The sequence below is a fragment of the Sorex fumeus genome, unplaced genomic scaffold (genome assembly GCF_029834395.1).
Source record: "Sorex fumeus unplaced genomic scaffold, SorFum_2.1 ptg000195l, whole genome shotgun sequence".
In the NCBI taxonomy this organism is placed as follows: Eukaryota; Metazoa; Chordata; class Mammalia; order Eulipotyphla; family Soricidae; genus Sorex; species Sorex fumeus.
Window position 1 is genome coordinate 1,118,844 of NW_026606252.1, and position 69,219 is coordinate 1,188,062.

The window sequence follows — 69,219 nt, forward strand, 5'->3', positions numbered from 1 at the left end:
GTGTGACCCAAAAAGCAAAAAAAAAAAAAAAAAAGGAAAAAAGCAAGGGACAGGAAGGAAGAAAGGAAGGAAGGAAGGAAGGAAGGAAGGAAGGAAGGAAAAAGAAAGAAAAAGAAAGAAAGGAAGGAAGGAAGGAAGTTGGAGCGATAGCACAGTGGGTAGGGCATTTGCCTTGCACGCATCTGATGTGGTTCAATCAATCCTGGGTATCCCATAGGGTCCCCCGAGCACCGCCAGGAGAGATTCCTGAGCACAGAGCCAGGAGTCAGCCCTGAGCATCGCCGGGTGTGACCCAAAAAGTAAAAAAAAAAAATTAAAAATTGGAGTGGGTAGGTCTATGGCAGGAGCCAATACAGCACCTGCCCAAATGCCCCCCTCACGAGACCCCCCTGGAAAGTGACAAGTGGCCGGGATGGGTTTGGGGACGGTCCCCGACCCCCCCACCGCGTCCCATCCCACTGCTGGCCCAAGTCCATCACCCAGAGGCTGGTTGGGCTGGCGAATTTTTCTCAAAGTGCTGGTTATAAGGTTCGTCCCTCAGCTTCCGGTAGACGTAGATGAACAGATCCGGGAATTTCTTCTGGAAGTAGTGGGATGGCTCTCCAATGATGGATTTCATGCTGAAAGGAAACGGAAGTGGTCACCCTTGGATACCTTCTCCCTGCTTTCCTGCGGCCTAGGTAGGGCCCAGAGATCTCTCACTGGGGTCCACAACGCTTCCTCTCCGGTTGTCATCTTAACGCACCAACAGCCCTGGCCCAGAGACTCCCAACTAAATCCCAAAATGGATCAGTGCCCTACAGAGATGTCTCTGGAACCCAGAGATGTCTCTGGCGGTGCTTGGGGGACCATATGGGATGCTGGGAATCGAACCCATGTTGGCCACGTGCAAGGCAAACGCCCTACCCGCTGTTGCTATTGCTCCAGCCCCAAAGGTTTGAATTTTTTTTTCTTTTTGGGTCACACCCGGCAATGCACAGGGGTTATTCCTGGCTCTGCACTCAGAAATTACTCCTCCGGGCGGTGCTCAGGGGACCATATGGGATGCTGGGAATCGAACTCAGGTCGGCCACGTGCAAGGCAAACGCCCTACCTCCTGTGCTATCGCTCCAGCCCCTCAAGTGATGCAATTTAAAAAAAAAATTGTGGAGGGCCAGAGTGATAGCACAGTGGGTAGGGTGTTTGCCTTGCATGCAGCCGATCCGGGTTTGATCCCCGGCATCCCATATGGTCCCCCAAGCACCGCCAGGAGTAATTCCTGAGTGCAAAGCCAGGAGTAATCCCTGAACATTGCTGGGTGTGACCCCCAAAAAAAAAAAAAGAAATTGGTTTCTAAAAAAAAAAAAAAACTCAACTACTGGCGTGGAATCTGCCCTTCACCTTAGGTGGGAGGCAGTTCTCAGGGGCAAGGGGCTGAGAATTTTCCAGCAAAACTACTAGCAGGAATGAGCTCCAGCCCTGCAGTGCCTCTGGGCAACAAGGCCCACCCCCAGCCATGCCTAGAGGTCCAACCTGCACTGGGACCCTAACTGACCCCTGGACTATCTTCCTAGCCCTTTCACATGGAAATACAACAATCCCACAACCCCCTTCCTCCAAGTTCTGAAGCGCCATGAAAACTGTGAAATCTTGAATCTGAAATCTTGTGGGTGGGCAAGAGGTGGTCACTGATATTTCCAGCAACAGAAGATGAATTAATGGGCTGGAAAATCGTGCAGTGTGTAAGGCGCTTGTTTGGTACCCAGCTGACCCGGGTTCTACCCCCAACCCCGCATAGGGACCCCTGAGTCCTGCCAAGAGTGATTCCTAAAAGAGCAGGAGCTAGCCCTGAGCGTGGCCAGGTGTGCACCTTACTCCTACCCCCAAAAAATGCTGAGTTAACCTGGGAATATATCCCAGAGAGGCAAAAAGGTATAGTCGAAGTGACATCTGCACTTGTTTGTTCATTGCAGCACTCTTTACAATAGCCAGAATCTGGAAAAAAAACCTGAGTGCCCGAGAACAGATGACTGGTTAAAGAAACTCTGGTACATTTACACAATGGAGTACTATGTAAAAGGTAAAAGGCCCTCCCGTTGATCATCGATTTGCTCGAGCGGGCCCAGTAACGTCTCCATTGGAGACTTTGTTGTTACTGTGTCTGGCATATCGAATACTCTCGGTAGCTTGCTGGGCACTCTGAGAGGGGCGGAGGAATCGAACTCGGGTCGGCCGTGTTGGCTGCGTGCAAGGCAAACGCCCTACCCGCTGTGTAGCAGTTAGAAAAGATGAAGTTATGAAATTTACATACAAGTGATACTACATGGAAAGTATCATATTAAGTGAAATGAGTCAGAAAGAGAGGGACAGACATAGAAAGATTGCATTCATCTGGGGAACATAAAGTAACAAAATAGGAGACTAACACCCAAGAGTGGCCGAGATTAGTACCAGGAATTTTGCTCCATGAGTTGGAGGCCAGCCACACATGCTAGGGGGAAAAGGCAGCTCAGATAGAAAAGGGAGCACCAAATAAAGGGTGCTGGGAGGATCCTCCCAGGATGGGAGAAGCATGCTGAGAGTAGACTATAGACCAAACATGATTGCCACTCAATGCCTCTTTTGCAAACCCCAACACCCAAAAGGAGAGAGATAACAAAAGGGAATGCCCCGCCACAGAGGCAGGGTGGGATGGGGGGGATGGGGGGTGGGAGGGATACTGGGATCCGTGGTGGTGGGAAATGGGCACTGGTGGAGGGATGGGTGTTTGATCATTGTATAATTGAAACCCAAGCACAAAAACTTGTAAGTCTACAACTGTACCTATCGGTGTCTCACTAAATAAAAATTATTTAAAAAAAAGTGCTGAGTCAATAAATAAATGGCTCTCTTTGCCTGACGAAGCACTCAGAACCCCAAATTGCTTCGCATACAAAGCTATTGTCTTCAGCGACTCAGCATCCTGTGAGTCACATCCATGACTCAGCATCCAATGATTCACACTTCGTGACTCAGCACCTCACAATTGGATGACTCAGCACTCAGTGATTCCGTTGACTCCCCACCCGATGACTCAGCATGCAGTGACTCGGCGTTTGGTGGCTCACATGTAATGATTCACAGTGGCTCGCATGCAGCGACTCAGCGTCCTGTGATGCGCGTCCGTGACTCAGCATTCAACGATTCAGACTCCATGACTCAACATCAGATGACTCAGCACTCAGGGACTCACATGCGATGAACCGGCCTCCAATGCTTCGCAGTGATTCACACTCCATGACTCAGCACCCAGTGACTCAGCACTCAGTGACTCACATTCAATGACTCACCATCCAATGATTCACAGTCCATGACTCAGCACCTGATGACTCATATTTGATGACTCAGCACTCAATGGTTCCATTGATTCATCCTCCAATGACTCAGCATGCAGTGACTCAGCATTTGGTGGCTCACATTTAATGATTCGCACTCAGCGTCCTGTGACTCATGTCCATGACTCAGCACCCAATGATTCACACTCCGTGACTCACATCTGATGACTCAGCATCCAATTATTCATAGTCCATGACTCAGCACCTCACATTCGATGACTCAGCACTCAATGATTCCGTTGACTCCTCACCCAATGACTCACACGTAATGATTCACACTCAGTGGCTCGCATGCAGCGACTCAGCATCCTGTGATGCGCGTCCGTGACTCAGCATTCAACGATTCAGACTCCATGACTCAGCATCGGATGACTCAGCATTCAGGGACTCACATGCGATGACCCGGCACCCAATGCTTCACAGTGATTCACACACCATGACTCAGCGCCCAGTGACTCACATTCAATGACTCAGCATCCAATGATTCACACTCCATGACTCAGCACCTCACACTGGATGACTCAGCACTCAATGATTCCGTTGACTCCTAACCCGATGACTCAGCATGCAGTGACTCTAGCATTTGGTGGCTCACATGTAATGATTCGCACTCAGCATCCTATGATGCACGTCCATGACTCAGCATTCAACGATTCAGACTCCATGACTCAGCATCAGATGACTCAGCATTCAATGACTCACATCTGATGACTCAGCATCCAATGATCCACAGTCCATGACTCAGCACCTCACATTCAATAACTCAGCACTCAATGATTCCATTGACTCAACCTCCAATGACTCAGCATGCAGTGACTCAGCATTTGGTGACTCACATGTAATGATTCGCACTCAGTGGCTCGCATGCAGTGACTCAGCGTCCTGTGACGCACGCCCATGATTCAGCATTCAACGATTCAGACTCGATGACTCAGCATTCAGGGACTCACATGCTATGACCTGGCATCCAATGCTTCACAGTGATTCACACTCCATGACTCAGCGCCCAGTGACTCACATTCAATGACTCAGCATCCAATGATTCACAGTCCATGACTCAACACCTCACATTCGATGACTCAGCACTCAATGATTCCATTGACTCATCCTCCAATGACTCAGCATGCAGTGACTCTGCATTTGGTGACTCACATTTAATGATTCGCACTCAGTGGCTCGCATGCAGTGACTCAGCATCCTGTGATTCACATGCAGTGACTCTGCATCCAATGATTCACACTCCATTCACCCTCAGCACCCAGTGACTCAGCATTCAGTGACTCACATTCGATGACTCCGCATCCAACCACTCACATTCCGTGACTCCACATCAGATGACTCAGCATTCGGTGACCCAGCATTCACTGACTCCCAATGATTCACACACAGTGACTCAGCAATCTTTGACTTTAGGTGTTCAATGACATGGTATTCAATGACCCCACAGGCAAGAAGAAGAAGAAGATGAAAGCTGCCTAGTCTGCCCTTTTGCTCCCTGTAAGACCCTTCATGTCCCTCTTCCAAACGTGGGCAAAGAATGGATTTTCTTTCATCAAAATGCCTTTCCCGGGGCTGGAGCGATAGCACAGTGGGGAGGGTATTTGCCTTGCACGTGGCCAACCCGGGTTCGATTCCCAGCATCCCATATGGTCCCCTGAGCACTGCCAGGAGTAACTTCTGAGTGCAGAGGGAGGAGTAACCCCTGTGCATCGCTGGGTGTGACCCAAAAAGAAAAAAATGCCTTTCCCAGGGCCAGAGAGATAGTTCATGGATCAAGCTTCCTGCTTTATACTTGGTGAACCCCAATTCGATCTCTGACTCTGCCCTCTGTTGCCTGAGCACCACTGGGGGGACCCCTGAGCACAGAGCCAAGAGTGGCCCCTGAATATCACATGGGGTAGCCCAAACCCCACAACTCCCTGACCCCACCACACTGTTTTTTTTTCCCCCTTATTATCACCAAATAGCAGACAAATTTAAAATTGACTGTCTTGGGGCTGGAGCGATAGCACAGCGGGGAGGATGTTTGCCTTGCACGCAGCCGACCCGGGTTTGATCCCCGGCATCCCATAGGGTCCCCCAAGCACCACCAGGAGTAATTCCTGAGTGCAGAGCCAGGAGGAACCCCTGAGCATCGCCGGGTGACCCAAAAAGCAAAATAAATAAATAAATAAATAAAATTGACTGTCTTAATCCTTCTTTTCTGCTGGAAGAACAAGGGAAAATAACACTCACTCTTCATTCACTTTGTCATCAACGTGCGCGCCAATGTTCCGTATGAACTTCAGAAGACCTACCACGGTGTTCTCGTAATGTGGGCACTTCTTCTTCCTTTTAGAATTTCTTTTATAAAATTCTTCCATTTTCTTCATAACGGGTTCATCAATCTAAACATAACACGGAGAAATGAAGGACCAGTGGTTTAAACAAAGAATTTAAACGCACATGAACACATTTTGTGTGTGTGTGTATGTGTGTGTTTTGGGTCACACCCGGTGATGTTCAGGGGTTACTTCTGGCTCTGTGCTCCGGGATCACTCCTGGCAGTACTTGGGGACCATATGGGATGCAAGGGAATAAAACTGGGTCAGCCGTGTGCAAGACAAATGCCCTACCCACTGTACTATATCTCTGGTAGAAATATATATATATATATATATATATATATATATATATCAACGGCCAAGACGCAGAGACTATAAAACCCAGCTCCTGGAGAAGAACAGCGCAGAGTCTCCTGCCCCCGTGCCTGGCCGTCCTCACCAGGGCCCCTTGGAGAGGGGAGGGTTGAGTTTCTCTCCCCCCCCCTCCCCAAGCAGAGCCCCAGCAGCTGAGGACCTCTGGAACCAGCCACGGCCATGCTGGGACCACTCTCCACATGTCCGGACGGGCCTCATGCATGAAAGAACTGGCAGAGAAATCCAGGCATGCGGGTCCCAGGGCTGAGGTCTCTAAGCCTACTCGGATTGAGACTGGGCCTTCTCCACCCAGACCCCCCATCTTCCAGTAGGCATCACACCCACCAGCTGCTGCCAGCGCCAGGTTGGTCCCATCAACGGCCAAGACGCAGAGACTGTAAAACCTACCTCCCAGAAGCGCACGGCCGCATTTGTGGCCACGCGACATCTTATTATCTCTTTTTTCCTTTGGAGAACCTGGCAGGCTACCAAAAGTATCGTGCCCGCATGGCAGAGTCTGGCAAACTTCCCGTGTTGTACCCAATATGCCAAATACCAGTAACAATGATGGGACTCATTCTCCTAATCCTGAAAGAGCCTTGAAATGGCTCTTTTAAAATCTCAGGACTAGGAAGAAGGAGACGTTACTGGTGCCTGCTTGAGGAAAATCGACGAACAACAGGATGATCATGATCATGATATATCACTGTATCACTGTCATCCCGTTGTTCATCAGTTTACTCAAGCAGGCACCAGTAATGTCTCCATTCGTCCCAGCCCTGAGATTTTAGCAGCCTCTCCTTACTCGTCCTTCCCAACGGTGCCACATTGGAGGCTCTTTCAGGGTCAGGGGAATGAGACCCGTTATTGTTCCTGTTTTTGGCATATCGAATACGCCATGGGAAGCTTGTTAGGCTCTGCCATGTAGGCGGGATATACATATCTATGTGTGTGTGTGTGTTCATAGAATATATATACAGTATACTGTAGATATATATACACATACATACATACATACAGAATATATATGTATATATAAAGTATACTGTATACATATTCTGTATATACACACATCCATACATGTATATATACATACACACATATATACCCACATATACATATGTGTAGATGTATATATGTGTATGTATACACATCTATATGTATATATGCATCTATATACATATGGTCTGGGCTGAAGCAATAGCACAGCGGGTAGGGCGTTTGCCTTGCACGCAGCCGATGTGGCTGACCTGAGTTCGATTCCTCTGCCCCTCTCGGAGATCTCGGCAAGCTACCGCGAGTATCCCGCCCGCATGGCAGAGCCTGGCAAGCTCCCCTTGACGTATTCGATATGCAAAAAAAACAGTAACAAGTCTCACAATTTGTTGTGAGACGTGACTGGTGCCCGCTCGAGCAAAATCGATGAACAACCGGAGGACAGTGACGGTGACAGTGATAAATATGTGTATGTATACATGTATGTATAGACATGTATATGTGTGTATATATTTTTTATTTAATTTTATTTATTTATTTATTTATTTATTTTTAGCAGAGATGAACCTTTATTTTATTTTATTTTTCCACAATTTTTTTTCCTTTGCCGGTCATACCTGGCGATGCTCAGGGGTTACTCCTGGCTTTGCACTCAGGAATCACTCCTGGCAGTGCTCAGGGGACCCTATGGGATGCTGGGAATCGAACCCGGGTCGACCGCGTGCAAGGCAAACGCCCTACCCGCTGTTCCATCACTTCAGCCCCTATTTTTTTTTTAATTTTAAACTTTTTTATTTGGGGCAACACTGGAAAGTCCTCAGTGTCTTGAACCAGGATTTGAACCAGGGTCACAGCCTCAGCCCCGTGATGCTTGCCTTTGACCTTTGTACAGTCTCTGCACCCCATACTGCAGCCTCAAAGCTGTAAACTTATCATCTATGAAGCATTAAAAATTTGGGGCCCAGGGGCTGGAGCGATATAGCACAGCGGGGAGGGCATTGGCCTTGCACGCGGCCGACCCGGGTTCGATCCCTGGCATCCCATAGGGTCCCCCGAGCACCGCCAGGAGTGATTCCTGAGTGCAGAGCCAGGAGTCAGCCCTGAGCATCGCCGGGTGGGACCCAAAAGCAAAATAAATAAGTAGAGAGAGGGGCCCCAGAGCACAGGAAGGGTGAGCCCCTCTCTGAGTCTTCACTGGCCAGGCCAACAGCAGGAGAAGAGTGAGGAGAGCTAACCTAACTCAGCCACCTCTTGACTGTCAGACTCGCTCATACCTTCTTATTCCACTCGGCGAAACTTCTGGAATGCCTGGACGTGTCGGATTCCAAGAGCTCAAAAAGCAAACTCTGACGTTTTTGGACTTTGATGTCAGATTCATTGCCTACATCCCGGAGGGCCCTGTAGCGCCTGAGAAAGACAGATTGGACGTGACTGTTCGAACCTTTCCTATCTTCCCAGAAATTGTACATGGGGGGCTGGAGCGATAGAACAGCGGGGTGGTCATTGACCTGGCACGTGGTTGACCCGGGTTTGATCCCCGGCATCCCATAAGGGTCCCCCGAGCACCGCCAGGAGTGATTCGTGAGTGCAGAGCCAGGAGTCAGCCCTGAGCATTGCCCAGTGGGACCCAAAAAGCAATCAACCAATCAATCAATCAATAAAGAGTGATGAACCAGGGATCTGGGCAATAGCACAGCAGGTAGGGCATTTGCCTTGCACAAGGCCGACCCGGGTTCGGTCCCCGGCATCCCCTAGGGTCCCCCGAGCACCACCAGGAGTGATCCCTGAGTGCAGAGCCGGGAGTCAGCCCTGAGCATCGCCGGGTGGGACCCCCCAAAAAAAAAGGAAAATAGAAACTAGAGAGGCCAGAGCACAGCAGGGAGGGCGTTGGCCTTGCACGCGTCTGACCCGGGTTCGATTCCCAGCATCCCATAGGGTCCCCCGAGCACCGCCAGGAGTGATCCCTGAGTATAAGACCAGGAGGAACCCCTGAGCATCACCCGGGGGGATTGGGGGAGAGGGGGAAAGAGAGAGACAGAGAGAGATGGGTCAGAGCAATAGCCCAGCGGGGAGGGCGTTGGCCTGGCACGCGGCCGACCCGGGTTCAATCCCCAGCATCCCATAGGGTCCCAGGAGTGATCCCTGAGTGCAGAGCCAGGAATAAGCTTAAGCACAGAGCTAGGAGCAAGCCCTGAGCACAGTGGGGTGTGGTTCCCCCCATAAAAATGCTGTCTAGTTCTTACTCAAGAGTCTAAATAAAAGTGTTCTCTCCCCTCCCGGGGGCTGGAGCTATAGTACAATGGGGAGGGTGTTGGCCTGGCACGTGGCCGACCCGGGTTCGATTCCCAGCATCCCCTAGGGTCCCCTGAACACTGCCAGGAGTGATCCCTGAGTGCAGAGCCGGGAGTCAGCCCTGAGCATCACCGGGTGGGACCCAAAAAGCAAAAAAAAAAAAAAAAAAGTCAAAAGCATAATGATACTTTACTGTCTGTCATCTCTTCGCTCTGAGACCAGTGACCACCCTGCTGTCCACCCCGCCTGCAGCCTGTGATCCAAGAGCCAGCTTCCACTGACTTACTTCTCCCAGCTCCAGAAGAATGGGTGCCCGAGAAGCTGAGGCAGGAGCTCCGTGGCCTCGCCCTGGGGTTGGAGCAAACATTGTAGAAGGTCCAGACTATCCGCATCTGGGCAAAGCGCTTCCTGTTCCTCTTGGCTCTTAGCTTTCAATTTCTCCCAGGAGACATCGCCCTTCCTGGCCAGGTACAAGACCAGCAGCCCCAGAGCCTGCGGGAAGATCAAGGCACGACCTGTCAGACACAGCCGGGCACAGACCCCTGGCCTCTAGGGTCCTCCAGGGGAGCTTCCTGCCATGGGAGGCACAAACATTAGGAGCTGAGGGTGGGGGTGGGGGCTGGAGCGATAGCACAGAGGGGAGTGCGTTTGCTTTGCACGTGGCCGACCCGGGTTCGATTCCCGGCATCCCCTAGGGTCCCCCGAGCACTGCCAGGAGTAATTCCTGAGCGCAGAGCCAGGAGTCAGCCCTGAGCATCGCCAGGTGTGATCCCTCCCCCTCCAAAAAAAAATTAACTTCTAACCCAATATTGGCTTCTTAATAAATCACTCAAAATTGTGAAAAGTGAATGAAAGCAGAAAATCAAAAAGCAATTAATAATGCATGTGAATACTGCAAAAAGAAAAAAATGAGAAAAACATTTTTTAACGGCCTGCTTTATTTATTTATTTATTTATTTTTTGCTTTTTGGATCACACCCGCCGATGCACAGGGGTTACTCCTGGCTCTGCACTCAGGAATTACCCCTGGCAGTGCTTAGGAGACCATATGGGATGCCAGGAATCGAACCTGGGTTGGCCGCCTGCAAGGCAAACGCCCTACCCGCTGCACTATTCTTAAAAAAATTACTCTGATTTAAGACAAAAACACTGAGTAATAGGCTCTATCAATATCAGCTACTAAAAGTTGGCAATAAAGAAATGCATCATTTCATGGTTTTAACACAATTTCAAAACTATATTCCATATCATACAACTTCAACTATTGCCCCGAAATGCTTTCCTATTTTCCAAACACAAAGAATGAACATCTTTCTTTAGAAATTTTAAGACTTGGGGCTGGAGTGATAGCTCAGCAGGGAGGGCATTTGCCCTGCAGCACGCGGCCGACCCGGGTTCGATTCCCAGCATCCCATAGGGTCCCCCGAGCACCGCCAGGAGTGATCCTTGAGTGCAGAGCCGGGAGTCAGCCCTGAGCATCGCCGGGTGTGACCCAAGAAGCAGAAAAATTTAAAAAAGTTAGGAGCTGGGGCCCCTTTGAATGCAGCAGGAAAATACAAGCCCCGGGAATTCTGAAGGAATTGCAGGAGATGGCATCCCAGGAGCTCAGTTCTACCGGGATTTCGTTCATGGAGAGAGAGCGAGATGCAGAAATAAAGGAAGAGGCTGCAGCAATCCAGAAAACGCGAGTGTCTGTGGCGGGAAGGGTGAGGCCGAGACACACAGGTGAGCCTTTTCCTCCCTGGTTACAGTAGGTACGCCCTCCACCAGGAGGAATTACGGTAATGAGCTCCCTCCACCAGGCTGCTGGAAATAAGAAATACGGTAACAGGCGCCCTCCACCAGGCTGCACGAATTACGGTTACGAGCGCCCTCCATCAGGCTGCAGGAATTACGGTAACGGACGCCTTTCACCAGGCTGCAGGAAATACAGTAATGAGAGCCCTCCACCATGCTGCAGGAAATACGGTAATGAGCGCCCTCCACCATGCTGCAGGAAATACGGTAATGAGTGACCTCCACCAGACTGCAGGAATTACGGTAATGGGGGCCCTTCACCAGGCTGTAGGAAACAAGAAATACGGTAACGGACGCCCTCCACCAGGCTGCAGGAATTACGGTAATGAGAGCCCTTCAACAGGCTGCAGGAATTACGGTAACGGGCGCCCTCCACCTGGCGGTAGGAAATAAAAAATACGGTAACGAGCGCCCTTCACCAGGCTGCAGGAAATACAATACTGAGCGCCCTCCTCCAGGCTGCAGGAAATACGGTAACGAGTGCCCTCCACCTGGCTGCAGGAAATACGGTAATGAGCGCCCTCCTCCAGGCTGCAGGAAATACGGTAACGAGTGCCCTCCTCCAGGCTGCAGAAAATACGGTAATGAGTGCCCTCCACCTGGCTGCAGGAAATACGGTAATACAATAATACAATACAAAAACACAATAACGCAATACAAAAATACAACAACAGGCGCGCTCGTCCGGGCTGCAGGAAAGCCGGGAATGGAAATACACTAATGAGCGCGGTCATGGGCAGGACAGGCAGCCGGACTTTGCACAAAGGCGTCTCCCTCCCTGCGACCGACCTTACCTTCAGATCAGCCCGGATTTCCTCGTCCCCCGCCTTCTCCGTGCTCTTATCGAAATCGGCCAGCCAGGCGGCACGCTTGGAATCTAAGGGAGGGGGGAGACCGCCTTGGAGAGGCGCGTTCCTGCCTGGTGAGTCAGACCAGGCTGACCTCTGACCTCTGCTCTCTGCACCTCAAAGCCAGGCGCTGACTCACCTGATACCCGCCAAGGCACACCCACCTCTGTGCTATTTGTCCCTGGCCAGGGGCTGGGGGTGGGTGAGAACCAGCGTGCGTGAGTCACTGCAGAGTTGGCCAAAGAGGTGCAGGTGGGTTCACGGCAACCAACCGGCCGCCCATGACCTTCTGCTTGGTGGCCCCTTGTCTTGCCCTCTCTGTTTGGGGCTGGGCCTGAGGGTACTGGAGCCACACCCAACAGTGCCCCTGGTTTGCTCCGTGCTCAGGGCTCACTCCTGGCGGGGCTCAGGTGTGGGACTGAGTCATCCAGGTTGGCAAACGCCCTTCCCCTGTGCTGTTGCTCCAGCCCGCGCCCACCCTCCGTGGGGTCTTTCCCGTTGTTTGCTTGGCTTGGGAGGCCACACCCAGCGATGCTCAGGGCTGACTCCTGGCTCTGTGCTCAGGGATCACTCCTGGCGGTGCTCGGAGGACCCTAGGGGATGCCGGGAATCGAACCCGGGTTGGCCGTGTGCCAGGCCAACGCCCTCTCTGCTGTGCTATCACTCTGGCCCCAGGAAACGTTTTCTTTGTTTGCTTTTTTGCTTTTCAGGTTACACCCGGAGATGCTCAGGGCTTCCTCCTGGCTCTGCACTCAGGAATCACTACTGATGGTGTTCGGGGGACCCTATGGGCTGCCAGGGATCGAACCCGGGTCGGCAGTGAGCAAGGCTAACACCCTTCCTGCTATGCTATTGCTCCAGCCCCTTCTGAGCCTTTTTAAGTCTCATATTTTTTTTTCTTTTGCTTTTTTGGGTCACATCCAGCGATGCTCAGGGGTTACTCCTAGCTCTGCACTCAGGGATCACTCCTGACGGTGCTCGGGGGACCCTAGGGGATGCTGGGAATCGAACCTGGGTCGGCTGCGTGCAAGGCAAATGCCCTCCCTGCTGTGCGATTGCTCCAGCCCCTTAAGCCTCATTCTTCATCTGGTTAGTGTCTCTGAGATTTTTTTCCCTGTCAGACGTCCTTTTTTATTTTTGCTCTCAGTTCCAAGTTCATTCTTTAAAAAAAAAAAAAAGAACAGGGCTGGGGCGACAGCACAGCGGGGAGGGGTTTGCCTTGCACGTGGCCCACCCGGGTTCGATCCCCAGCACCGCCAGGAGTGATCGCTGCGTGCAGAGCCAGGAGTCAGCCCTGAGCATCGCCAGCTGTGGCCCCCAAACAACCACAAAAATGCAGTTCCCGCAGATGCGTCTTGTGGAGAACCGCATTCTGGGCCTGGGCCTTGAACTGTGTTTTCCCTGGCATCTGCGTGGTGCCCTAACTACAGTCTCAGGGCTCCGCCCCAACCATCCATGTGACCTCTAGACCTCTCCGTGTCCACGGGCTGAGCACTTTGCCTGGGATTTCCGGGGGACTCACCTAGTAAGACATTGCTCGGGTGCAGGTCCTGGTGCGCGTAGCCGCTGCGATGCAGTTGCAAGACCCCCTTGAAGACAGAGGCGCAGACGGAGCGGGCGAACTCATCCTCCCCCTGGCCGGGGCCCTGGCCGGGGGCTTTCTGCAGGTACTCCTCCAGGCTGTGCTCATACAGTGCCAGGCACACGAAGACGCAGCCGCTGTCCTCCTGGCTCTCATAGAAGGTCACCAGGTGGCCGGGCTCGCGGTGGCGCTGCAGACAGGCCACCTCCCGCTGCCCGGGCTCGCTGCCTTGGTAGAAGCGCTTCACGGCCACCTCGCGCCCTTGGTAGAACCCCAGGTAGACGCCGCCCTCCGAGGTGTCGGCGATCTTGTACTCCCGGTCGATGAAGACCTTGAGGCCCCGGATCAGGGGCCGGTAGGTGCCGTGGAGATGCGTCAGGGCGCGCCCCCAGCGCGCGCTCTGGGGTTTCCAGTCCGCGGCGGGCAGCTGGAAATCTTCTCGGACCCGGTGCCGGCGGAGGATCTGCACCAGCGCGCGGTTGTACTTCCTCCTGGCCATCATCACCAGGTCCCCGCAGTCGGTGTTGGCCCCGCGCGCGCACAGCTGGTCCACCACGTCGTTGAGTTCCAAGCGCACGGCCACCAGCAGCGCCGTATTCAGTTCCCGGTCGGTGGCATCCAGCTCGATGTCCGGTTGCGCCAAGAGCATCTGGGCCACGCGCTCGTGCCTCTGCTCCAGGGCCAGCAGCAGGGGGGTCTTGCCGCGCTCGCAGCGGACCCTCACGTCCGCCCCCTGCGCCAGCAGGAGCCTCGCGATGCGCAGGACGCGCGCCTCGTCGCGGTGCCGGAGCGCGTAGACGAGCGCGTTGCGGCCACAGTTGTCGCGCGCGCTCGCGTCCGCGTGCAGTTCCAGCAGCAGCGCGCGCACCGTGGCCTCGTGGCCGCGCTCGGCCGCGCGCATCAGCGCCGTGCTCCCGCCCTTCCTCATCCTCGCCTGCTCCTCCCGGCTCCGCTGGCGCAGGTTCACGTCGGCGCCGCGCGCGTGCAGGAAGCGCACCGCGTCCACGTGGCCGTAGGTGGCCGCCTCGGCCAGCGCCGTGAAGCCGTTGTGGTCACACTCGTCCACCTGGGCGCCCCGGGAGAGGAAGAGGTCCAGCAGCCCCACGTGGCCCATGATGCCCGCGAGGATGAAGGGGGTCGCCCCGTTCCGTTTGCACTGCAGCGGGTCCGCGCCGTGCGCCAGCAGCAGGTGCACCAGTTCCTCGTGGCAGTTCTGCACGGCCGCGTGCAGGGGGGCCCAGCCGCCCTCCGCCTCCTGCGCGTTGACGCTCGCCCCCGCCTCCAGCAGCCGCTTCACCTGCTCCACGTCCTCTTGCAACACGGCGTTGAACAGGGCGTGCTCGGCGGCCCCCGCGCCGCCGTCGCGCGTGGACATGACCCGGGCACCGGCGTCTCCCGCCTAGAAGCAGAGGAGAAACGAACTCTGGGTGGGATCACGGAAAATCCTCCCCCTCGAGGCAGAAGGGGAGTGAGCTGGGGTGGGGGGGTGATTGTCCTGCGGGGTAGGGGGTCTCCAGCCCTGCAAAAAAGGTGGCTGAGTTGACGTCTGTGATTTTGCGTTTTGGGTCACACCGCGATGCTCAGGGCTGACTCCTGGCTCTGCACTCAGAAATCACTCCTGGCGGTGCTTGGGGGACCCTAGGGGATGCCGGGGATCGAACCAGGGGCGGCCGTGTGCAAGGCAAATGCCCTCCCTGCTGTGCTCAGAATTCCTGATCTGTCTCATTTCTTTCTGGAGGGGGCTAGTGATGGTCAGGGCGTACCTGGCTCTGCACTCAGGAATCACTCCTGGCAGTGCTCAGGGCACCCTAGGGGATGCTGGGAATCGAACCCGGGGCAGCCGCATGCAAGGCAAACGCCCTCCCTGCTGTGCTATAGCTCAGCCCCTGATCTATCTCATTTTTTTTTTTTTTGTGATGCTCAGGGCTGACTCCTGGCACTGCACTCGGGGATCACTCCTGGCTGTGCTCGGGGGATCCCATGGGATGCTGGGGATCGAACCCAGGTTGGCCGCGTGTCAGGCCAACACCCTCCCTGCTGTCTTTGCTCCAGCCTATTTTGTGTCTTTTTTTGCTTTTTGGGTCACACCTGGCGATGCACAGGTGTTACTCCTGGCTCTGCTCTCAGGAGTTACTCCTGGCGGTGCTCAGGGGACCCCATGGGATGCTGGGGATTGAACCTGGGTCAGCCGCGTGCCATTTTGTGTCTTTTAATGGGATTTTTTTACTTGCTTTGCTGAGGTTGGGGATGGTATTTGCTGCTGCACTTACCTCCTGGAATTGTGGCTTTTCAAAATGAGGAAGGAAGGTTTGAGAAACTTGTTCTGCAAGCAGTTATTCATTTATTTATTTTTGCTTTGGGGGGTCACACCCAGCAATGCACAGGAGTTACTCCTGGCTCTGTACTCAGGAATCACTCCTGGCAGTGCTCAGGGGACCCTATGGGATGCTGGGAATCGAACCCGGGTTGGCCACGTGCAAGGCAAACGCCCTCCCCACTGTGCTATTGCTCCAGCCCCTGCAAGAAATTATTTTGAAAGACATTTGTCATAGATAGAAAAATCACTGCAGAAGATTAGGACTATATGTACTTTTTAAAGACTATGAGAGAGACCAGACTGATAGTACAGCGGGGAGGGCATTTGCCTTGCACACGGCAAACCCGGGTTCGATCCCCGGCATCCCATAGGGTCCCCCGAGCACCTCCCAGGAGTGATTCCTGAGTGCAGAGCCAGGAGTCAGCCCTGAGCACTGCCAGGTGTGGTCCCAAACCCCCCAAAAGTAAAATAACAAAATAAAATAAATAAGAGAATTTAGTCTTGGGGCTGGAGCAATAGCACAGCGGGGAAGGCGTTTGCCTTGCACGTGGCCGACCCGGGTTCGATTCCCAGCATCCCCTAGGGTCCCCCGAGCACCGCCAGGAGTGATTCCTGAATGCAGAGCCAGGAGGAACCCCTGAGCATCACCGGGTGGGACCCAAAAAGCAAAATAAATAAATAAAATAAAGCAATGTCCTTTAAGAGAGAGAGAGAGAGAATTTAGTCTTAAGTTCCCCCCCTACAGTGAAGATAATTTTCCAACAAACCTTTCTATTTCATAACCACCACCACAACAACAATAATAATAATACAGTTTCACTGCCAGAAACAGACGTTGCTAACAGTTAACTGAATTTCTATAGTTTTTTTTTTTCTTTCTTGGGAGCGCGGCACACAGCCCCAAGTGCTCTGGGGGCTACTCCCAGCTCTCTGCTTACTCCTGTCCAGTGCTCGGGGGAACCACACAGTGCTGGGGGTGGGGTCGAGACTGGGCTCAAGTTTGTGCAAGCAAGCGGCTTCAACCCTGCCCTCTCTCTAGCCCCTAGATTCTGCTGCACACAGAGACTCAGTTTCCATCCGTGGTTCCGCCTGACGGTTCCTTTTGAGCACTGAGTTAAGAGTACCCACTGAGAGATGCCAGGTCTGAACCCAAAACCAAAACAGAGCAGCGGTTGGAAGAAATAGTGCAGCCGGGAGGACTGGGCTAGCTTGGCACCAGGCTGACTTGGGTTTGACCACCCCCAGCCACCCCCGAGCCTGACCCTTCCAGGGGTGACCTCTGAGCACTGAACAAGGAGCAAGCCCCGAGTGGGTGTGGCCTCCCTCACCCCCCAGCAAAGGGGCAGAATGGAACAAGTGAAAGAGATCAGAGAAAACTCATGAGGAGGATGGAGAAAGATTCAGTTCCTGGGAGATGCAACAGAACTGCCCAGTGATCCATCACTTTCGGTTTCACTTCCTGATTCTGAGGGCAAGAGCCTCATCAACAGAATCACCCTGACGGGAGGCTCTCGGGTTGTGGCAGAAGCTTCGAAAGGACTCAGTCCCGAGCACCGCGCCCGGAGCCTGCCCCCGCTCTGCACCCTGGCTCTGTGCCCACCTGCTCCTGCCAAGTTCTCGGTCTTTTGAGTCTCCAGCCCTCCCCGGGAGCTCTAGAATCTCTGGAAGAAGAAGAAGAAGAATTTCTTGTCTTTTCACGCTCAACCTACCTGGGAACGGCAGCCAGGCAGTGGCTCTTTCTGCTCCAGAGATGGTGGCCAGCAGGACCCACCAAAGAGAGGGGACAGGAGGAGGGAGGCCGGGCTGGCACTGGCGCCCAGACTCGGTCCCGCCCCGGGCAAAGGGCACTGCAACTGTGCCAAGAGCACCGCCAGCCGCCCCCGTTTGATTGCTGTGGCCCAGAGCACACGCAGCTCTGCTCCCCACCACGGGCTCCCAGGGGCAGCTCCGACCTCCCTGGAGACCCGATTCTCCAGCAGTGACCCAGCCAGGACTTACTGAGCACCCTTGGCGTTCTTGGGCGGCGGTTCCTGGCCACTAGAGGGTGCAATGGACTCAGAGAAACTGAGTCGGCCGGCAGGGGGAGGGGGACCCGCCCCTCACATACTGGACCGTCAGTGGGGACACTGATTCCTCGTGAGTCGAGCTTGGCTGAGATTTTTATTCTTTTTTTTTTCTTTTTGGGTCCCACCTGGTGATGCTCAGGGGTCACTCCTGGCGGTGCTCGGGGGACCCTATGGGATGCTGGGAATCGAACCTGGGTCAGCTGCGTGCAAGGCAAATGCCTTACCCACTGTACTATCGCTCCAGCCCTTATGGATGGATTAGATATTGATCAAGGTGCTGAACTGGGTGATGGACCAGATATTATTATTATTATTATTATTTGCTTTTTGGGTCCCACCCGGCGATGCTCATGGCTGACTCCCGGCTCTGCACTCAGGGATCACTCCTGGCGGTGCTCGGGGGACCCTATGGGATGCTGGGGATCGAACCCAGGTCGGCCACGGGCCAGGCCAACACCCTCCCCGCTGTGCTGTCGCTCTGGCCCCAAAGTGTTTTTCAGGTTACCAACAAATTTGGGGACTGATAAAAGTAGGTTAGGACGATTATGGGGTGGGAGAGAGAGAGAGAGAGAGAGAGAGAGAGAGAGAGAGAGAGAGAGAATAGCTTTCGATCCTTGGAGAACAGCCCCAAATCCTCCCACTCCCCCTGCCCTATGCCCCCTCCCTCCCGCCGTGGGCTACCAGCTGCCTCCCCCATCTGCCCTGCGCCCCCCCCCCCCCCCGGCCTCCCCCATCATCCTCCGAGCACCCACAGACAAGAACTCCTGGTTGACGTTTTTCACTTTTATTTTACAAGAATAAAATAGGAATCAAGTACCTCACCGCGGCCAGGAAACCAGTTCCGGGTGGCGCCAATAAATAAGGGATCACCCACGAGGGGGGCTGGGGATGGGAGAGGGGAGCTCCCGGCACCCACAGAGGTAGTGGGGGTGTGTGGGGGGGTGGACACCGGGTTCCGGCTCCTCCCGAGAAGAGAAACTGACCATTATAAATAACAGCTGCATAACGAAGATAGCATCCCAGCCAACACGTCAAACTCCAGTCACTGTGTCCCAGGAGACAAGAGCGTTATTTCCCCAGGGGACTGGGGGGGAGGGGCATGGGGACCTGCCACAAAAGGCCCACAGGAGGACACCCGTCCAGGGACAGGGAGGCTCTTTTTTTTTTCTTTTTGGGTCCCACCCGGCGATGCTTAGGGCTGACTCCTGGCTCTGCACTCAGGAATCACGCCTGGCGGTGCTCGGGGGACCCTATGGGATGCCGGGGATCGAACCCGGTCAGATGCGTGTGAGGCCAACGCCATCCCCGTTGTGCACTGCTCCGGCCTCTGGTCCCTCTTTCCAGGTCCCCAAATCCACCGAGAACAGTGGCCTGATTTGGGGGGGGGGGGGGCTGCTGGCAACCTCCCCAGAACACAGACTCTTTTAGACCCTCAGCGGCAAACTCCGGAGGTGCTCAGGGCCAGGGAGGCTCCAGCACCGCCTTGAGGGGTGCAGTCTGGGCCCCTCTGGGACAGTAGAATGGAAAAATGAAAGTCCAGGTCCCCAGACCCCCAAGGGGGACCCTTCAGGCTTGAAATTCGGCCCCAATCTCTGGGGGGACGTGGTGGGGAGGGTCCTTCCTGTCCGTCACTCAAGACCGGGGTGGCACCCGTCGGGGCTGGAACTCGGGATGGCTCAGCTTTGCGAGGGGGGCGGGGGGCAGGCGCGGGCCGCCAGGTCCTGGTAGGCAGGGGAGCGCAGGAATCGGGGGTACGAGTCCTTTTCCATCAACACGCGGGTCTTGGCCTGGGCCACGTCAAAGCAGGTGCCGGGGGTGGCCTGCAGGCCGGCTCTGGTCAGCTCCCGCGTCTCGTGGTCCAGGTTCACCTGGGGACAAGGACACCCCAAAAGAGACAGGTCAGCAGATGCACAGGGGTCCGGGGGTGGTCTGTTCCCCCCCATCCCCACCCCAGGGCCCTGTCCTGTCCTCGGCCTTCCTCTTCCCTCATCATCTCAAAGCCCAGCTGGGGTCCCCATCCACGTGCAAACCATCCTTGGGCCCCACCCCCGCAGCCCCGGTGACCTTCAGTCATGAAATTACGGTAATTTGAGGCCGCAACGATAGCACAGCGGGGAGGGTGTTTGCCTGGCACACGGCCGACCCGGGTTCGATCCCCGGCATCCCCTAGGGTCCCCCGAGCACTGCCAGGAGTGATCGCTGAGTGCAGAGCCAGGAGTCAGCCCTGAGCATCGCCAGTTGTGGTCCAAAAAGTCAAAAAGGAAAAAGAAATTACCGTAATTCCCTCCCACAAGCACCCAAAGGCCAGAGTGGGGCAGTACTGCAGACTCGCCACTAGGGGATGCCCTGTCCCTGCTCATAAGCTGAGGCCCACGGGCCAACAACCCAGGCCCGGGTGGGTGGGGGTCGTGGGGGGGAGCATTGCAGGGGGAAGGTGGGGCGGGGTCAGGCCAGGTCAATCAGGGCCCCTCCGAGGGCTTTCTCCTCGAAATGGCATAAATGTTCCAGTCTCTAAGGGGCTGGAGCCAGAGCACAGCTGGAGGGCGTTTGCCGTGCTCGCGGCCGACCCGGGTTCGATCCCCAGCATCTCCGAGGGTCCCCTGAGCACCGCCAGGAGTGATCCCTGAGTGCAGAGCCAGGAGTCAGCCCTGAGCATAGCTGGGTGGGACCCAAAAAGCAAAAAAAAAAAAAAAAAAAAAAACCAACAAAAATAAAAGGAGCACAGTTGGGCTGGGGAAGATAGCACAGTGGGTAGGGCTCTCCCCTTGCATGTGGCCCATGGGGGTTCAATCCCTGGCACACCACAGGGTCCCCCAAGCCCGTGACTCAGGGACCCCCCTAAAACTCAAGCCCCCCCAAGTCCTGAGCACAGAGCCAGGAGTTAGCCCTGAGCACAGCTGAGTGTGATCCCAAAAACAAGAACAAAACATTTTTTATTTAAAAAATAAATAAATAAGGGGCTGGAGCGATAGCACAGTAGGCAGGGCGGTTGCCTGGCACACGGCCAACCCGGGTTCGATCCCCGGCATCCCATAGCGTCCCCCGAGCACCGCCAGGGGTGATTCCTGAGTACAGAGCCAGGAGTCAGCCCTGATCATTACCAGGTGGAACCCAAAAAGCAAAATAAATAAATTAATTAATTAAATAAAGCAAGAAATAAAAAATAAAAGGGTTACAAAATTTACAAAGTTAGGGTTTGCCAGGGTCCAGCAAAAAAACCCATCACTGGGTCAAACCTGAGTCTGGGGGTCCCGGCAGTGGGTACCCCCCAGGCTTAAGCCAACGCCGTTGTGGGGTCTATTTGCCACACACACACACACACACACACACACACAAACACAAACACACACACAGAGTTATTGGCGGGGTCGGGGGTGGGCGAGGGGAGTAGACAGACGGGGGTCTGGAATTCTGGGATTCTGACCTCTTTGGGGGCTTCGCAGGACACGAACTCCTGGAAGATGCAGTGGGCCTGGGCCTCCCGTTTGGCTCGGCATTGGATCTTCTTGAAGCCCTCGCAGGCCAGCCAGAACTCGAGGTTCTCCTGGCTGAACTCCGTCTTGAGGAAGGCGTGGAAGGCGGCCACCCCGCCTGGGTGGACGAGAGGAAATGCAGGTCAGGTGACAGCTGGTCACTGAACAGCTCTGCTTGGGGGGGGTGGGGGGCATGATCTCCAGGGAGCACCCGCCTTTGTGTTTGGGGGCTGTAGGGACCACAGAGCTACTGGTTCAGAGGCGCTCTCAGCCCTAAGGCACCTGGACGCACACTCCTGCACGGGGGGGGGGGGGGGGGGGGGGCGGGGGGCGCGGAGGGGGGGCCCTTCCCCCAAACCCTCCCAACCCCCACGGACGCCCCCAGGGGTCGCTACTCACTCGGGTCACTCAGAAGCGCGTCAAAGGACTCTCTCCAGCGCAGAGCATTTGAGCAGTTTCTGCCAAAGACCAACAAAGGCCGGATTGAGGCTGGTTTGGTTTTGTTTCATTTTGTTGTTGTTGTTTTTTATTTTGCTTTTTGGGTCACACCCGGCGATGCTCAGGGCCGACTCCTGGCTCTGCACTCAGGAATCACTCCTGGCGGGGCTCGGGGGACCCTAGGGGATGCCGGGGATCGAACCCGGGTCTGCCGCGTGCCAGGCCAACGCCCTCCCCGCTGTGCTATCGCTCCAGCCCCTTGGTTTTGTTTTTAAAGAAAAGACTGGAGAGATAGGACAGCAGGGAGGGGCCCTTGCTTTGCGTGCAAGGTTCGATCCCCGCATCCCATAGGGTCCCCCGAGCACTGCCAGGGGTGATCCCTGAGTGCAGAGCCAGGAGTCAGCCCTGAGCATCACCAGGTGGGACCCCCCAAAAAAACCCAACCATATCAAAGTCCAACAGGAGCTGGGCGAGTCCCTCCGAGTATAAACACAGGGAGTGGATCTGAATCCTCAAACTCAGGACTGGGGCTAGGGGTGATTGTGGTGGTAGTTTTTCTTAGGGGCGGTGGGTTTTTCTTTGGGTCCCGGAAGTTCAGACCCCTCTGGGTCTTGGCTGGGCTCCAGCAGGCGGCATTTTTGCTGTCTCGGCAGGTTCTGGGGGGACTACTGGGGAGACGAGCACAGGCTCTGAAGGCAGGAGGCTGGGCTCCATCCCTGAGCACTGAGCCTGGAGCACCCCCCCACGCACCACCAGGTGTGGCCTCCCCAAAAAAGAGGGGTGAGTTCTCACATACTCCCCTCAGCCCCTGAATAGATCAGGAGAAAAGGCATTTGGAACCAGTGCGCTCTGAATTGGGGGGACTCCATCCGTGCCCCCCAGCCCTTTGGATTAGCAAAAAACAACTCCAGCCGGGGGTCCTGGGGTAGATTCACTCTCGGGTCAGCGCACTTGGAACCTGGGTCTCCCCGGGACCAAACTGGTGATGCCTAACTCTGAAGATCCCACCCCCCTCCATCCCCCTACCACCCCCCTCCCCAAATCCTGCCCCTCCCGCCCTCCCCAGCACTCACCCTTCTTTGCTCCGTTTTCTGCTTCCTGGGAGCCTGCCGGGGTCTGGTTTCTGCAGGAGGGTCCCCAGGCGCGTCTTGAGTTCCTTAGCTCTGCGAGGCAAAAACACCCACGGGTCACGGGTCACGGGACCCACCTCAAACACGGGCACAGCCCTGCCCGCCCCACCCCGACCCCATCCTGCGCTCACCCCTCCCCCCCATTTCCAGCCTCCAGATTCTTCCCCAGGGGGCTTCGGGATGGCCCCGAGCATGCCTTGATAGCCAAGGCAAGTGGCATTAGGGGTGGGATGGGGGTTCGGGGGGCGCGTTTAGTCTCCACCTCTGCGCCCTCCTTGGGGGGCTGGTATTCCCGGACAGCTCCGCGGTTTTTTTTCTCTCTCTGTCTCTGGGCCAGTCCCCCCCCCCCCCCAGGCTGGGCGACCCCTGGGGGGAGTGAGCAGCGGAGCTGCTCTCAGCCCCGTCCACCCCGCCGGGACCCAGCAGCCAGGCCAAGAAGCTGAGAGCGTGGACACAGGTGGACCCCTGCCCCTCCACGGCTCCAGCGCCCCCTCAAATGCCCCTTTACCTTTCCAGGCAGGTGGTGGGGAAGCCGCTCAGGGTCCTGCACATGGCCACGGGCGCAGGGCAGACACGTGGAGGGGACGGTGGTGGCGGCCAGGAAAGTGGAGGCGGACACTGGGGGGCGCCTGGCACGGGCAGGGTACAGCAGGACCAAAGGATGCGCGCCGGGATGCCAAGGAGGCTTTTATTGCCTCCGCCGGGATGGGCGGGGCGGAGCCGCGCCGCCGCCGACCAATGAGAGAGCGGGGCTGCCCGCGGGAGCGAGGGGGCGGGGCCTGGAGCCCGAGGGGGCGGGGCACGGCGCGCCGCCGACCAATGAGAGAGCGGGGCTGCTTGCGGGAGTGAGGGGGCGGGGCCTGGAGCCCGAGGGGGGCGGGACGGAACGGGGCGCCGCCGACCAATGAGAGAGCGGGGCCGCCCCGAGGGCGTGGCTTTGCTATTAAAGGGGGCGTGGCTTAGGGACCCGCGGCCCCGCCCCTGCTGGTACCCTAACTTTTCCAAGGGGGCCTTCTTGAGCATCTAGTGTGAGCCAGGAGACTTTTGGCATGCTCAGGGCTGATTCTACTAGAGTTGGAGCCGGAACTCAAGGAATTTTATCAGGTTTTCCGGCTTTTGTTGGCCTGTGTTTGGTTTGGGGGCCACACCTGACAGTGCTTAGAATTATCAGGGTTTTTTTTTTTTTTTTTTTGCTTTTTGGGTCACACCCGGCGATGCACAGGGTTTACTCCTGGCTCTGCACTCAGGAGTCACTCCTGGCGGTGCTCAGGGGACCATATGGGATGCTGGGAATTGAACCCGGGTCGCCGCGTGTAAGGCAAACGCCCTACCCGCTGTGCTATTGCTCCAGCCCCCTGTTTTTTTTTTCAGGCTCCTCTGCCCCCCTCCCCCACACCTTCTCTTCCCATTAGAATCCTAGTCTCTGGAGGGGTCTCTGAAACCTGTCTTAGCAACTCAGCGTTCTCTTGGCCCAGATATAGGTCCATGTTCTCATGGAACCAATCCCCACACAGAGATGCTTCCAGACCTTCCAAAAGACCTGAGGTCGGGCTGGAGCAATAGCACAGCGAGTAGGGCGTTTGCCTTACACGCGGCGACCCGGGTTCGATTCCCAGCATCCCATAAGGTCCCCCGAGCACTGCCAGGGGTAATTCCTGAATGCAGAACCGGGAGGAACCCCTGTGCATCGCCGGGTGTGACCCAAAACAAAACAAAAAAAAAGACCTGAGCTCAAAGAAAAAGAAGCGAACTTCAAGGGACAGTGTTCCAGATGACTGGGCCACCCCTAATTAAGCCAGGGGGGAGTGTGTGATGCCCTTTAATGTTGTGCTTATTGGCTGTGGTCGCCTGACTTTCAGCAGGGTTTTTTCTACCTCACAACCCAGCACTCCCAAGTACACAGAAGATTCTAGAACAGCGTCAGCATGAAACTGGAGGTCGGCCTTGCTAGGCAGTAAGGGAAGGAGAGGGTTTCTCGTGGATTTAGGTCTAAGTTTGTCTTCTTTGGGGCCAGGGCGATAGCACAGCGGGGAGGGCGTTTGCCTGGCACGCGGCTGACCCAGGTTCGATCCCCGGCATCCCATAGGGTCCCCCGAGCACCACCCGGAGTGATTCCTGAGCACAGAACCAGGAGTCAATCCTGAGCACTGGTGTGGCCCCCAAACGAACAAAAAGTTTGTCTTCTTCAGTGAGGTGTAGAAGTCTCAGGATTTGAAAAGAGGAGCAGGAGATTCCCCCAACCCTCCAACCCACTGAGGCTCAACTGACTCCGGGAGCAAAAGCAGCAACAGCTGGTCTGGGAGGGAAAGCGGGAAATGCAACGGGGGAGAGGGAGGCGGAGAAAGAAGCTGGATCCAGGCAAGTGGGGATGATGCGGGTGGGGGCGGTCGTGGTTGGGTCAGACCCCTGCTTGCTGGGAATCTAGGGAACCCAGGTGACCAACCCCCAGCATGGGCTGACAGCAAGACAGCGACAGGGAGGGAGGGAGGGAGAGAGAAGGAGAAAGGGAGAGGGAGAGAGGGAGGGAGAGACAGAGAGACAGAGAAGAGAAATGGAGAAAGGGAGAGAGAGGGAGAGGGAGAGAGGGAGAGGGAGAGAAAGAGAGGGAGAGACAGAGAGACACAGCGAGAGAGAGAGACAGGGAGAAAGGGAGAGAGGGGGAGGGAGGGAGAGATGAGAGAGAGGGAGAGGGAGAGAGAGGAGAAAGGGAGAGGGAGAGGGAGAGAGAGAGGGAGAGAGAGAGGGAGAGACAGAGAGACAGCGAGAGAGAGAGAGACAGGGAGAAAGAGGGAGAGAGAGGGAGAGAAGGAGAAAGGGAGAGGGAGAGACAGAGAGAGACACAGAGAGAGAGACAGGGAGAGAGGGAAGAGAGGGAGAGAAAGAGAGAGGGAGAGGGAGAGAGAGGGAGGCAGAGGAGGACAGGACAGACAGACAGATGGCCACAGGTTCGGACAAACATGACTAGACAAGGAACCGCCTCATCTGCTCCCTCCTTCCTGCATCCCTGAGCAGTGACCAGAGATTTTTCTTCTCTGCCTTTTGCACCTCGAGACAGAGACACTCCCCCCCCCCAGGAGACCCTGCTGGAAGGGGCAAGAACGGGACCCCCCACCCCACCCCCTGCCCTGGGCCTGGTTGCAGATGCCCAATCCATAGACACCTCCCAGTCAACACAGGACGCTGTGGAGTGAGCCTGGATCTCGGTGGGGGACACTGCACCCAGCCAGGAGCCCGGTGAGGGGGACACTGCATCCAGCCAGGAGCCCAGTGGGGGGACACTGCATCCAGCCAGGAGCCCAGCAGAGGACACTGCACCCAGCCAGGAACCTGGAGGGGGGACACTGCACCCAGCCTGGAGCCCGGTGGGAGGGGACACTACACCCAGTCAGGAGCCCAGCAGGGGACACTGCACCCAGCCGGGAGCCTGGCGAGGGTGGGGGGACACTGCACCCAGCCTGGAGCCCGGTGGGGGGACACTGCACCCAGTTAGGAGCCCGGCAGGGGACACTGCACCAGTCAGGAGCCCAGAGGGGGACACTACAGCCAGCCGGGAGCCCAGTGGGGGGAACTGAATCCAGCCAGGAGCCCGGCGGGGGACACTGCACCCAGCCAGGAACCCGAGCTGCCACCTCCCGCGCCACCTGCCTCCTGGTTGCCATGGTAACCGCTGCTGGGGTTTCCAAGCAGAAAGTTTTTGAAGTTCGCCCCATTTATCCCCAATTCGCTTCCCCGCAGGTAGGTGGGTTGGGAGCTGCTATTTTGGGGAAGGCTGCTGTGAATGCCCCCCACAGCCCCGTTCCCCTGGAACCCGGCGTTCTACTGGCTTCCACACAATCTCGGTGTATGTCGACCTCTCACACCCAGGGGGAGCGCGGGGAGGGGGGCCGAGCCTCAAGTTCTTCTCCAGAGGGGGAAGGGCAGCAGGGAGGGCGCTTGCCTGGCACAGGGCCAACCTGAGATGGATCCCCAGCACCCCGTAAGGTTCCCCACCAGGAGTGAGCTCTGAGCACAGAGCCGGGAGTCAGCCCTGAGCACAGAGCCGGGAGTCAGCCCTGAGTACTGAGCCAGGAGTCAGCCCTGAGCACAGAGCCGGGAGTCAGCCCTGACCAGTGCTGAGAACAACCTGATAATACAAAAGAAAATCGACATGCAGAAGTGGGGGAACAGGGCAGTATATTGGGGGCCCTTTGGGGTTAGCACCTGCTGGGGACCGCGCCCCAATTCCACCACCTTCCACCCCTTCTGACCCCTCTGACCCCTGCCCCCTTGAGGTCAAATCTTAGGGGCCCCATTAGGGAAACAGGACACTGAACCCCCTGTGGCCCCCCAAGGGCCCGCCTGCCCCTGGACAGCCCGAGTGGGCGTGTCTCCATTGTCCATTTGGGTCAACAGTGACCAAAGGCCACAGTGAGCACAGCTTGGGAGCACCCAGGGGCTGGGCAGAACTTTCTAGATCTTGGGCCAGGCTGGCTCTGAGCGGAGCAGAGCAAACTTGGGGCTCCCTTCCTCAAACCCCGCACCCTCCCCTGCCTTGCTTCCCTCCATCCGGTCCCCTCCGGACCCTCCTTCCCGCTCTCCACGTCCTGGTTCTGGACTTTTCCTCCCGGCTGGCGTCCCCGGCGGGTGGGGTTCCCCAGGGCATCTGTGGGGTGACCACTTTCCCCGTGCGGGTCCCTTGGGCTCTGGGGGACTTTGGTGGAAAACCCCAATCCCCGGGCTCTGCCCAGAGCTGGCCCCTTGTCCGGCCGTGCTCCCTGCCCTGTAGTGCTCCCCGTGACCCGCTGACGTCATCGCATCCTGCTTCCCACAGCCCCAAGGACGGGGGCCCTGGGGACCTCGGGTTCTCCTCCTCGTGCTTTGGGGGTCTGCCCACTGGGAGGGGAGCCCGCCGCCGGCGTGATGGGGGCCTAAGATGTTTGTGCCGCTGACCCCCTACCCGGACCCCGCGCCTTTTTTTTTTTAATCAGTTCCGCATCAATATACAAAACGTTTAAGGATGATATTGGCGTTTCTTTGTGTTTTTTTTTTTATTTTGCTTTTTTGGGGGTCCCACCCGGCGATGCTCAGGGCTGGCTCCTGGCTCTGCACTCAGGAATCACTCCTGACTGGTGCTCGGGGGACCCTATGGGATGCCAGGGATCGAACCCAGGTCGGCCGCGTGCCAGGCAAACGCCCTCCCTGCTGGGCTATCGTTCCAGCCTTCCTTTCTTTCTTTCTTTCTTTCTTTCTTTCTTTCTTTCTTTCTTTCTTTCTTTCTTTCTTTCTTTCTTGGGTCCCACCCGGTGATGCTCAGGGTTCCTCCTGGCTCTGCACTCAGGAATCACTCCTGGTGGTGCTCGGGGGACCCTATGGGATGCCAGGGATCGAACCCGGGTCGGCTGCGTGCCAGGCAAACGCCCTCCCTGCTGGACTATCGCTCTGACCCCTGTTTGTGTTTTATTTTTTATTTATTTCTTAATTTTTATTTTTTTATTATTTTATTTATTTAAACGCCCTACCTGCTGTGCTATTGCCCAGGTCCCTGGTTCATCACTCTTGATTGATTGATTGATTGATTGATTGCTTTTTGGGTCCCACCCAGTGATGCTCAGGGCTGACTCCTGGCTCTGCACTCAGGAATCACTCCTGGTGGTGCTCGGGGGACCCTAGGGGATGACGGGGATCGAACCCGCATCTGCTGCATGCAAGGCCAACACTCTCCTTGCTGTGCTATCTCTCCGGCCCCTGCAGGCTGTCTCTGGGGACTGTCTCTGTCCCTTCTGACTCTCCCTCCTCCATCACGGGCATCTCAGGAATGACCCTGGCCAGAGACTGGGGTCTCCCTCATCACTGGCCCCCACCCCTGCCCGGCACTGAGCCCAGGGACCCATGTCCATCTGGAGCTGCGCCCAAAGGGACCACACATGCCTGTGACATCAGGGACACCATGGGGCTCGACTGAGGAAAACCCCCAGTGACTCCGGACTCGGGGTGACCCAGCGGGTGTCCACCTGCAGACCCAGCTCTGTCCTTAGCCTTCTCCTCACCCCCGGGGTCCTGGAAGCTGAGCCAGCCCCTCCCTCCCTTCATGCCCGTAGCTCTCGGCCTGTCCTCATGGAGGGACACTTGTCCCCGGCTCCGCAGAGCCCCCCGTCCCTCCCGAGTCAGGCCACCTCTGACCCCCAAGACCCTCCTCCTCCCCCCTAGAGCCTCTCTGGGGCCATGGCAGGTGCCCTCTAACCGGGACCCAGTTAGGGGCTTCTAGAAGCTTCCAGAAGCTTCCATGAGCCAAGCTTCCATGGGCCAAGCTTCCAGAAACTTCCAGACGCTTCCATGGTCCAAGCTTCCAGAAACTTTCATGGTCCAAGCTTCCAGAAACTTCCAGAAGTTTCCATGGTCCAAGCTTCCAGACGCTTCCATGGTCCAAGCTTCCAGAAACTTCCAGAAGCTTTCATGGTCCAAGTTTCCAGAAGCTTCCATGGTCCAAGCTTCCAGAAACCTCCAGTCCAAGCTTCCAGAAACTTCCAGACGCTTCCATGGTCCAAGCTTCCAGAAACTTCCAGAAGCTTCCATGGGCCAAGCTTCCATGGTCCAAGCTTCCAGAAACTTCCAGAAGCTTCCATGGTCCAAGCTTCCAGAAGCTTCCATGGTCCAAGCTTCCAGAAACTTCCAGAAGCTTTCATGGTCCAAGTTTCCAGAAGCTTCCATGGTCCAAGCTTCCAGAAACCTCCAGTCCAAGCTTCCAGAAACTTCCAGACGCTTCCATGGTCCAAGTTTCCAGAAACTTCCAGAAGCTTTCATGGTCCAAGCTTCCAGAAGCTTCCATGGTCCAAGCTTCCAGAAGCTTCCAGAAGCTTCTATCTCTAATGCAGAAGGGGGGCAGAGAGCTGTCAGGGCTGGACCCAGTGGGCACACGGCCACCAACGCCGGTGACAAGCCAGCAGCCGTGCTGCGTGTCCCCACTCCTGGCTGGAGGGCTGCAGGCACGTGTGCGGCCGTGTGAGCCGGGGGTGGGAGCAGGAGGCCCTTTCAGGAGCGCCGCGGCCGCCCGCAGCCCCTCACAGAGACGCTGGCCTAGAAACGGGCAGAGGAGGCGGGTGGGCGCCGCGCTGCGGGGGCCGGATGTTGGGCAGAGGAAGAAAAGCAGCACCCCGGGCGCTCGCGTGGGGACGCGTGTGGTGGCTGCGTGAGGCGGCCAGGCCGGACACTCGGGGACACAGAGAAGACAGAGGCTCTGTTTGCTTTGGGGCCACATCTGGCGGTGCTCGGGGCTGACTCCCGGCTCTGTGCTCGGGGCTGGCTCCTGGCTCTGTGCTCGGGGCTGGCTCCTGGCTCTGTGCTCAGGGCTGACTCCTGGCTCTGTGCTCGGGGCTGGCTCCTGGCTCTGTGCTCGGGGCTGACTCCTAGCTCTGTGCTCGGGGCTGGCTCCTGGCTCTGTGCTCGGGGCTGGCTCCTGGCTCTGTGCTCAGGGCTGACTCCTGGCTCCGTGCTCAGGGCTCACTCCTGAGGTGGGGTTCGGGGGGACCCTACGGGGTGCCGAGATCAACCCCTGGTCAGCTGCATACAAGTCAGGCCCCCTCCCACTGTACTATCTCTCCCCAGAGAATCTTCTGGATGCAACCCTCAGGCTCTCTAAATCCCCAGCTAAAGAATGAGCTTTTTTTTTTTTTTTTTTTTTTTTTTGCTTTTTGGGTCTCACCCAGCTATGCTCAGAGCAGACTCCCGGCTCTGCACTCAGGGATCTCTCCTGGCGGTGCTCGGGGGACCCTAGGGGATGCCGGGGATCGAACCCGGGTCAGCCGCGTGCCAGGCCAACGCCCTCCCCACTGTGTTCTCGCTCCATCCAGCCCCGAGTTTCCATTTTTAAGCTGGAGAAAGAGCTTCTGCCCTGAGCTAGAGAATCAGGGGGTGCCGGGTCCCCTTTCCAAGGCCCCTCACTTAACGCACCCCCTTCTCTTCGTCCTCACAGACCTTCGCCCCCAGAGCTGATTATTTTTCACTGATTTCCCCAGAGACTCGCCTCCGTGGGTTTGCAATGAAGGCGCTTGGGGCTGCCGGCTCCTTTGGGGACTTAGCTGTTTCCTTTGGGTGCCCCATCTTGGGGTCCCCCTGGCCAGTCTGGAAGTTTCTCCAGCTGGGACTTGGGGGACGTGGTCACTGAGAGGGCCTCGAGTTTGGAGGCAGAAACATTCAGCACCTTGCAGGGGAACCCACCACCCCAGCCCCCTTTCCCCGGCCCCTGGCCCTGCCAGCTATTTCCAGGAATCAGGCTTTGAAGGACGCAGGAATTGTGGGGGGTGGGCGGTGGACCCCCCCTGGCCAACCCAAACAAAGTCTTCCTGAATGCCAGACAGACGCTCTTCCCAAGAACTCAGCAGGCTTTTTCCAGTTCCAGCTCGCCCTGAGTAATTCCAAGGGGGAAGGTCACAGAGCAGCAACCAGCCGACTGACCGGGCAGGGAGCGGCCAGCCGGCTGGCCGGGCTCTATTTTAAGATCCGGGTTCGCCTGATTCCCGGCAGCTGCCACTTAAGAGGATGAAAGGGAAAGGGATGGGGGCGGGGGGGGGGGGGGGTCGAGGAGGCCCCAGGGGCTGTGGATGGCGGAAATTCCCAGCCCTGGCCTGGCCGCCTTCCTCCGAGCCCGGCCAGTGACTCAGAATTCCTCAAAGGTCAAGGCAGAGACGGCAGAAGAGATTCGAGGAGGCGGGAGGCGGGAGGGGAGGGGGGAGCATTGATCTCCCAGTTTGCTCAGCTCCATGCCTGGCCTGAGGGTGTCCAGAGTCCTGGTGGTGCTGGGGGGAACACACTGCAGGGGCCAGAGCAAGAGCACAGCGGGGAGGGCGTTGGCCTGGCACGCGCCTGACCCGGGTTCGATCCCCGGCATCCCCGAGGGTCCCCCCGAGCACCGCCAGGAGTGATTCCTGAGTGCAGAGCTGGGAGTCAGCCCTGAGCATCGCCGGTTGGGACCCAAAAGCAGAACCAATCATCCAACCAAAACCAACCTCAGAAGGCCATGAACTGCATCCCAAGTGATGGTGCCCAGCTAGAGCCCCCAGTGCCCTGGGAGACCCCCTTAAAAATACTCATTGGTGAGACTGGAGCTATAGCTCAGCAGGGAGGGCATTGGCCTGGCACGCGGCCGACCCGGGTTCGATCCCCAGCATCCCCTAGGGTCCCCCGAGCACCGCCAGGAGTGATTCCTGAGTGCAGAGCCGGGAGTCAGCCCTGAGCATCGCCGGGTGGGACCCAAAAAGCAAAAAATAAATAAATAAATAAATAATAAATAGGAAACTCAGACCAAGGAAGTGTGGGGGGTACCCAGGGATTTTAGACAACCCCCCAAAACCACACAGACAAGGACCCAAAGGTGCCCCCGGGACAGCCCACCCCCCAGAATTCTCCAGGTTCCTGGGTCTTCACCCCAGAATTGGGGTCATTACCACTCACCCCAAAGGTGATTCTCCACCACCCCTGATCCTGGTGTTGCGGGCCTCCCTGGGACTCTGCAACTCCTTTTTAAAATTTTTTTTAATAAAAAATACAATGTTGGGGCTGGAGTGATAGCACAGCGTGTAGGGCGTTTGCCTTGCACGCGACCAACCCGGGTTCGATTCCCAGCATCCCATAGGGTCCCCTGGCACCACCAGGAGTAACTCCTGAGTGCATGAGCCAGCAGTCAGCCCTGAGCATCCCAGGGTGTGACCCAAAAAGCAAAAAAAAAAAAAAACAATGTTACTGGGCCTGCTTGAGCAAATCAATGAACAACGGGAGGACAGGACTGTGATTTTTAAGAAGTTGTATTGGATCACCGTGAGATACAGTTACAGACCTGCATGATTACGTTTCAGTCACACAATGCTCGAGCACCCATCCCTCCACCAGTGCACATTTTCCACCACCCATGTTCCCAGCGTCCCCCCTGCCAGCCCCACTCCACCCCACTCCCTGCCTTGGTGGGAGGGACCATCCTCACTCTCTCTCTCTCATTTTGGGCGCTGTGATTTGCAATACAGATACAAAGAGCCCATTGCGTCATGAAATTCGCATATAAACGCATGGACATGGAGCGTATCATGCTGAGTGAAATGAGTCAGAGAGAGAGGGACAGACATAGAAGAACTGCACCCATTGGTGGGGTATCACCGTCACACTGTATCACTGTCATCCCGTTGTTCATTGATTGATTTACTTGCGCGGGCGCCCTTAACGTCTCCACTCATCCCAGCCCTGAGATTTTAGCAGGCCCTCCTTACTCGTCCTTCCCAAGGGTGCAGTATTTGACGCTCTTTCAGGGTCAGGGGAATGAGACCCGTTATTGTGACGGTTTTTGGCATATCGAATACACCACGGGGAGCTTGCCAGGCTCTGCCATGTGGGTGGGATACTCTCGGTAGCTTGCTGGGCTCTCCGAGGTATATATATATATATCTTGCTTCTGCGCCTGGCTGTCCTCACCAGGGCCCCTTGGAGGAGGGTGGGTTGAGTTTCCCTCCCCACCCCAAGCAGAGCCCCGGCAGCTGAAGACCTCTGGTTCCAGCCACAACCATGCTTAAGACCACTCTCCACACGTTTGGACAAGCCTCACGCATGAAGGAACCGGCAGAGGAACCCAGGTGTGCGGGACCCAGGGCGTAGATCTCCAAGCCTGCTCGGATTGGGACTGGGGCCTCCTCCACCCAGATCCCCCATCTTCCAGTGTGTAGGCATTACACCTACCAACTGCCCCCGGTGCCGTGTAATCCCATCAACGGCTAAGACCCAGAGACTATAAAACCCAGCTCCTGGAAGCACGCGGCCACATTCACGGCCGCGCGACATTTTATCACCTAATTCTTACTCTGGAGAACCTGGCAGGCTACCAAAAGCATCCTGCCCACACAGTAGAGTCTGGCAAACTCCCCGTGGCGTATTCAGTATGCCAAAAAACAGTAACAGTGATGGGTCTCATTCTCCTAGACCCTGAAAGAGACTCTAGTGTGGCACTTTTTTAAATCTCAGGGCTAAGATGAAGGAGACGTTACTGGGGCCTGCTTGAGGCAATCGATGACCAACAGGATGACAGTGATACAGTGAAATATATATATATACATATATATATTTCCCTCTATGATTTGTTGCCTACTGTCTGATATAAATGATATAAAGTGGCATAATAGGAGATTGTCACCCAAGGACAGTAGTGACAAGGGCCAGGAGGATTGCCCCATGGTTGGCAGCCTGTCAACCCATTGCCCCATGAGCTGGAGAGGCAGCTGGGATGGAGAAGGGACCACTAAGCTCCAGCCTCTCTCTCTCTCTCTCTCTCTCTCTCTCTCTCTCTCTCTCTCTTCATGGCCAGCACCAGGGATCGACGAACCCAGGACCTGACCCATTGACACACGTGAGGCTTGTCGACCCCACTGAGCAGGGGGACGTTCGTAGAATCATGGCCAGAATGATTCTACGGAAGTCCCCCTGCCCAGTGTGTGCGGTCGATGTCTCCGTCCTCTGGGTCAAAATCCAGACTCTCCTCATCACCCTCCCTTGGAGAGCTTCTTCCCTGGATCACCCCACCCCCACCCCAACCCACACCCATCTCCTCCCTGGGTTTTCAGTTCTTTCAGAGGTGGAATCAAAAGCTCAAAACCTGGGTTGGAGCGAGAGCACAGCGGGGAGGGCGTTAGCCTGGCACAGGGCCGACCCGGGTTCGATTCCCAGCATCCCATAGGGTCCCCTGAGCACCACCAGGGGTGATTCCTGAGTGCAGAGCCAGGAGGAACCCCTGTGCATTGCCGGGTGTGACCCAAAAAGCAAAGAAAAAAAATAGCTCAAAATGTGGGCCAGATTAATAGCACAGCGGGAGGGCGTTGGCCTGGTACACAGCCGACCCGGGTTCGATCTCCGGCATCCCCTAGGGTCCCCCGAGCACCGCCAGGAGTTATTCCTGACTGCAAAACTTCTGTGCATCGCCGGGTGTGACCCAAAAAGCAAAAACAAAACAAATTCTTTCCCAGGCTTCGGTTCCTAGGGCCTCACTCTTGGCCCGAGGAGGCTGCTTGTTCTGGTGTGCAAACCCCTCCTGGGGCCCCGGCTGCCACACTCACCCCTTCACCCCCACAGCTGGGCTCCCTACTGCGAGATGGAACAGCTCCGGCAGCTGCGGGACCCCCCTTCCCAAAAAAAAACCAGTTTCCCCCAACCCCGGCAGCTGACAACTGTGCCTTCGGCATGAATCAAACACACAAGCTCCCTCGAGATTCGACTTTCATGTCGTCTTGAGACACAACTGTAGCAGAACTGCTCAAAATGTGGTGACACGTTGACTCAGGGCTGGGGCCCCGAGGATCAATCCCCGGAGGGGCAGTCCAGTGTGGGAAACTGGTCTCCTTCACAGAAAACTCAGTTAGAGAAAGAGGAGGAGGAGGAGGAGGAGGAGGAGGAGGAGGAGGAAGAGAAAGAGGAAGAAGAACAAGAAGAAGCAGAAGAAGAAGAGAAAGAAGAGGAAGAAGAAGAGGAAGCAGAAGGAGAAGAAGAAGAAGAAGAAGAAGAAGAAGAAGAAGAAGAAGAGGAGGAGGAGGAGGAGGAGGAGGAGGAGGAAGACAAAGAAGAAGAAGTGGAAGAAGAAGAAAAAGAAGAGGAAGAAGAAGTGGAAGAAGAAGAAAAAGAAGAGGAAGAAGAAGTGGAAGAAGAAGAAGGAGGAGGAGGAGGAAGAGAAAGAGGAAGAAGAACAAGAAGAAGCAGAAGAAGAGAAAGAAGAGAAGAGGAAGCAGAAGGAGAAGGAGAAGAAGAAGAAGAAGAAGAAGAGGAAGAGGAGGAAGAAGATGAAGAGAAAGAAGAAGAAGAGGAAGAAGAAAAAGAAGTGGAAGAAGGAGGAGGAGGAGAGGAGGGGAGGAGGAAGGGGAGGAGGGGAAGAGGAGGAAAACGAGAGGAGGAAGGAGAAGGAGGAAGAAGAAAAAGAAGAGTAAAAGGAGGAAGGAGAAGAAGAAGCAGAAGAGGAAGAAGAAGAAGAGGAAGAAGAAGAAAAAGAAGAGGAAGAAGAAGTGGAAGAAGAAGAAGAAGGAGGAGGAGGAGGAAGAGAAAGAGGAAGAAGAACAAGAAGAAGCAGAAGAAGAAGAGAAAGAAGAGAAGAGGAAGAAGAAGAGGAAGCAGAAGGAGAAGAAGGAGGAGGAGAAGAAGAAGAAGAAGAAGAAGAAGAAGAAGAAGAAGAAGAAGAAGAAGAAGAGGAAAAAGAAGAGGAAGAAGAAGTGGAAGAAGAAGAAAAAGAAGAGGAAGAAGAAGTGGAAGAAGAAGAAGGAGGAGGAGGAGGAAGAGAAAGAAGAAGGAGGAGGAAGAGGAGGAGAGGAGGGGAGGAGGAAGGGGAGGAGGGGGAGAGGAGGAAAACGAGAGGAGGAAGGAGGAGGAGGAAGAAGAAAAAGAAGAAGAGGAAAAGGAGGAAGGAGAAGAAGAAGCAGAAGAGGAAGAAGAGGAAGAAGAGAAGGAAGAAAAAGAAGAAGAAGAAGAAGAAGAAGAAGGAGGAGGAGGAAGGGGAGGAGGGGGAGGAGGAGGAGAGGAGGAAGAGGAGGAAAATGAGAGGAGGAAGGAGGAGGAGGAAGAATGAAAAGAAGAAGAGAAGATGAAGCAGAAGAGGAAGAAGAAGAGGAAGAAGAGGAGGAAGAAGAAGAAGAAGAAGAAGAAGAAGAAGAAGAAGAAGAAGAAGAAGAAGAAAAAGAAGAAGGAGAAGGAGGAGGAAGGGGAGGAAGGGGAGGAGGAGGAGAGGAGGAAGAGGAGGAAAATGAGAGGAGGAAGGAGGAGGAGGAAGAATGAAAAGAAGAAGAAGAGAAGATGAAGCAGAAGAGGAAGAAGAAGAGGAAGAAGAGGAGGAAGAAGAAGAAGAAGAAGGAGGAGGAGGAGGAGGAGGAGGAGAGGAGAAAGGGGAGGAGGAGGAGGAAGAAGAAGAGGAAGAAGAGGAGGAATAAGGAGGAGGAGAGGAGGTAGGGGGAGGAGGAGGATGAATAGGAGAGGAGGAAGGAGGAGAAGGAGGAAGAGGAAGAAGGAGAAGAGGAAGAAGATGAAGAAGGAGGAGGAGGAGGAGGAGAAGGTTCTCCTGGCTTTATACTCCAAGGGTGCTTGCTGCCAGTTCCCCGCCATCCCACAGGGTCCCCGAACCCACCTAGAAGTGCCCCCTGAGTGCAGAGCCAGGAGTGACCGCTGAGCACTGCACTCCCCACGGAAAAGGAGCAGCTATTGCTGAGTGGCAAGATCCAGAGACCAAGCATCGCATCCTAGGCGATCCGAGGGACGAGGAATCAATTCTAGAGCCGGCAAACAAATGAATCTGCAACGGCGAGGGCCCGCGGTGAGCAGGGCCCCAGGGCCGAGACAGATTTAATTTTTGGGTCCCAGCCGGCGATGCTCAGGGGTTCGGGAATCACTCCGGGTAGTGCTCAGGGGGACCCTAAGGGATGCTGGGAATCGAACCCAGGTTGGCTGCGTGCAAGGCAAACGCCCTCCCCGCTATACTATCTCTCCAGCCCTCGAGACAGATTTTATTTATTTATTTATTGCTTTTTGGGTCACACCCGGCAATGCACAGGGGTTCCTCCTGGCTCTGCACTCAGGAATCAGTCCTGGCGGTGCTTGGGGGACCCTATGGTGATGCCGGGAATCGAACTCAGGTTGGCTGCGTGCAAGGCAAACGCCCTCCCCGCTGTGCCATCGCTCCAGCCCCCTGAGACAGATTTTACAGGAAATGGTCAGCCTTGTCTGAAGTTTCCATCTGCCAAACCGGAAATGATCTTCCAAACCGCCCTGAGTTCCTGGAAAAAAAGCACTTAGAATTCTAATGGGGGGGGGTATTATTTTTTTGTGGGGGGAGGTGGTGGATGAGTTTCAAGAGCCAGCAGTGTTAGGGCTCTGTAGAGCTGGACCCAGGGGTGCTCGGGGGGGCTGGGCTGAACCCCCAGATCCACACTGCAGCCCTTGGGGTTCTCAAGCCCACCCTACCCCCTTCCGAATGGGGGGGGGCTCCTAGCCACCTTCCCCATCGTCCCGATTGTTGGACGAGGCTGCTTAACGGGGACGGGAGAGAAGCGTCCAGGGTGGGCTGGGAAAACTTAGGGCTGGTTCCAGCCTTCACAGGGGCGGGTACCACGAGGCGCTGAGAACAGCGCCCCCAGCCAGGAGAGATGAATCCTCCTTTGTCATCTGCAAAAGAGCCGAACCCGAGATTGTATAACCGTGGATGAGCACTCACGCTTTTGCGCCGGAGATAAAAATAGTGGCAGAGGCAGCGTGGGGCTGAGGCATAAGATTTTTCCAGCAAAAGTCAGCAAACACACTGGCCATCTCGAAAGACTCATCCAAGGACGGAGCCCCTCAAACGGGCTTCTCCCCCCCCCCCACCCCCGTGGGGTGGATTTGGCCCCTGGGTCAATGAAAGGTTTGGGCGGGGGGGGGGGGGGGGAAATCTGTCTCCGTCAGTCTTTGTTCCAAGTTTCCATTTTGCGTTTGTTTTTTTTTTTTTGCTTTTTTGGGTCCCACCTGGCGATGCTCAGGGCTGACTCCTGGCTCTGCACTCAGGGAGCACTCCTGGCGGTGCTCGGGGGACCCTATGGGATGCTGGGAATCGAACCCGGGTCGACCGCGTGCAAGGCAAATGCCTTCCCTGCTGTGCTATCACTCCAGCCCCTATGGATGGATCAGACATTGATCAAGGTGCTGAACTGAGGTGATGGGCAAGATATTGATCAAGGTACTGAACTGGGTGATGGACCAGATATTATTATTTTTTTATTATTATTTTGCTTCTTGGGTCCCACCTGGAGATGCTCAGGGCTGACTCCTGGCTCTGCACTCAGGAATCACTCCTGGCAGTGCTCGGGGGACCCTATGGGATGCTGGGGATCGAACCCGGGTCGGCCGCGTGCCAGGCAAACGCCCTCCCCGCTGTGCTGTCGCTCCAGCCCCTGTCATGGGATTCTTGACATAGCTGGGGTCCAGGTTAATTGGCAGCTTCTGCAAATAGCTACTTAGCGGCTACGCCACCCTCCACCCCGCTCTGCCTCTCCCCTACAGTGTCAAATGATGAACAGGAAGTTTAGATTTTAATTCCAACGAAGCTAATAGCATCCGAAGTGATTTTTAAGCAATTTTTACTTGTCTCCATGCCAGGAAACGCTCCTCTCCTGGGTTCCGGAGAAGCATTAAGGAAACGGTTTTTTTTTTTTTTTTGCACTGACCTCTGAGAAGCCTCTGAGCTTCCAGGGAAAACGGTGAGCGCAGGGTGGGGGGGTGCACACCCACTCACCCCCACCCCGTGGCCTGCAACCTTAATCATCTCTGAGTTCTCCATCAATCAGAGCATGGAGACCTCGTCACCGATGCATTTCCTGTACTGGGATTTGAACTAGAAAGCAATTGAATTAAAAGAAATCTGCTTGGGGCTGGAGTGATAGCACAGCAGGGAGGGCGTTGACCTTGCACGCGGCTGACCCAGGTTCGATTCCCAGCATCCCATATGGTCCCCCGAGCACTGCCAGGAGTGATTACTGAGTGCAGAGCCAGGAGTCAGCCTTGAGCATTGCCAGATGTGACCCAAAAAGAAAAAAAAAGATATCTGCTTGTCTTTTTATTTTTTTGGGGGGTGTGTGTGTCCATACTGAGCTGTGCTCAGGGCGATGCACAGGGCTTCCTCCTGGCTCGGCACTCAGGAATCACTCCTGGCGGTGCTCGGGGGACCCTATGGGATGCCGGGGAATCGAACCTGGGTCGGCCTCGTGCCAGGCCGATGCCCTCCCTGCTGTGCTATTGCTCCGGCCCCTAAGTGGTGCCTTTTGTACAATGTGTCTAACTTTCCACTTGTCATTGAGTCTTTCCGCTCAATCCTAATTTTTTCTTACACTTATTTTAATTTTAATTTTTGTGTGGTATTTAGGGGGGTCACACCCGGCATGGCTGCAGGGGTCATAGCACGTGCCCTGCATGCCGCTGACCCCAACTCAGCCCCTGGCACCTATGAGCACTGCAGGATGTGCCCTGGAGACTCCTGAGCACTGTCAGGGGTGTCATGGGGGGAGGGATTTCCAGCCCTGCTATGCTAAAGTATCATTGAGCCTCCAGCCCAGCACGCTGAGAATCACGGGGAAAAGCCCCCAGACTCACTGAGCACCCCTTAGAAGCCCCTCACAGGAAGCCGTGCATAAGGATGCCAGCAAATTCCACCCTGGACTGATGCTCAGGGCTGACTCCTGGCTCTCTGCACTCAGGGATCACTCCTGGCTGTGCTCGGGGGACCCTTGGGGATGCGGGAATCGAACCCAGGTCAGCGTGTGCAAAGCAAATGCCCTACCTGCTGTCCTATCGCTCCGGCCCCTTATTTCTATTATTTTTTTGTCTTTTTGGGTCCCACCCGGCGATGCTCAGGGTTGACTCCCGGCTCTGCACTCAGGAATCACTCCTGGCGGTGCTCGGGGGACCCTAGGGGATGCCGGGAATCGAACCTGGGTCGGCCGCATGCCAGGCCAACGCCCTCCCCGCTGTGCTCTCGCTCCACCCCTGGGTGGTTTCTAAGAGACCCCCTTTGTGATGGTGGGGGACACCTTCTCCCTCGGGGGCAGAGACCCTCTCCCTGTGAGCTCCCTCTGCCCACCAGCCCCCAAACACAAGCCAAGACCCCAGCAAGCCCCACCCTGCTCCAGGTCCCCAAACAGGCACCAGTGACCCTGTGAACCAGCCCCCCCCATCTCCCCGCACTGGCTTGGCATGTTAGGGGCCCGGTGGTGGTGATGAGGGGGGGAACAGGTGCTTCTGACAGGGACAGGCAGGTGCTCTTGAAGCAGAAGGACCCCACGGCCAGCTGCCAGGGAGACAAGGACGGGGTCGGATAGAGGGGGAGGGAGAGTCTGGGCTCACTCTCAGAAGCCAGCAGGCTGGGCAGGCGGCCTGGAAGAGCCTTTGTTCATGTCCTTTATGCCAGAGACAGCCCCCACCCCGGCCCCTTCTGCTCCTGGAAAAGGGCTGAACCCAGCAGCTGCTTTCTAGACAGTCTGGAGGTGTGGGGTGGAGGAAGAGCCCAGGGGGCTCAGGCTGCCCCCCACCGTGAGAAGGTCTCCACTGGCCCTGCGGTGGGAGGGGTCCCATTGTCCTCCCGCTGTGCTCCAAACCCCTCTTGCAAAGCCCCTTTTATTTTAGCAGTGGAGGCAACCTCCACCCCTCTGCCCCTACATACAGCCAAGAATGCATACCTGGGGGGCTGGAGTGATGACAGCACAGCGGGGAGGGCATTGGCCTGGCACCTGGCCAACCCGGGTTCGATCCCCGGCTTCCCCTAGGGTCCCCCGAGCACTGCCAGGAGTGATTCCTAAGTGCAGAGCCAGGAGGAAGCCCTGAGCATCGCCGGATGGGACCCAAAAATAAAAAAAAAAAAAAAAAAAAAGAATGCATACCTGGGTCCCTCCAGCTGCGGGCATAGCGTCCTCTATCCACCCCTCCCATGCCACAGTCAGCCCCGTGACATCGGTCCAGTGAGCCCCCAGGGATCAGGACCCGAGTCCCTGCCCCCTCCAAGTGGGGATGGATATTGCCTTAATCCAGTCAGCTGCCACCCCGGGGCTTGTGCAGTGCAGACAGAATTAGGGCACAGAGAACACGCTTCCCCCTCAAAACCCCTCCCTTGCCTTCTCGGGGACACACAGGCTGGCATTTGAGTCACCCCATTTGGGGAGGGGATTTCGCCTTGGGGAGGCTGGTGCTGGGGTGGGATGGGGTCCCTGCACAGCCTGGCACACACCCCTGAGACATGGGCACCCAGCAGGGCTGGAGTCCAGTCTGCCCCTGCACCTGGCAGTCCCTGGGCTGGGATTTGGGGGTGATCAAGAGTTGAATGTGGGGCTGGAGCAATAGCACAGCGGGGAGGGCGTTTGCCTGGCACGCAGCTGACCCGGGTTCGATTTCCAGCATCCCATAGGGTCCCCTGAGCATCGCCAGGAATAATTCCTGAGTTCGGAGCCAGGAGTAACCCCTGAGCATCGCAGGGTGTGACCCAAAAAGCAAAAAAAAAAAAAAAAAAAAAAAAAAGAGTTGAATGTATGTTCTGTGTGGGGGGAGCACAGATTTGACCCTTGGACCCCACAGACCCCCAGCACCACGGGGAATAAGCCCAAAGCACCGCTGGATATGCCTCCCAGCACCCCCAAAGGTCCTCTTGGCTTAAGCCAGACCATGTTCCTGGGGGTGGGGGACATCCGCTTATCTTCCAGGACAATCTGCTCGGGCGCATTTTCGTGATCTGATTGAGACGGTGGAGCACAACTCCTCCCTGTGCCGCTAAATCGGATTCTCGTGATGATGATGGTCCCCCGCCCCCTTATTCTCCGGGGACCCCATGGTCAGGGACACCCCTACCTACACGGCCCAGAACTCTCAGGGGCCCCGGGAGCGGTGGGAAATGACCAGGAACTGCCCACACCCCAGCTGCCCAACAAGCAGGGGGTCCCCGTGAAAGACCTGACCCTGTTCGTCAGTCTCGCGCCTTGCATGGTCTTCAGGGCCCTCCTTTGGCCTGGCCATCCTCTGCGCCCACCTGCAGGCCAGGTCCTTCCTTCCTGCCTGCAGTCTCCACCTGTCACCGTGGGCTCCACCCATCACTGCAGACTCCACCCATCATTGCAGGCTCCACCCACCACGACAGGCTCCACCCACCACCCCAGACCCCACCCATCATTGCAGGCTCCACCCACCGCGGCAGGCTCTACCCATCACCACAGGCTCCACTCATCGTTGCAGGCTCACCTATCACTGTGAGCTCTACTCACCGCCTCTATCTCCACCCATCACTGCAGGCTCCGCCCACGACGGCAGGCTCCACCCACCACGGCAGGCTCCGCCCACCACGGCAGGCTCCGCCCACCACCTCTAGCTCCCCCATCACTGTAGGCTCCACCCACCACCACAGGATCCACCCACCACCTCTCGTTCCACCTATCACTGCAGGCTCCACCCATCACTGTGGGCTCCACCCACCACCAAGGCTCCACCCATCACTGCAGGCTCCTCTTACACTATGGGCTCCACTCACCACTACAGGCTCCACCCATCGCTTCTAGCTCCACCCACCCCTGCAGACTCCACCCACCACCAAGGTTCCACCTATCACTGTGGGCTCCACCCACCACCACAGGCTCCACCCACTGCTTCTAGCTCCACCCACCATCAAGGCTCCACCCATCATTGCAGGTTCCACGTATCACTATGGGCTCCACCCACCAAAGCAGGCTCCACCTATCACCGTGGGCTCTACACACTACCACCGGCCCCTCCCACCACCAAGTTTCCACCTATCACCGCGGGCTCCACCCATCCACCACCACAGGCCCCACCCACTGCCCCACAGGCCCCACCCACTGCCCCACAGGCCCCACCCACCCCGCGCGGGAGCAGAAACGCAGCCGAGCCCAGCAGCGTCGAGGAGGTTTAATAGGTTCACAGCCTTGAGGAGAGTGAAGCTGAGTGACCCTCCCTCTGCGTGGGGGGAGGACACAGCTCGGGGGTGCCGTCAGCCGGGGCGTCCAGGGCAGGGGAGCTGTGGCCAGTCTGTGGAGGGGGGTCGCGTGGCTGCAGCCCGGGCCGCCTTCCCTGCACCTGGCAGGAATTGGGGGGTGTTGCTCCGGGGGTCAGAGGGCAGGAAGGGTCGAGGGTAGTTGCAGGGAGGCCCGTCCCCAGGCCCATCCCGCTGCACCCCTGGAGGCTCCAGCAGCAGCATTGGGGAGCCCAGAAGTGAGCTGGTGGTCCCCAGCCGGCCTGCCCACCTGGAGATCCCACCCATCACTGGAGGGTCGCAGACTGGGGGTGGCTGGCCCGTGGCTGAGGGCTGGGAAGCCGGGAGCCTGGTGTGCAGGGGGGCGTGCACCCCCGTTTCTTCTTGGCCCCCTTCTTTTGCCGTCCCCGGCCCTGAGACCCCCACTGGGAGCTTGCTGCAGAGGGGCGCCAGGCAGAGCCCTCGTGCCCGCTTTGGTTGGTTCTGAGCAGCAGAAACTGGGGGAGCACCAGGGAGAGATGATTTGGGGGGCTTCCGGCTGCCCAGCGCCTGGAGGGCCTTCCCCTGGATGTCCCCTGCTACCCCCCTGAATCCCCATCCCTCCCTGAGACCCCCCACCACTGTGATTCCTACACACCACCTCACCTCACGCTCGACCTGAGTTCCTGCCATTTGGGTGGGACAGGGAAGGGAAACCCGGGAGGGCAGCTTGGAGGCAGCAGCACCCTGGGGAGACCAGGATGAACCATGGTGCCGCCCAGTCTCTGACCTCCCAGGAGCCTGTTGGACGGAGAGGCACCAGGCAGGCACCCCAGAGTCAAGACCCCGAGTGGGGCTCCCTCCTTGTGCTCCGTTTGGCCATGCATGAGTTCCCCCCGCACGCCTCACTTCTGAGGGAGGTGCCGTCTGTTACCTGGATAATAGCTTTTCTAGAAGTGGGGGGGCGCAGACTCAGGGGTCCCTCACCTAATCAAGTTGGGGCATCTTCAACGCCCTGGGGACGGGGTGCCAAAGAGCCCCCCATCTCAGAAAATCCGAGTCCCTGGACCCCCAAGTCCACATGACTGAGGAGGTGTGTGTGGGGGGGGGACTTCCTGAGGGTTTTGAGTTTCTAATATCGGGGGGGGGGTCCCTCCTTACCTCAGCACCCGAGATTTCCTCACCTGGGTGGGGCAGAACGTTACCAAGAATCTCAGGACCTCGGGGAGGGGGGTGGTCAGGGGGCGCCGTTCTCAGATCCAGGGAACCGAGAAGAAGCCCCCAAGCCCAGAGGGAGCCCCCAGTTGGGCACTGGAACCCTGGGAGAGGGTCTGGGGTGGGCAGGGAGCGGAGGGCAGCGGCTAACGGGGGTGGAGCCCACTTGGGGAGAGAGGGACGGGCCGCAGACACATGGGGTCGGGGTTGAGGTATGCTTGTCTATTGCTCTACAAGTGTAAACATTACTCTTGGTTTCATCACAGACCAAATCGGGGGGTTGGGGGGGTTCAGGGGTCGAGGGGAAGGATTTGGGGCAGGGGTGACCTGAAAGTCAGTGTCCGAGTCGGGCGGGGGTCTCTGCCTCACCAGGAGGTCCAGGGGAGAGAAGCCCACATCTGGGGTGTGCCCCTGTATGTAGACCCACTCACACACACACATACACGCACGCACGCACGCACACACAGAGGTCACAAAAGCATCGTGTGCGTGTTCCAGCCCGGACACCTCACTGAGCAAGTGAGACCCCAGACGCGATCCAGGCTTGGCGCTCACGGTCCCTCAGGTGAGAGGGTGTCGCCGGGCACTGGGACCTCACCTTCCGCTTGGTGGGGGGACTCGAGCGTGAGCTGGGACGCCCCGATTTCTGAGTCTTCTCCTGAGAACCCACCCCACCCCACCCCCACCCCCACCCCCCGCAGCTCTGCCGGCCCTGCCAGTGTAAACAGGGTTCCACTACATACCCTGTTGGAGAGGAGAGGTGTGCCCATTTTGTGCCCGGATGGTGGCAGCGTCTGCTGTGTGTGTGTGTGTGTGTGTGTGTGTGTGTGTGTGTGTATGTGGTGTGTGGAGGGTTGTTTGGACCTGGTGGGTGGGTGTGGTGGTGGTGGTGGAGTGAGGGGTGCAGGGAATACCGCCTGATCTAACGAGGAACGCCCCCTCGGGGCTGCAGGGTTGCCGGAGGGACCTTGTGTGTTATTTCTCTCCAGTGGTGTGGACGGACACGAAGCCCAGGGGTTTTAAACACCGGCAGCACAGGAGTCCCTTGTTGCCAGGAAGGAAATAGCCACCGTGTCACTGACAGAAGGAGGATGTCGGGATGCCGGCAGAGGAGACGGGGACACACCGTCGGGGGGCTTCTTGTAGTCAGGCCACCTGTGCTAGAGGTCACGGCCACAGACTTCTGGTGTGACTCAACCCACGAACTCCGCGGGGAATTCCAGTCCACGAACTTTTGTGTGAGTCCCAATGCATAGACCCCCATGAAAATCTCAATCCACGGACTCCACGTGAATCCCAAACCACGGACTTCCCACGCGAGTTCCAGCCCCCAGACTTCCCATGTGAACCCCTGTCCACGGACTCCACGTGAATTCCAGTCCCGAGACTTCACACGGGCTCCAGTCCACGGATGTCCCACGGGAATCCCGTTCCACGGCCTGAGAATGATTCCCTGATACCCAGATCTTGGTGACTCGGTCTCCCGGTTCTGCCTCCCTGCATCCTCCCCGGCCGGTGTTGTTTCCAGGGTCTGCTGGGTGGGCTTGGCAGCTCTTACCCACCTCCGAGGGAGCTTCCGGACACACTTCGGGACCCCCGCGGGCATCTGAGGAACGTCCTCCACCCCCAGACGTCTTCACTCAGACCTCCCCCCTGCCCCCTAGACCCGGGTCCAAGTCCAAAACGTGAGGAGACGCAGGAGGAAAGGGGTAGAGAGATGAGATGGTGCCCGGAGCGGGCTGGGGACTTGCGGCTCGGTAATGCTGAGTGACCAGCACCGAAGGACGGATGGGGAACACAGGTGCAGGATTCTGAGGGTCACCTCCTTCTGCCTCAGTCTCCACGGTTCTCGGAGTCCAGCCACACGCAGGGTCCACTGGGAGGCCAGGGCAGAGGGGGTGTGAAGTCGCAGAAAGTCCCGGGTTTCATCCCCACCTCCACCGACTCCTGCGGTCACTGCATTTCCAGCGAAGCTCCCTGGTGGGACAGACGGACACGAGGGCCTGGATATCTTCTTGGGCACTCCCCCTCTGAGAGTCAGGAAGGCTTTGCCCAAGAAGCCTCTGGAACGGCCCAGCCAAGTTAGGGGCGTCTGAAATGTCTCCCAAGCGAACACAGTCAGTGTCCTTGACCTTTCACTGTGACCCCAGAGGAAGGGAAGAAGCAGCTCCGTGGGGTTCATCCGTCCTTCCAGATGGCATCCGTCATCACGGCCCTGGGGTTCCTCCTGAATCTCTCCCTTCAAGGGCGTGCCCACCTGGGCTCTAGTGATGACCAGCGGTGACCAGGTCCTCCTAGCTATTCCTGGCGGGGAGCAGGGGACACGTCTCAGGGTCAAACTCCCGAGGACCGTGTGGACTCGGGGTGGGAAATCGTCCACTGTCCACTGTCGTCCCGTTGTTCATCGATTTGCTCAAGAGGGCACCGGTCACTTCTCCATGGTGAGACTTGTTACTGTGTTTGACATCTCGAAGACGCCACGGGGAGCTTGCCAGGCTCTCCGAGAGGGACGGAGGAATCGAACCCGGGTCGGCTGCGTGACAGGCAAACGCTCTCCCCGCTGTGCTGTCGCTCCGGCCCATGGGAAATCATACGGGGGGTTATATACAGACGGGCCAGACGCAGAGGGCACCCGTGGACGGATAGAGGGTGAGCGGCTGGCCCAGTGGACACTAAATAAAACAGGAAGGGATGTGGGCCCATGACCGGGGGTGGCTGGGGGACACCCCTCCACCCCCGACCTCCCAGCCCGCCTCACTGACTCGGGGAACCCCCTTCACAGGGTGCTTCATGTTCTAGACTATGGTCCTGGCCACCGACTCCCTCCGGGGCCCTAACTGAGCCGCCTCTGGCTTTGAGACAGCAAATCTAAGTACATCTTGGACCTCAGGAATCTGGGGTAAGAGTCTTTCTCCATGAGACTGTGCACTTTGCCTTGTGCCTGGTCGAAACAGGTCGGAGACGGTTCCTGGATGTTTTTCCTGGTGGTTTCTCGGGTCTGGAAGTCGATGTTTACCTGGAGAGACAGGCAAGAGAGTGGGGGTTATGCCCCCCCCCCGGGTCCAGGCAGCTGGGGCTGGTCCTCCGAGCTGACCCCTTCCCCACTCTTTTAGGGAAGAGTGTCGTCGAGGGAACTTGCATCTGACTCTCTTAGGTGACCCCCTGAGCACAGGGAGAGTTCTCGTGGCAGTTCTGAAGTCTAGCAAGTGACATCAAAGAATAGAGGCATTGAGGGGCTGGAGCGTAGCACAGCGGGGAGGGCGTTTGGCGATGTACATGGCTGACCCAGGTTCGATCCCCGGCATCCCCTAGGGTCCCCTGAGCACCGCCAGGAGTGATTCCTGAGTGTGGAGCCAGGAGTCATCCCTGTGCATGGCTGGGTGGGACCCATCCTTATAGCACCCCGAGCCCAACCTGGAGTGATCCTTGAGCACAGAGCCAGGAGTCAGCCCTGAGCATCCCCGGGTGGGACCCAAAAAAGCAAAGAAGAAAAAAGAGATAATTTAGGGAGTTGGAGCAATAGCACAGCGGGGAGGGCATTGGCCTGGCACGCGGACGACCCGGGTTCGATCCCCGGCATCCCCTAGGGTCCCCCGAGCACCCCCAGGAGTGATTCCTGGGTGCAGAGCCAGGAGTCAGCTCTGAGCATCGCTGGGTGGGACCCAACAAGAAAAAAAAAAGGAATGGAGGGATCAAGGTACATCGAAGTGGGCCAAGTTACCCCAGTTCCCACCCAAACAGGGTCCCCCACAGCGTCTTTTCCCACAATCCCAAACTGCCAGCATGCCCCCGCCCAGCTGGACCCCCTCATCTCGGGACAGACCTCACTGAGATACAACCTGCTGAAAACTCCGGGTTTCATGACTGAAATCTCCAGGCTTCCTTGGAGCCGGGGTGGGCTACCTTCCCCCACCTCCCCGTACTCCCAGAGGCCCCGACAATCACATCCACACCCCGGAGCTGCCACCCGGTACTACTCCAGCCTACTGTCCCTATAGAAGTGCTGGACAGGCACGATGACCTCTTGGTAGCTGTCCTGCAAACCATAATGCACACCAGGAGAGAGAGAAAGAGGAAAAGTGCCCGCCGCAGAGGAGGGAAACTAGGGACATTGGTGGTGGGGAATGTGCCCTGGTGGAGGGACGGGGGTTGGAGCACTGTAGGACTGAAACCCAACCATGGACAGTTTTGTAATGGTGTATTTCAAGGTGATTCAGGAAGGAAGGAAGGAAGGAAGAGAGGAAGGAAGGAAGGAAGGAAGGAAGGAAGGAAGGAAGGGAGGGAGGGAGGAAGGAAGGAAGGAAGGAAGGAAGGAAGGAAGGGAGGGAGGGAGGGAGGGAGGGAGGGAGGGAGGAAGGAGGGAAGGGAGGGAGGGAGGGAGGGAGAGGAAGGAGGAAAAGAAAGAAAGAAAGAAAGAAAGGGAGGGAGGGAGGAAGGGAGGAAAAGAAAGAGAGAAAGAGAAAAAAGGAAGGAAAGAGAAAGAAAAGAAAGAAAAAGAAAGGAAAGGAAAGGGAGGAAAAGAAAGAAACAAGGAAGGAAGGAAGGAAGGAAGGAAGGAAGGAAGGAAGGAAGAAAGAAAGAAAGAAAGAAAGAAAGAGAGAAAGAGAAATAGGGAGAGAGATGAGGGAGGGAAAGAAAGAAAAGAAGGAAGGGAGAATGAGAGGGAAAGGAAGGAAAGAAAAAAGAGAGAAAGGTAAAGAGAAAGGAAGGAAAGGAAGGAAGGAAGGAAGGAAGGAAGGAAGGAAGGAAGGAAGGAAGGAAGGAACGAAAGGGAGGGAGGGAGGGAGGAAGGAAAGAAGGAAGGAATAAACGAAAGTAGCTTCTGTGTCCCCCCGGGAGCTCTGGCCCAGTTCTGCACGCACCCCGGGCGGGCGCTAACATCTCCCGGGAGTTGCTTCCTGCTGATCCGTGTTTAACCGAGCAGAGCCGCGGCCAAGCTCCCCAGAGCATCTTGGAGATGAAACTCCAGCACCTGCCCGGACTCGACTGACTACTCCCTCCTACTCAGGCCCCCGGAGAGAGAAGCCCCCCTGGGCACCCCCCAGGCCCCCCACCTGCCCCCATCCCCAGGGAGAGGTGCTGGGACTCGGGGCCGGCTCAGAGCCCACCTCGCGGGGGGCCTGGACGTCCACGAACTCCTCGAAGATCCGCAGGGCCTTGGAGGCCAGCTTGCCCGTGGAGCGGGTCTTCTTGAAGTCCTCGCAGGCCAGCCAGAACTCCAGGTTCTCCTCGCTGAACTCGGTCTTCAGGAAGGCCCGGAAGGCTGCCACCCCATCTGGGGGCAGGAGCGGAGGAGGGGGGAGGACGCGGAAGGGCGGGAAGGACAGGACAGACAGACAGACAGACAGACAGGGAACAAGAGAGACGGTTGGATCAAGATTTAGTTCCCCAGGGCCGGAGCGACAGCACAGCGGGGAGGGCGTTGGCCTGGCACACGGCAGACCCAGGTTCGATCTCCGGCATCCCCTAGGGTCCCCCGAGCACCGCCAGGGGTGATTTCTGAGTGCAGAGCCAGGAGTCAGCCCTGAGCATCACCGGGTGGAACCCAAAAAGCAAAATAATAATTAATAATAATAATAATATCTAGTCCATCACCCAGTTCAGCACCTTGATCAATATCTGGCCCATCACCCAGTTCACCACCTTGATCAATATCTGATCCATTCATAGGGGCTGGAGCGATAGCACAGCAGGGAGGGCGTTTGCCTGGCACGCAGCCGACCTGGGTTTGATCCCTGGCATCCCCTAGGGTCCCTGAGCACTGCCAGGAGTGATCCCTGAGTGCATGAGCCAGGAGTCAGCTCTGAGCATCACCCAGTGGGACCCAAAAAGCAATCAATCAATCAATCAATAAAGAGTGATGAACCAGGGACCTGGGCAATAGCACAGTGGGGAGGCCATTGGCCTGACACGCAGCCGACCCGGGTTCGATCCCCGGCATCCCCTAGGGTCCCCCGAGCACCACCAGGAGTGATTCCTGAGTGCAGAGCCAGGAGTCAGCCCTGAGCATCGCCGGGTGGGACCCAAAAAGCAAAAACAATAAAATGATAATTTAAAAAAAGACAGTTCTTAGTGCCCAGGTGCTCTTGCTAAGACGTCTCTCCCAGACCAACCTCAGAGATCAGTCCCATAGCTACTTCCAGAAGTCTTTGTTTGTTTGTTTGAGCCAGAACACCCCCCAATAGTGCTCAGGACTGACTCCTGGCTCTGTGCTGAGGGGTCACCCCTAACAGGGTTCAGGGGACTGGATGAAATGCTGGGAATCGAACCCAGATCAGTCTGGGTTCGCATGCAGCAAAGTGCTCTACCCAACTGTGCTTTCTCTCTGGCCCCCAATATGTACTTTCTTTTTTTTTCTTTTTTTTGGGGGGGGTTCACAACCTGGCAATGCACAGGGCTTACTCCTGGCTCTGCACTCAGGAGTTACTCCTGGCGGTGTTCGGGGGACCATATGGGATGCTGGGAATCGAACCCGGGTTGGCCACGTGCAAGGCAAACGCCCTACCCGCTGTGCTATTGCTCCAGCCCTGCGCCGTTTATTTTTATTTTATTTCCTTTGCCCCTCTCGGAGAGCCCGGCAAGCTCCCCGTGGCATCTTCGAGATGCCAAACACAGTCACGACAATTCTCAAAATGGAGACATTACTGGGCCCGCTCGAGCAAACTGATGAATAATGGGATGATAGTGATAGGGATGGCGAATTTATTATTTTTATTGTTATTATCACCATCATCACCACTATTGTTACTGTGGCTTTGGGACTTCACTCGGCGATGCTCAGGGCTGACTCCTGGCTCTGTGCTCAGGGATCACTCCTGGCGGTGCTCGGGGAACCCTATGGGATGCTGGGAATCGAACCCGGGTCAGCCGTGTGCAAGGCAAACGCCCTACCCGCTGTGCCATCTCTCCAGCCCCCCAATATGTACTTTAAAAAAAAAACAAAACAATTTAGGAGCCTGAGCACTAGCACAGCGGGGAGGGCGTCTGCCTGGCACACGGCTGACCCGGGTTCAATTCCCAGCATCCCATAGGGTCCCCCGAGCACCGCCAGGAGTGATTCCTGAGTGCATGAGCCGGGAGGAACCCCTGAGCATCATCGGGTATGGCCCAAAAAGCAAAAAATAAATAAGTAAACTATTTTTATTTGTTGTTGAGGAAATCAGTGTTTCATGATTTCTCTGACTCAATCTTTTTCCTCCTTTCCTCCCTCCGTGGCTGTGGGAAGCTTGAGTTAGAAATGTACGCATTGGGGGCTGGAGCGATAGCACAGCGGTAGGGCGTTCGCCTTACAAGCGGCCAACATGGCCGACCCGAGTTCGATTCCTCTGCCCCTCTCGGAGAGCCCGGCAAGCTACCGAGAGTATTCGATATGCCAGACACAGTAACAACAAAGTCTCCAATGGAGACGTTACTGGGCCCACTCGAGCAAATCGACGATCAACGGGAGGGCCTCGAGCCTCAAGTTGTTTGAGGGGGGGGGGGTCACACCCGGCGATGCTCAGGGGTCACTCCTGGCTCTGCACTCAGGAATCACTCCTGGCAGTGCTCGGGGGACCCTATGGGAAGCTGGGGATCGAACCTGGGTCGGCTGCGTGCCAGGCCAACGCCTTCCCCACTGTGCTGTTGCTCCAGCCCCTATGGATGGATCAGATATTGATCAAGGTGCTGAACTGGGTGATGGACCAGATATTGTTATTATTATTATTATTATTTTGCTTCTTGGGTCCCACCCGGCGATGCTCAGGGCTGACTCCCAGCTCTGCACTCAAGAAACACTCCTGGCGGTGCTTGGGGGACCCTATGAGATGCCAGGGATCAAACCCGGGTCGGCCACATGCCAGGCAAATGCCCTCCCCGCTGTGCTATTGCTCCAGCCCCCAATGCGTACATTTCTAACTCAAGCTTCCCACAGCCACGGAGGGAGGAAAGGAGGAAAAAGATTGAGTCAGAGAAATCATCTGTGTGGAGAGCTTGTGCTTCTTCTCACGGCTTTTATTTTTCAATGTTTGTAAATTATCTTAACCCCGAGTGCACCCTCCTCTAATCAAATAATAACTCCACTTTCTGCAAACAGATTTCACGGCAAGGGCAGGCGCTGTCTGGCACCAGGGACGTCCGATAGCTCTGGCACTAATGGTTTTGCATCTTTTCCAAAATGCGTCAGAGGGAGGCCCGGAGCGTTAGCACAGAGGGAGGGCGTTGACCTGGCACGCGGCCAACCCAAGTTCGATCCCCGGCATCCCATAGGGCCCCCCGAGCACCGCCAGGAGCGATTCCTGAGTGTAGAGCCAGGAGTCAGCCCTGAGCATTGCCAGGTGTGGCCCCAAAAGCCATAAATAAATGAATAAATAGAACAAAATGCATCAGAGGTTGGTGATGCAGCTTACGGGTTAGAATGCTGGGTACCAGGGTGCCCACACAGACACCAACGCCCGATTCTTCCTCCACGAGGGACCTAGGTAAAAGTTTATTTGGGCTTTTTTGACAACAAACTTTTTTTCCCCTTAAATTTCTGTTCACTAAAACATCAGTGTGTGGGGCTGGAGCAATAGCACAGCGGGGAGGGCGTTTGCCTTGTATGCGGCCGACCCGGGTTCGATTCCCAGCATCCCATAGGGTCCCCTGAGCACTGCCAGGAGTGATTCCTGAGTGCAGAGCCAGGAATAACCCTTGTGCATCTCCGGGTGTGACCCAAAAAAAAAAACAAAACAAAACGCTGTTCCTGACTAATCTCAGGAACGAGAGAGAGAGAGAGAGAGAGAGAGAGAGAGAGAAAGAGGGAGGGAGGGAGGGAGAGAGAGAGGGACAGAGAGAGAGAGGTGTGGAGGGGACCCCCACAGCTAAGTTTTAAATGCTGAGGAAATCTGAATTTGAAGAGCCGAGTGGAAGGGCCTCACTCTCTGTTAACAAGGGAAGGTTCCAGAAAGGCTCATGGTACAAAGCACATTTTCTTTTTTTCTTTTAGTTCAATTTCCAGGTCCCACCCGGCGATGCTCAGGGGTTCCTCCTGGCTCTGCACTCAGGAATCACTCCTGGCAGTGCTCGGGGGACCCTATGGGATGCCGGGGATCGAACCCGGGTCAGGCAGGGTCTTAGAAGGTCAAGGCCCTCCCCACTGCTGTGTTAACCCTCCAAACACGTTTTCTAAACTCTGGTTATCACGGTTGTGAGAATCACAACCATAGCCACGACAGGTAAACCCCAGAACATTCTGGCTCAGGCCTAAACCAGGCACTGCCTGGCTCAAAGGCCATCTGAGGTCGCGGGAAATCTTGGTGTTGGCCCTGGTGAGTGACGGGAGGGTCACAGATACTTCCTGTCCGTTGCTGGTGGTCCCCCTGCCGTATGCTCCCCAAATGATGCTCTAAGTCTCCGAACCGCCCTAGCCAGAAAACAGTTTCCTCGCCCCCAGGTGCTGTGGAGAGAGAAGGAATCAGAACAAGATGCAAAACTTCCTCCGTCAGCAAGTGGAGGAGTAGAGGAACATTCTAGAAGCTCCCACTGGAGATCCCTTCTGCCCTCAGCCCCTTCCGACACTGGACTCCAGGCTCCAGGAGAAAATCCGACATCGATGCAGAATTAGAATGAGCCCCTAAAGAGGGAGCTGGCTGAGAATCCTTCCTTCCTCTCTATTTTATTATCATTCTTATTATTGTTATTATTATTAACTGCAAATGTGCTGAAAAAAAAACGCTGTTCAAAGTGTTTTTTCGGGGGCTGGAGCGATAGCACAGCGGGGAGGGCGTTTGCCTGGCACACAGGCCGACGCGGGTTCGATCCTCGGCATCCCCTAGGGTCCCCCGAGCACCTCCAGGAGGGATTCCTGAGTGCAGAGCCGGGAGTCAGCCCTGAGCATCGCTGGGTGGGACCCAAAAAGCAAATAAACAAATAAAAATAAAAATATCAGCTGGAGGAAGGGGAGGGAAGGGTGGGCGGGAGGGGGGAGACATAGGGGCCTCTTTTCGGGTCCCTCGGGCTGTGGGGTTCTTCACTTGGCTCTGGGGTGCTGTGTGCCTCTCTCTCTCTCTCTCTCCCCCCCCCCCCGGATTCCTGGAGCCCCGGGACGGGTGTCGGCGGTCCACACTCTCCAAGAACACAGCTGTGCGGTTGGCGCGGGAGATTTCGCCCCTGCCCTTTGATGCTTACATAAGCCGGAAATCTGGGTCACGTCCGTTCGGGAACCCTGGTTCAGCCGGCAGCCCAGGCAAAACACAGCGTCACCGGAAAATGCAGGCCGGGGCGAAGTGTGGTGTGGGGTGGTGTGTGTGTGTATGTGTGAGTGTGTATGTGTGTGTATGTCTGTGTATGTGAGTGTGTATGTATGTGTGAGTGTGTATGTATGTGAGTGTGTAGGTGTACGTGTGTGTGAATGTCTGTGTGTGTCTGTGTGTGTCTGTGTGTGTATGTGTGTATGTGTGTGTGAGTGTCTGGGTGTGTCTGTGTATGTGAGTGTGTATGTATGTGTGAGTGTGTATGTATGTGAGTGTGTAGGTGTATGTGTGTGTGAATGTCTGTGTGTGTCTGTGTGTATGTGTGTATGTGTGAGCATGTGTGTATGTGTGTGTGAGTATCTGGGTGTGTCTGTGTATGCGAGTGTGTATGTGTGTGTGAGTGCACGTGTGTGTTTGTGTATGTATGTCTGTGTATGTATGCGTCTGTATATGTGTGTGAGTGTCTGGGTATGTCTGTGTATGTGTGTGTATGTGTGTGTGAGTGTATGTGTGTGTGTGAGTGTGTGTGTGAGTGCATGTGTGTTTGTGTATGTGTGTCTGTGTATGTATGTGTGTCTGTATATGTGTGTGAGTGTGTATGTGTGTTTGTGTATGTGTGTCTGTATATGTGTATGAGTGCGTGTGTGTGTGTGCATGTGTGTATGTGTGTGCGTGGCGGGGTGTTGGTGTGATTCGAGCTCTTTGTTTCCTAGTGCGAGATTGCCGCCCGCAGACTTGTGCTTCCTCCATCACAAGAGCCCGATGGGTCCGAGGATCAGAGAAGGGGGAGTCGGAGCCTTTGAAGGCGCTTGGAGAACAGCGTCTGCCGTCAAAGCATCCCTGAGGCCAACCAGACTCCAATCAGGAGGGGACCTTCCCCAGAAAGGATGACAGCGCGCCAGTGCTCAGCGTCACCTCAGCCTGGGATGCCGTGCCCTCCCTCCCGCCTCCAGCCTGGGAGATGCCGCCGAGCCTGGCAGCTTTCCTCGGACGAGGCTCAGCCCACCCAGGAGTGAGCCCGGGACCCCCTCTGACCCAGCACCCGTGTCTGAGCCGTTCACACGGTGCTTCTCTTCCAACCGTTCCCGGCAGTGGAAAAGCTCAAACACCACGGGACTGGGCGGAATTCTCCCTGGACTGGAGGGTCCTGGCTTTTGGTTTCTTTCTCTTTTTTTTTTTCTGCTTTTTGGGTCCCACCCGACGATGCTCAGGGCTGACTCTCAGCTCTGCACTCAGGAATCACTCCTGGTGGTGCTCGGGGGACCCTAGGGGATGCTGGGGATCGAACCCGGGTCGGCTGCGTGCCAGGCAAACGCCCTCCCCACTGTGCTATCGCTCTGACCCCTGGTTTTGTGGGGGTTTTTTTGTTTGTTTGTTTTTTGCTTTTTTGAGTTCCACTGGGTGATGCTCAGGGCTGACTCCTGGCTCTGCACCCAGGATATCACTCCTGGCAGTGCTCAGGGGACCCTATGGGATGCCGGGGATCGAACCCAAGTCAGCCAGTGCAAGGCAAATGCCCTCCCCACTATGCTATCGCTCCAACCCCCCCCCCCCAGAAATGCTTTAACACAATTGGCTTCCACGCTGGCCAGAACCTCCCGCCCCGGGATCGGGTCCTGCCCACTCCAGGGACAACCCAGGAGGAGAAGGAGGAACTAGACTGACCCGTGCACCTGACAACCTCCGCCCAGGCTGACCAGCTTCTGAGATGACCAATACATTCCTCTCCTACTGTGCTTATGCAAAAGCAGGTCCACCAGGCTGAAGCGATAGCCCAGTGGGGAGGGTATTGGCCTGGCAAGCGGCCGACCCGGGTTCGATCCTCGGCATCCCTGAGCACCACCAGGAGTGATTCCTGAGTGCAGAACCAGGAGTCAGCCCTGAGCATCGCCGGGTGGGATTCAAAAAGCAATCAATCAATCAATAAAGAGTGATGAACCAGGGACCTGGCCAATAGCACAGCAGGGAGGGCATGGGCCTGGCACGTGGCCAGCCTGGGTTCGATCCCTGGCATTCCCTAGGGTCCCCCGAGCACCACCAGGAGTGATTCCTGAGTGCTGAGCTGGGAGTCAGCCCTGAACATGGCCGGGTGGGATCCCAAAACAAAACAAAAACACAAACAAAAAATAAATGAGTGGGGCTTGGAGCAATAGCACAGCAGGGAGGGTGTTTGCCTGGCACGCGGCTGACCCGGGTTCGATCCCCAGCATCCCCTAGGGTGCCCTGAGCACCGCCAGGAGTGATTCCTGAGTGCAGAGCCAGGAGTCAGCCCTGAGCATCACCGGGTGTGGCCCCCAAACAGAAAACAAAACAAAATTCCTTAAAAAAAAATTAAGACGAGGGCCCGGACCGATAGCACAACGAGGAGGGCGTTGGCCTGACATGTGGCTGACCCAGGTTCGATCCCCGGCATCCCATAGGGTCCCCTGAGCATCGCCAAGAGTGATCCCTGAGCACAGAGCCAGGAGTCAGCCCTGAGCATCGCTGGATGTGACTCCAAAAGACAGGCACACACACACACACACACACACAGACACACACACACACACACACACACCACAACTTCTCAGGTTCTCCATTCTCTCCCCCTACCCTCTGTCCGCCCCAACGTCCCTCCCCCTGAGCTCAGCAGGGGCAGGACAAGAGAGGTTACATTGTTCCCTGAAGATGGCAACACTGTAGCACTGTCCTCCCACTGTTCATCGATTTGCTCCAGCGGGCCCAGTAACATTGTGAGACTTAGTTGTTACTGTGTTTGGCATCTCGAATAGGTCATGGGGAGCTTGCCAAGCTTTGCCGTGCGGGCGAGGGATGCCAACACAGAGATTAAATTAATAAAAGGGACCAAAGCAATAGCACAGCGGGGAGGGTGTCTGCCTTGCACACGGCCAAAAAGACAGACCCGGGTTCAGTCTCCGGCATCCCCTAGGGTCCCCCGAGCACCGCCAGGAGTGATCCCTGAGTGCAGAACCGGGAGTCAGCCCTGAGCATTGCCAGGTATGGCCCCAAAACAAGACAAACAAAAAGCACATTTTCTGACGAAGCAAAGAAAGAAGGGGATGTATCTCAAAATTCAGGCGACTTTTATTCCTGATTTTATTTTATTTATTTATTTTGCTTTTTGGGTCACACCTGGCAATGCTCAGGGGTTACTCCTAGCTCTGCACTCAGGAATCACTCCCGGTGGTGCTCGGGGGACCATATGGGATGCTGGGAATCGAACCCAGGTCAGCCGCATACAAGGCAAACGCCCTACCCACTGTGCTATTGCTCCAGCCCCCCGGGATCTCAAAATTCAAAGTGCTTCTCCCGACCCTTGCCTCAGCAAGGTCTCCTGAACCTGAGGAGAGGTGCAGAGAGGTGTCTATGGGGGTCTTTGGGGATACGGATGTCCCCAGTGTCCGCTCTTATTCCTGATCCTTATCTAGCTCCAAGAGCGCCCCCTCCCCCTGCCCACCCCACCACCTGCTGAGTGTAGATTTGAAACATCCGGTTCACCTTTTTGATTTATTTATTTTTCTTCTGGGGGATGGGGGCCATACCCAGCAGTGCCAGTAAGGAGCCCCATACACCCAGCACGTGCCTAGATCTCTAAGCCCTCTCTCCATGTCCCCTTGGTATGCATTTAAAACAAAAAAATTTTAGGGGCCATAGAGATGGCACAATGGTTAGCGCATTTGCCTTGAATGCAGCCGACCTGGGTTCAATCACTGGCACCCCATAGGGTCCTCCCAGGCCTTAACAGAAGTAATTCCTGAGCTCAAAGGCAGGATTGGGGGGTGGCCTATAAAACACCAACAACAAAATTATTTCAGGGGCCAGAGAGACAGTACAGATGGTAAGACTTTTGCCTTGCACGTGGCCGACCCAGGTTCGATCCCCGGCATCCCATAGGGTTCCCTGACCTTGCCAGGAGTGATTCCTGAGCGCAGAGCCAGGAGTAAGCTCTGAGCACTGCCAGTGTGGCCTCAATTTTTAAAAACTTGGTATTAGTGACTTTATTTATTTTACTTTATTTATTTATTTATTTATTTTGGACTGGAGCGAGAGCACAGTGGGTAGGGCATTTGCCTTGCATGCGGCCAACCCGGGTTCGATTCCTCCGCCCCTCTTGGAGAGCCCGGCAAGCTACCGAGAGTATCTCGCCCGCACGGCAGAGCCTGGCAAGCTCCTCGTGACGTATTCGATATGCCAGACACAGTAACAACAAGTTTCACCATGGAGATGTTACTGGTGCCCACTCAAGCAAATTGATGAACAACGGGAGGAGAGTGCTACTGTGTTATTTTGGGTGGGGCCCACTCCTGGCAGGAGTCAGGGGCTACTCCCAGCTCTGTGTTCGCCCCCTGCAGCTGCCCCGGTGTGGGGCATGTCAGAGAATGGCTTCTAAAAAGTCTGGAAAATTCTCAGAAAACCTAGACCTGACTTGTTGTAGGACCCAGAAATTCCACCTTGAGGCATCTACCCCCAGGCCATTAAAACCCTCTCTCAAAAGGATGTCAGGCCAGTACTCATCGATGCGCTCAGTACAATAGCTAAGATACGAATCAACCTCGGTGTCCAAGGACAGAGGAACGGATTGTGACGATGTGGCATGTATATGCAATGGAATACTACGCAGCTCCAAAGAATGATGAAATCGCGCCATTTGCTGCAATGCTGTTGGAATGGTGTTGAGTGGAGTGAGGCAGAAGGAGAAAAAAAAACACAGGATGGTCTCAGTTATCTGTGGTAGACAGAATACTGGATGAGGAAATGTGTTGAGTTAAAGGGGTTTGTCTAGATCACCCTGGACCTCAGTTTTTAGAGAAGAGAAAGACAAAAAGAGAAGGAAAGAAGTCAACGGGGAGGAAGAGAATGGGAAGTAAGGAGTGAACTGGTGTCAGGGCCTCAGTTGTACCCATGACACGGTGAGGGGTGTAGCCACAGACCCAAACACAGACCCCACAGCACTGAAAACATGAGATCGAAGCAGCCACCACTGAACTTGGTCACGTGTCTGTCAACCTGACAGGCCAGGATGGTGCAGGGAGGGGGAGGGGAGGGAATATGGGGACACGGGGGGGTGGGGGGAGGAAAGTTGATACTGGGGGTGGGATTGGCATTGAAATATTATATACTCAAACAAAACTATCAATCACTTTGTAAATCACAGTTATTTAATTGAAAAAAATTAATAAGGGGCTGGAGCAATAGCCCAGCGGGGAGGGCGTTGACCTGGCACACAGCTGACTAGGGTTCGATTCCCAGCATCCCATAGGGTCCCCTGAGCACCGCCAGGAGTGACTCCTGAGTGCAGAGTCAGGAGTCAGCCAGAGCATCACTGGGTGTGACCCAAAAAACAATAATAATAATAATTATTATTATTATTATAGATTTGCTTGAGTGGGCCCAGTAATGTCTCCATTGTGAGACTTTGTTGTTACTGTGTTTGGCATATCGAGTACGTCGCGGGGAGCTTGCCAGGCTTTGCCACGCGGGTGAGATACTCTTGGGAGCTTGCCAGGCTCTGAGAGGGATAGAGGAATCGAACTCAGGTCGGCCAAGTTGGCCGCATGCAAGGCAAATGCCCTACTGCTGTGCTATCGCTCCAGCCCCTTAATAATAATAATAATAATAATAATAATAATAATAAATTAAAACCGAGAGTGACAGGGCTGGAGCAATAGCACAGCAGGGAGGGCGTTTCCCTTGCACGCAGCCGACCCAGGTTCGATCCCCAGCATCCCATAGGGTCCCCTGAGCACCGCCAGGAGTGATCCCTGAGCGCAGAGCCAGGAGGAACCCCTGTGCATTGCCTGGTGTAACCCAAAAAGCAAAAAAAACAAAAAAAACCCACAAAACCCAATAAAAAAACCCAAGAGTGACTTCTAGATAATACGGTTCCTCTTGGGGGTGGGGGGGCAGGCAATTATGCCCTGATTCTCCTCATTATTTGGGGGGCTACTTTGTTGTGCTAATGGAGCCATTGATCTCCTCTGAGCAACCCTTGATCCCCCTTTTCCAAAGGGGTCGGTGGGGCACACTCTCTCTGGGAAAACTTTCTCAGTGCTAATTGGGTTGCAGTCCTAACCCAAATGAATGAGATTTGACTAAGTTGTCAGCACCCTTGAAGGAGACTTCTTGGCCAGCACAGAGTAAGAGCTCAAATCCTCCAAACTTAGCTCAGATAGAGAAGGGAGCACCAAATAAAGGGTGCTGGGAGGATCCTCCCAGGATGGGAGAGGCATGCTGAAAGTAGACTATAGACCGAACACAATGGTCACCCATTGCCTCTTTTGCAAACCACAGCACCCAAAAGGAGAGAGAGAACAAAAGGGAATGTCCTGCCACAGAGGCAGGGAGGGATGGGGGGGAGTGGGGGTGGGAGGGATACTGGGATCCGTGGTGGTGGGAAATGGGCACTGGTGGAGGGGTGGGTATTTGATCATTGTATAATTGAAACCCAAGCACAAAAATTTGCAAGTCTACAACTGTACCTCATGGTGTTTCACTAATAAAAATTTAAGAAAAAAAAAGAAGATATGAAAAAAATCCTCCAAACTTGAAATTCTGCAGGGGGGAGTCTGAATAAGGACCCCCTTTCTTTGGGGGGTTAAAGTGATAATTCAGCAGGTCAAGTTCTTGCTTGCCAGGCATGCAGTTGACTCAAATTTGACCCCCCCCCCCCCCCAGCACCCTGGAGGCTGTCCCGAGCCCTGTCTGGAATCATTTGGAATGTTCTGGAATCATCTGGAACGATCTGGAATCATCTGGAATGATCCCTAAGCATCGCCAGGTGTGGCCCCAAAACTAAAACCAAAACCTTTCTCTAGGATAATCATGCCCTTGACTTCTTATTTGGCTGAGAAATACAGACAGCTCCTCAGCTATAAGAAGGACCACAGAACTTACACGTTCCAAAGCGTTTTTCCTTGATTTTACAAGCAAACATGCCAGTGTAGGCTGGGAACCTGATGGTAGAATCCCCCCTCCTCAGTAAAAAAAAGAAAAGTGTGGACCAGAGCGATAGTACAGCAGGGAGGGCATTTGCCTTGCATTTGGCTGACCCGGGTTCGATCCCCGGCATCCCACAGGGTCCCCCGAGCACCGCCAGGAGTGATTCCTGAGTGCAGAGTCAGGAGTTAGCCCTGAGCATCGCTGAGTGTGACCAAAATTGCAGAAATAAAATATTTATTTGCTAGGATAAGAGAGAGAGAGAGAGAGAGAGAGAGAGAGAGAGAGAGAGAGAGAGAGAGAGAACAGCGGGGAGGGTGTTTGCCTTGCATGTGACTGACGCTGGTTCGATCTCCAGCATCCCATAGGGTTCCCCGAGCACCGCCAGGAGTGATCCCTGAGTGCAGAGCCAGGAGGAACCCCTGAGCATCGCTGGGTGTGACCCAGAAAAAAAAAGCGTTATTCCAGCTTCCCTACAATCCAAAAGCAACCGTGAGACATAAAAATCTCAATGTTGCTGTCTCCAAAAGTCAGTCAGAGCAATAGGCCAGCGGGGATGGTGTTTGCCTTGCACGCAGTCGACCCGGGTTCGATCCCCGGAATCCCATAGGGTCCCCCAAGCACCACCAGGAGTAATTCCTGAGTGCAGAACCAGGAGTCAGCCTGAGCACTGCTGGGTGTGACCCAAATACATAAACAAAACAAACCCCACAGAGTCAGCAAAACAGACAAATTAAATTAGACCTTTTGGAGGGCCATTGTCACTGAAATGGACCCCAAGATGCTATTCATAGACTCCACCACCAAGAAGTGTGTCCCTGTTGGGTTTTAAGTTCATCATTGGCCATGAAATTCTCAGAATTCATGAAATTCGCACCCTTACTCTCCTGGGATCTGCAGGCTGCTTCTGACAGACTCAAAGCCTCTTCCCTCAACACCACCAACATCTCCTGTCAGAGCACCTTCAAGTGGGGAACCCCCAATTATCAGGGCGTCCTCTGAGGAGGCTGTCGGTGCCCAGTTTAGACAGAGCAAACAGCCTTGGGGACATAAACTGTGTCAGTCCTCGGGCAGAAATAGAAACCCTACTCCTGAATGACCTTGAATCCGAGCCAGCCAGGAAAGAAGGTGGAACTTGAGAGTGACTTTGACAGAACTGAGAGAAACAGGAATCAAGTCAAGGGGCCGGAGAGATAGCACAGCGGGGAGGGCTCTGGCCTTGCACATGGCGGACCCTGGTTTGATCCCCGGCATCCCATGGGATGCCCTGAGCACCATCAGGAGTGATTCCTGAGTGCAGAGTTAGGAGTCAGTCCTGAGCATCACCGGGTGTGACCCCAAACCACCTCTCACAAAAAAATTACAAGTTCCAGTCAGAAAGCAAGTCAGAACGTAACCTCAGAAACACACCTGCAGGCTGGAGCAATAGCACAGCAGGGAGGGCATTGACCTTGCATGTGTCCGACCCGGGTTCGATCCCCAGCATCCCATAGGGTCCCCCGAGCTCCGCCAGGCGTGATTCCTGAGTGCAGAGCCAGGAATAAGCTCTGAGAACCATCAGATGTGGTCTCCAAACAAACAAAAAGTCAAGAACAAAGAGCTGGAGAGAGAGAGAGAGAGAGAGACAGAGACAGAGACAGAGGAAGAGAGAGAAGAAGAGAGGAACTGAGAGGGAAAGGGAGAGGGAGGAAGAGTGAGAGGGGGAGGGAGGGGTAAGGGAGGGTGGGAAGGAGAGACCCCAGTGGTCTGAGCACATACTTTGTATTGGGAGGCTCAAGTTTGATCCTGATACCACATACTCCACTGATCACAGTCGGCCGCTACCCTTGAAGCACAGAACAGAGAGCAGCTCCTGAGACCACCGGGCATGGCCCCCAAAACAAAACAAAACAAAACCAAAAAATCAAGAACTGGATCTGACCCGCTGCCATCGGCCTTCATTAGTTGTCAAAATTGGGTTCCCTGATTCCATGAAAACAATGACCTAACATCAGCCCCCCTGGTGCCCAGATCAATGAGGCAACCGATAAGGCCACGATAAATGGGATACTGACGTTGTCAGAGCTGGCATTGTCCACACTCTAAGGACACTCCACAGCCAGCAGAGAGAGCAAGAGTTCAAGTCCTCCTCCACACTTGAAATTATGCTGGGGGTCCGAATAAAGACCCCTTTCTTTGGGGTTGAGGTGATAGTATAGCAGGGAAGATGCTTACCTTGCATGCAACAATCTCTCCAGCTCCTGGAGCTAAAAAGTCTCTCTCCAGAGCTGCTTCGAGCACAAAGGCGTTCTGAGACCCTACTCGCCACCCAGAAAACAGAACTCCCGCTGCATTTAAATTCTATTTTCTAGAACTGTCTAGAATTGTCTGGAACAGTCTGGAACTTTCTGGAACTGTCTGGAACTTTCTGGAACTGTCTGGAACCCAAACGCAGAACCCTGCAGGCTGCAGTGCATCCGCTCCACAGAAGATTGATCAAGAATGAAGGGGCTACTTACATTTATGGGCAAGGAGGACGTCGAACGAATCTGCCCATCTGGTGGCTTCCTCTGTGGATAACCTTCTGGGAGAGAAGAAAAAGCTCTTGAAACTTTCAGAAATGTCCTCCCATCCCTCTGCTCCCCCTCAGACCTCTCAGGAGAACCAGCAAGATAAAAGGACTGAGGGAAGCAGAGGAATATGGTCCCTCGATTCTTTCAAGTCTGTCTCAGCAAACAGGTTCTTGCATAAGTCATGGAGGGGTAATCGTGAGACTGGCTTTCTAATAAAGAAGCGGAAGTCGGGGCTGGAGAACTAGGACAGGGGTCAGGTGCTTTCCTTCTACCCACTTGGGGTACCACATAGGGTCACTTGAGCCCCGCCAGGAGTGACCCCACAGCACAGAGCCAGATGTAAGCCCTGAGCAATACCAGGAATACCAAGCAAGAAAGTGAAGTAAGGATGCTATGTAAGATCCTTGCTGTCTTGGAATCAGCAAAGTTGGCCTGAGCTCCTGACTCCGTCTTCTGCTGCCCCCCTTGATTTCTTGACCTTTGGGATCAGGCCAAAGGGTGCGGAGCTCAGAGAGGGGTCAGTGGGGGTCCTATCTGCGACATCGCCCAGGCCTGCATGTGGGTGTCAAACTCTGCTCCTTGACTCCTGAGCAGAGCAAAGAGTTGCTTTGAGCTTGTGAGCCCCAGCGGGTTCCAATAAGTGGCCAGCAGAGCCAAGAAGTGTCCTCCACTGAGCCGGGCAACACGCTCTGCTAGGAACCAAAGGAGGATCCCCCACGTGTGCATTCTGATGAGGAAGAGAAACGCTTCTTCCTTCACCTCAGGGACAGACAAGGGAGCTGTCAGGAGGCAGCCTGGACAACTGGTCAACCATTCACTAGCACGGACACTGGTCAACCACTCATTACTGTGGACATCTGGTCAACCATTCATTAACACAGACATCTGGTCAACCACACACTACTGTAGACATCTGGTCAACCACTCATTATTATGGACATCTGGTCAACCATTCATTAGCATGGACATCTGGTCAACCACTCACTACTATGGCCATCTGGTCAACCATTCACTAGCACGGACATCTGGTCAACCACTCACTACTGTAGCCATCTGGTCAACCATTCATTACTATGGACATCTGGTCAACCATTAACTAGCATGGACATCTGGTCAACTACTCACTACTGTGAACATCTAGTCAACCATTCATTACTATGGACATCTGGTCAACCATTCACTAGCAAAGACATCTGGTCAGCCAACTCACTAGTGTGGACATCTCATTAACCACTCACTAGGCGATGGACGCAACAGCCCCACAGCTGGGGGTTCCCTGTGGTGGTCACCCCTCCACCCCTGGAGAATGCCTTGTGTGCCCATACTCACTTGAGAGCCCGGTTGGGCTTGTCGGGCAGGATGGCCGTAAAGTCACTACAGGAGTCCGATTTATGGGACAGGCAGCCTAGTCGCGTTCTCATGCCTTTGTTCCTGCAACAAAGGAGCATTCAGAGGCCACGTTAGCTCCTTTAGCTATGGCCCCTGGATACTGCAGCACAAAAGTGGCTCCTGCCCTACCTAAAAGTGGGATGAGGAGGGGGCCGGAGCGATAGCACAGCGGGAAGGGCATTTGCCTTGCACACGGCCACCCAGGTTCAATCCTCAGCATCCCATAGGGTCCCCTGAGCACTGACAGGAGTAATCCCTGAGCGTAGAGCTGGGAATCAGCCTGGAGCATCGCCAGGCATGACCCCCCCCAAAAAAAAAGCCAAACAAATAAAAATTTAACAAAAAACCCTCATCTTCCTCCCCTGTTCTGCAGCTTAAAGATCCCTTAGAGCACAGACGCTTGTGCCCCATGATCCCAGCAAGAGAAAGGACTGGGCAGTGGAGTCCAGCAGAGGCCGGGAGGTGGCCGGTTCCGTGGGCTCAGACTGCGGGGGGAGAGGACGGGCCTGGGGAACGGAGGCAACGGGGCTGCAGTTACCTGCGGGGCATCAGTAGGGCGGCCATGCAGGGCCCTGCTGACCGCTGCGCTGGGGCCGGTGCTCCAGACTCAGGCAGGCGAAGGGGAGAGGCAAGCACAGGACGAGTTGGGGCTGGTGACGGGGCTGGGCGCGTCCCGCTGCTCACCTAGAATCAAAGAACCTTCTGGAAGAGGCACCACCCACTCCGCCTCTGCTCCCAGCTCCGCCCGGCAGGAGGGCCATCCTTCATCCTCCGCCTAGGGGCAGGACCACGCCTTCGAGGGGCTCCCCCAGGGCCCCGAGTTTCTCTGTCCCCGAATGCAGATGACCAGCAAGGGGAAGTTTGTGTGTCCTCTGCCCCAAATAAGGGCCATTAGCAAGAAAAAGGGGACATGCCTGTCCGTGAGAACCAGGCAGCCCCTTGACCACCAAATGCTGTTCTCCGAGTGAGCTGGGAGAGCCAGCCCTGTCCCTCTGTCCCTGGGTGGGGGTCTTCGGGGGCAGACAGACCGTGGGTGTGAGCGGGAGGAAGGATGGACCCCCACCCCGGGTCAGCCAGGATCAACCATCTCAGCAAAGCCCCCCAGACCTTCCCGCTCCCTCCGGGGGCCTGACCCAGAGTGGGGAGAAGCTGGGGAAGGGGAGAGGGAGGTTGGGAACTCCCCCAGGGCCCCCCAAACCCTCAGAAACACTGGAGAGAGGAAGGTGAGGGAGGGAACCCACTGGTCTTCAAGGGGTCCCAGGGAGGCTGATATGGAACAGGAGAAAAGCATCTTAGTAGGAACCACACTTTGACAGAGGGCCCGAACACACACACACACACACACACACACATCTAAACACACTTCTACACACACAACCCACTTCAGGAGTACCACAAGGGGGGACGCTGTCTTGGGAGCACTATCTAGGGAGCACCGTGCAGGGTTCCTAGGATGTTCCCTAGATGCCATGGCCCCACAAACGCGCACATCATACACATGCACACATCCAAACACACTAACACACACACAACCCACTTCAGGAATAACCACTACGGAGACAGTCTTGGGAGCACTATCTAGGGAGCACTGTGCGGGGGTCCCTAGGATGTTCCCTAGATGCCATGGCCCCACAAACGCACACGTCCACACAAACACACACACAAACACACTTCTCCACACCGCCACACACAAAAACCACACATCCACACAAACACATCCGCACACAGACACACTTTCCCGCAAGCACACCGGATACACAAACATACAAACACAAACATACACACCTACAGACAGACAGACTGACACACAAACACAACTCCACACAGAGAACTGTGAGCCTGCTGCCTACTTTTCCACCAACTTCTCCCAGGACCTTCAGAACCAGCCACCAGGTAACACACTGTGAAAACCACAACAACAACAACAACAAAAACAGCATTCCCGGGATGGGTGCTGAGGATGAATCCAGGGGCCATTGAGGCATTCTCTGAGGTGTCCCCAGACCAACTTCTCTCTCTGCCTTGTGGGATGGGGGCGTCAGGGTGATGGAGCCAACCCCTTCCCTTCCCTTCCCTTCCCTTCCCTTCCCTTCCCTTCCCTTCCCTTCCCTTCCCTTCCCTTCCCTTCCCTTCTCTTCCCTTCCCTTCCCTTCCCGGTGGCTGACCACCCCCGGTCCCCTGCAGCCCAGGGGATGCATCTTCCCCAGACCCAACGTCCCCGGGTCCCCTCAGAACCATCACACAGGTGCAGTACCCGCGGCTACAGACACCAGCCGGCCGGACTTTCATGCCCAAGACTCCTCATTCCTAAGTGGGAGTTTGTGCCCTGTGACAACCCCCCACCCAACTTCCCAACTTCTAAGGCACAGAGTTTGGGGTTACCCCGAGCCCAGGGGATGGATTCATTGCATCCTCCAGGACTGGTCACTGGTCCCCGGGGCAGACCGAACCGGATAACGGAATAATCAAAGGAGTTAGGAGGAAAGGAAGAAATGATGGTTAAAAAAAAAAAAAGGAGGAAATAGTCAAGATTTCTAGAGAAGAAAGAAGGCTCAGAGGCATGCAGGGAGGCTGAGTAATTAAATATGGATCGTGCAATTAGCACCCCGTAACCCACCCTAAGGCAACCCCCCCCAGAGGGAGGGCAGCCCCCGACCCCAGCAACGGCCCCAGCCAGCAAAGCTTACTGTGCAGGAGAGATGTTCATGGTCCACCGGGTCTGCCCTGTGCTGGGTCGATCAGAGCACGGCTGGATGCTGGAGGAGGGGGGTGGGGGGGATGGAGCCCCCCTGGAACAGACTGAGGGGTGCCTCTTGTCAGCAAGCAGAGCCCGGCCTGGGAAAGGCAGGTATGCATGAGCGCGTGCACACACACACATACACACACACACACATGCACACACACGCACACACACGTCTGCATGCACAATGCCCCTCCGCTCCCCCTAGAAGCCAGCCCCCTCTGGGAAGCGACCCAATCCAGCGATTGGGTCCCCACCACCCTTCTGGAACCTGCCTCAAGGCAGCCAGCTGGGGCGTCCCGGTATTAACCCTTTCCAGTACCCCCCCCAGCAAGCGTGCACCGGCGGGTCTAGAATCTTGTGATGTGGGGGGATGTGGAGGGTGCGGGGGTCCCTCTAAGTCACGGCAGAAGCCTGTCTGCTGCTGTTCCTTTGAGCAGAAAGATGTCAGCCCCAGACAGCCGCTCGCTGACTCCCGGAGCCAAATCAAACCCCCTGATAAACCAGAACCATGCAGGAGGGATGGGGGGTGGGGGGGAGGTTTGCATCTTACTGGGCGCGATGTGATGTCATGAACGCAGTGAGAGCGCCGTCTCCCCGACTTTTGAAGGAAGAAAGAGCAGAGAGGTAGGGACCAACCCCTGCTCCCTGCAACACCCCCCCTCTCACCCCATCATCACCGCCACCAACTCCAGCTCACACAGCATCAACCCAGGCCGGCTCTGAGCGCCTAATGAGACGTTTCCCCTCGGCGAGC

The 69,219-nt window shown here is 55.8% G+C and overlaps 3 protein-coding genes across 3 annotated transcripts; all 3 read right to left on the reverse strand.

Moving 5' to 3' along the window:
* Positions 1-475: 475 nt before the first annotated feature.
* RNASEL (ribonuclease L) lies at positions 476-14,921 on the reverse strand. The gene is made up of 6 exons (XM_056108157.1): positions 13,487-14,921; positions 11,911-11,993; positions 9,606-9,811; positions 8,302-8,434; positions 5,589-5,740; positions 476-620 (listed from the first exon to the last, which is right to left on the reverse strand). The coding sequence occupies exons 1-6, from the start codon at positions 14,919-14,921 to the stop codon at positions 476-478; spliced, it is 2,154 nt and encodes a 717-aa protein (XP_055964132.1).
* A 4,673-nt stretch (positions 14,922-19,594) lies between these two features.
* RGS16 (regulator of G protein signaling 16) lies at positions 19,595-23,567 on the reverse strand. Its single transcript, XM_056108158.1, has 5 exons — positions 23,479-23,567; positions 22,914-23,003; positions 21,802-21,860; positions 21,354-21,520; positions 19,595-19,797 (listed from the first exon to the last, which is right to left on the reverse strand). Exons 1-5 carry the CDS (start codon positions 23,520-23,522, stop codon positions 19,606-19,608), a joined length of 552 nt encoding a protein of 183 aa, XP_055964133.1. The 5' UTR covers positions 23,523-23,567; the 3' UTR covers positions 19,595-19,605.
* A 23,900-nt stretch (positions 23,568-47,467) lies between these two features.
* On the reverse strand, positions 47,468-66,340 carry RGS8 (regulator of G protein signaling 8). Its single transcript, XM_056108147.1, has 5 exons — positions 66,261-66,340; positions 65,663-65,764; positions 64,280-64,344; positions 49,743-49,909; positions 47,468-47,650 (listed from the first exon to the last, which is right to left on the reverse strand). The coding sequence occupies exons 1-5, from the start codon at positions 66,284-66,286 to the stop codon at positions 47,468-47,470; spliced, it is 543 nt and encodes a 180-aa protein (XP_055964122.1). The 5' UTR covers positions 66,287-66,340.
* Positions 66,341-69,219: the final 2,879 nt, after the last annotated feature.

Excerpts from the sequence above, each read along its gene's own strand:
- RGS8 (XM_056108147.1), bottom strand. The coding sequence starts at position 66,286 with ATGGCCGCCCTACTGATGCCCCGCAG. Across the intron at positions 64,345-65,662 it reads AAGCCCAACCGGGCTCTCAA|AAGGTTATCCACAGAGGAAG; the intron begins GTGAGTATGGGC and ends CTTCTCTCCCAG. Across the intron at positions 49,910-64,279 it reads CGTCCTCCTTGCCCATAAAT|ATGGGGTGGCAGCCTTCCGG; the intron begins GTAAGTAGCCCC and ends TCCTGCCCCCAG.
- RGS16 (XM_056108158.1), bottom strand. The coding sequence starts at position 23,522 with ATGTGCAGGACCCTGAGCGGCTTCCCCACCACCTGCCTGGAAAG. Across the intron at positions 21,861-22,913 it reads AGAAAACGGAGCAAAGAAGG|AAACTGCTCAAATGCTCTGC; the intron begins GTGAGTGCTGGG and ends GGTCTTTGGCAG. Across the intron at positions 21,521-21,801 it reads CGCGCTTCTGAGTGACCCGA|GCGGGGTGGCCGCCTTCCAC; the intron begins GTGAGTAGCGAC and ends TCGTCCACCCAG.
- RNASEL (XM_056108157.1), bottom strand. The coding sequence starts at position 14,921 with ATGTCCACGCGCGACGGCGGCGCGGGGGCCGCCGAGCACGCCCTGTTC. Across the intron at positions 8,435-9,605 it reads TTCTTCTGGAGCTGGGAGAA|GCGCTACAGGGCCCTCCGGG; the intron begins GTAAGTCAGTGG and ends TGTCTTTCTCAG. Across the intron at positions 5,741-8,301 it reads TCGCCGAGTGGAATAAGAAG|ATTGATGAACCCGTTATGAA; the intron begins GTATGAGCGAGT and ends TGTTATGTTTAG.